This window comes from Leuciscus leuciscus (genome assembly GCF_965113295.1).
Source record: "Leuciscus leuciscus genome assembly, chromosome: 23".
Taxonomy (NCBI): domain Eukaryota; kingdom Metazoa; phylum Chordata; class Actinopteri; order Cypriniformes; family Leuciscidae; genus Leuciscus; species Leuciscus leuciscus.
In genome coordinates, this window is record NC_138747.1 from 10,665,544 (window position 1) to 10,726,228 (window position 60,685).

The 60,685-nt window shown below is 36.9% G+C and overlaps 3 protein-coding genes across 3 annotated transcripts; 2 read left to right on the plus strand and 1 right to left on the minus strand.

Moving 5' to 3' along the window:
- The first annotated feature begins 204 nt into the window (after positions 1-204).
- Positions 205-17,538, plus strand: lactbl1b (lactamase, beta-like 1b). The gene is made up of 8 exons (XM_082155085.1): positions 205-281; positions 5,476-5,551; positions 7,940-8,090; positions 9,364-9,470; positions 11,894-12,051; positions 14,280-14,527; positions 15,629-15,734; positions 15,973-17,538. Exons 2-8 carry the CDS (start codon positions 5,489-5,491, stop codon positions 16,949-16,951), a joined length of 1,812 nt encoding a protein of 603 aa, XP_082011211.1. The 5' UTR covers positions 205-281; positions 5,476-5,488; the 3' UTR covers positions 16,952-17,538.
- A 3,429-nt stretch (positions 17,539-20,967) lies between these two features.
- nmur3 (neuromedin U receptor 3) lies at positions 20,968-30,846 on the minus strand. The gene is made up of 3 exons (XM_082155037.1): positions 30,699-30,846; positions 23,260-24,216; positions 20,968-21,577 (listed from the first exon to the last, which is right to left on the minus strand). The coding sequence occupies exons 2-3, from the start codon at positions 24,119-24,121 to the stop codon at positions 21,258-21,260; spliced, it is 1,182 nt and encodes a 393-aa protein (XP_082011163.1). The 5' UTR covers positions 24,122-24,216; positions 30,699-30,846; the 3' UTR covers positions 20,968-21,257.
- Positions 30,847-51,044: 20,198 nt separating this feature from the next.
- LOC309488405 (guanylin-like) lies at positions 51,045-52,154 on the plus strand. The gene is made up of 3 exons (XM_082156611.1): positions 51,045-51,203; positions 51,494-51,680; positions 51,776-52,154. The coding sequence occupies exons 1-3, from the start codon at positions 51,132-51,134 to the stop codon at positions 51,832-51,834; spliced, it is 318 nt and encodes a 105-aa protein (XP_082012737.1). The 5' UTR covers positions 51,045-51,131; the 3' UTR covers positions 51,835-52,154.
- Positions 52,155-60,685: the final 8,531 nt, after the last annotated feature.

Here is a 60,685-nt window from a genome sequence, read left to right on the forward strand (position 1 = left end):
TACTAATTAAGCAACATTGCCTGCTAGGCCATCTATAGTGACATGGTTTGCTGTGTAACACTACAGCTCAATATTTGTGCTGCCTGTTCTCCAATGTTGGCAGATGTTGTAGATGACAGATAATCCAGAATCTTGGGTCTGGTGCAAGCTGGATTTATTCATGACCATGATACCAACATCTGTCGTGACTTCACAGTAAGCTTGCTGAACACGAGAGAGCGTTGAGTGTGAATACTCCTTCATCGTCAAAGAATAAGAGAGTTCCTAAATCTCAATTAGGGGTAAGTTCATGTTCAAATAAATGTTTATTGCATTTTGGTTTATGCAGCTACAATAGAAGAAAATGTAAGGACGTCAGTTGTGCTATACAGAATTATGCTAATCCAATGGACATAACTACCATTTTCAATAGCAGTTCCTTTTCAGAGTGAAAAAAAAAGACCGATGTTGATGTTGAGTGTGACCAAAATATTTTCTTTATAAAATAAGGGCAGATCATGCTTATTATAATGTGTATTCCGAGATTTTTACATGTAGCAATAGTGAATATTGCTTTAAAGTATTATAATTTTTTGCTTACGCTTTACTTATTTCTCAGTTTAAAATTGTAAATGACAGAACAAAATGTGATACAGATAGAAGAAGTGGACCAGATAGACATAACTGAAGCCAGTAGGAAAAAGCAAATCATATTTAATCTCACTAATACCCTGGGTTTATGTAAAATGCTTGCAACCTGGATGAATTTTGCATTGAAAACGGTTTATTTGCATTCACTTTAGCATATCTTCATCTTTTCTACAAAGTACGTTATAAAGTATAAAGCATACTTTATCTGGCACTCTATGTTTTTTTTAATATAAAGTACGTTATATTGGAGGGGGTGGGGTTGTATTCATATTTCACATGCGTAGGCTTTCACTAGTGCTCAATTGATCAATCACAGTGAGATTTGAAGCATGTCTTTCTCCAGGTGCAAACACTATATTGCAGATGATCTTTTACTTGCCAAAATGAGCAGTACAACAGAGCATACTGCATATTTTATATCCCACAATGCAATGCACTTAACATTTCTAAACCATTGTGGCAATAAAGTAATAATATCAACCAATTTTTAACCTCTTCCTTGACTTATTTAATAAATTCAAGAAATATATTTTAATGCAAAATTGGGATTAAAAATGTAAAATAACCAATGCTAATTCGAAGATGATACGTGGAAGACATCTTTTAAATAAAACACACACACACACACATACTATATATATACTTATGCTACAGGAACCAGTTTTTGTGTTTAAGCAATCAAGCAAAACGTCTCGGTTACGTATGTAACCCTCGTTCCCTGAAGGAGGGAATGGAGAAATAGTCGGCATGTCGACTGATTGGGATCACGCTTAGGGAGCCTGTCATCTTCAAGTATTGATAAAACGAGCCAATGCACATTGCCGTGCGAGATTTGCATCTTGCGCTCCGCCCCGCAGCGCGGGTATAAACAATGAAGTGGATGCACGCACCACTTGTTTTTCGCTGAGGAGCAGAGCGGAGCCCAGAGTCAGAGGTGATCCAGCAATAGAGGCGACGGGACTACGTCTCCGTTCCCTCCCTCAGGGAACGAGGGTTACATTTGTAACCGAGACGTTACCTTTCAGTCGCTCACGTTCGACATAGTCGACGTGTCGACTGATTGGGATCCCTGTTAAAATGTCACTAGTGCTGCCACCTTCCAGTGCCTAGACAAAAGTGCCTCCAGTATCCCCCCGAGGCCAGGGAAGTCACTGCTGTTCCACAAGACCCCGAGGCCAGGGAAGTCACTGCTGTTCCACAAGACCCACTCAGTCAGACTTGGATAACACTGTGAAAGCGTGCCCTTTCGTTGGAAAGGAATACGCTGCGGAAGCCACATCCTGCTCATAGGTAAGTAACAACATGTGGAGGATACACATATGAACTGGGCTTTACTGGGAAGTACAACATATGGAATGTCGCTGAGGTGGCTCCAGCCTATAACAAGGGAGACTCCGGACAGTGACGACACGGGCTCACCGCAGGGAGCCATACCGTGGAAGAATACACATATGGGATCGCCGTAGGGATCACAACATATGGATTCAGCCTAACACAGGTTCCACCAGTGCATATGAGTGTTAGGCCTGGCATCGGACGCTCCGCCATGTCCATTGCCGAAGGGTGTGGAGGAACTCAACAGGGTTCGGCTAAAGAGGAACTCTACTGGAGCAAGAATAGCGCACAGATCCGGTCCATAGGAGGGGAATGGTGCAGCAGGCCGACACTTTGAACCGGGCTTACAGTGTAGACTGGCTTCTATGCGAAGAGAGCAACCGGCTCAACACGTAGGCTATAGAATCTAGCGAACGTGTTAGGTGTCGCCCAGCCCGCAGCTCTACAAACATCTGTCAGGGTGGCACCCTGTGCCAACGCCCAGGAAGCAGCTACAATCCGAGAGGAGTGAGCTCGCAACCCAGGAGGTCAACGTGCACCTTGGGATTAATAAGCCAAGATGATGGCATCCACTATCCAGTGGGCCAACCTCTGCTTGGAGACAGCTTTTCCCTTCTGCTGGCCTCCGTAACAGACGAAGAGCTGATCTGAGGTCCTGAGGCTTTGCGTTCTGTCCACAGATAAAAGCCAGGGCTGGGTCTGCCTCCTCCGGGGCATGATTCGTCAACCGAAAATGCGTGCAGGTCCCCAACTCTCTTGATGGAGGCCAAAGCAAGCAGGACAACTGTTTTTAAAGACAGGACTTTTAACTCAGCTGCCTGCAGTGGCTCAAAGGGAGCTCTCTGCAGTGCGATCAGCACCAGAGATAAGTCCTAAGAGGGTATAAAGGGGGCACGAGGTGAATTCAGCCTCCTCTCTCCCCTCAGGAACCTGACGATCAGATCGTGCTTTCCCACGGATCTCCCATCCACTGCATCGTGATGTGCAGCAATAGAGGCAACATGCACTTTGAGGGTGGAGGGAGACAGCCCTCGCTCCAACCCATCCTGCAGGAAAGAAAGTACGGAGACGATCGAACACCTTCGGGGCTCTTCTCGGTGAGAAGAGCACCACTTAATGAACAGGTTCCACTTCAGGGCGTAAGCATGCCTCATAGAGGGTACTCTCGCAGAAGTGATGGTGTCTACGACTGATTGTCCTGTCCAAGGACCAGATATAGAGTTTCCAGAGGTCTGGACGCGGGTGCCATACGATGCCCCGCCCCTGAGAAAGTCCAGGATGAACCGGATGAGCATCTTCGTCGATGAAGGCGAGCATCCAGCATCTTCGCGAATCTCAACACCCGAGATGCTCATATTCCCACAATAGGAACATGAACCATCCACAAAAGCTGCTTCAGCGTGCTGTAAGCACAAACACGTGATGCAACTATTGTGACCGCCAGAGGGGGACAGGGAACGACCGCATCCAGAAATGCACAAGTGGAATGACATCTTGAAAAAGACACAAATGCACCCGTTTTGCTCTTTCAGGAAATGAAAACTCTCACCAGTGCCAGAGCACACAGGGGAATGATCGCAGCAACATTGACAGGGATGGTGCAGCCTGTACCAGTGAAGCACTCACTTTCTTCGCCCTCAACCAGGCGTCAGACAAACAAACACAAAAAGGAATTGTTAGAACAGCAGGTGAGAGCTCAGAAGGCTTGCGACCACCGCTGCACTCGCGCTGTAGAACCACTATCACAGGGAGAGACTTCCAGAAGAAGCACCGACACACTCGCTCATTGAATGAATCAACACTCTTCAGAGACACCGTCATGAAGACCGATAGGCTCCGAAGCGAAAGACAAGTGGTGCGTGCATCCGCTTCCATGTTTATACCACGGTTTATACCATTGCATCTCGCTCGCCAATGTGCATTGGCTCGTTTTATCAATACTCGAAGATGATAGGTTCCTTAAGCGTGATCCCAATCAGTCGACACATCGACTACGTCGACTACGGGAACTGTTTATAATGATCTTAAATTTAGACCTCTCTTGTTGTGACAACCATGTTATAGTAGCTTTGTTTCATATTGAATTCGCAGTAATTGACAAAAATGTCCATGCGTCGTGAGCCATACAGACAGATAATGAGCTCTTAGGGACTAAAATAGCACTGGTCCATTTACTATGCTGCAATTCATGAAATCGTGTCATGATTTCAGTGTCACTTGCATTGGGTTTTAATTGGAAATGGACATGCGATGAAGCAAATCATTTTTTAATTGCTGTGTGTCTATTTAATTGCTGTGTGAATATTACCTTTACCACTAAATGTTAAGTAATACTTCAGTGCATGTTGTGTTGCGTGATTCAGCTTGTGAACAATAGTGATTCACTGAAAAATTTCCTTTTTATGTGCTAGACCAAACGATATCCTCTCAGGACAATGACTCATCTGCAGAACAACAGGTTTTGTTCAGATATCACCCTGAATTTATATGAATGTGAGAAAAGAACAGGTCTTTGGTGGGCATGGTGAGCCCTCTGGACCCTGCGTGTGAGACGTATTCTGAATTTTAAAAGTAGACGTTCACATATAACTCTTAAGAGGTGAAGGCTCATCAAATATGTGCTATTACTCCCTGACTTCAATAGGCTGAGTATACAGACTAGTCTATCGGTCAGAGCCCAAGATCAATGTCCCCTATCCTTGAGGGCTAAAATGAATCTGACTGTTTGGGTTCAAAAAGGGTGTGTCACATACAGACAAGATGATATTCTGTGTCTTTCTTGTGCTGAGTTAAATACAGCAGAAGATCCATTAGAGAAGCATAAAGGTGGCAGCTGCGGATAATTGAAAGAATTGTGGGAAAAATGACAAGCTTTCAGCTGAATAACACCTAGACAAGAGTGAGTAGCACATGGAAAGTGTAGAATGTAAATGTGTCTTACCCATCCTTTCTGGACACTAAACTAAACTAAACATAATTATTTATTTTATTTATTAAATTTTTTTGAGAAATTGCCCATATGACAAAGGTAGAAATGTTGTTGTTGTTGTTGTTGTTGTTGTTGTTGTTGTTTTTTGTAAATGTCAGTTCTATATTCACATTTCAGTTTGACTACATGATATTTAACAAACTTTGTTTGTTGGTTGAGTGTTATTTATTTACATGTACTTTGCCTACATGTTTCTACATGTTAGTTAAACACATGACTTTGATTTGCCATTTTTAAAATATCAATGTTTATTTTTCACTTTATGCCCCCCAAAAATATCTAAATTATTTTTGTATTTTTTTAATTAACAATATGCTCATCGTAGAATAGATGTCATTGTATGCAACTGTGTTTTTATGTATTTTCAAATAAATTAATATATAGGACAAAAAAATTTGCATCAAATAATTGGCCTATACGGAAAACCTCCTGCTTTTTCTCCCACCCTAAACTGAAATGAGATCTATGCCTCTTTTTCCAAGTAATTTGACCAAACCAGTGAATTGTCTTTTTTTTTCCAGCTTTCGTATAAAAATGGGAGAGACGGGGAGCAAGGTGGTCCTGAGGGAGACATCTGTGGATGGAGTCCAGCCCCAGGTAATTTCCATAAAGACTTCAGTTTCACAGCCCAAGCATATTTTACTCTGCAGAGAAATTGTGCATGGCCGAATACAAAAACAAATCCTTCTCTAAAAAGTAAACAGCAAAGACTAAACAATTAGATTATGGCTTCTCTTGTTGAGTCACAAGCTATGTACTAATCCTCTGATGCATCAATGTTTAGTTCATGACCATCTGTGCTTATATTTTCATGCGAATGTGCGTATGAGACTCACAGTGTGTTTCACTGTCATCCCATTAGCAATCCCTTTTGATTTACTCAAATTAGATGTGATGCTGCAGTGGTTGGATCAAGTTGCATAGTCTCTCTCATTATTCCTCAGAATATGAATGTTCATGCTTTACATTATTACATGATGTGCCAGAAAAATTTTTTTTAGCCTTAACTGGAACACTGAGACATTTACATAGTAAACATCATGGGACCAGCCTCTTTATACTGTCTACTGCATTTGTTCAGCACATTTAAGCACATTGTTCAGGTGCTGTTTTCTCTGTAATTTCACTAATTAAAGAATGGGGTCCTAATCCTATGAGGTTTTCTTTATTTTTATTTATTAAACAAATCTCATTTTATTTATTGAGAAATTGCCCAATGGACAAAGTTTATTATTTTTTTTTTTTTTATTGTAACTTTGGGTAAAATAATTGTATTTTTGATTTATTTAATTTTTTATATATATTTTTTTATAAGAGACATTTTCTCATAGGATTTGATAATATATATAATTTTTTTTATGAAAGCATTTAATCTATTTTATTATTATTTTTTAAATCTAATTTTATTGTTTAGAGAAATTGGCCATTTGGCAAAGGTAGTAATTTTTTTTTTTTTTTTTTTTGTAAATGTCAGTGCTATACTCAAACTCCAGTAATCTCACATCTGAGGATTTATTAGTGATGATGGTTTATTTCATTCTGCTGGCAAACCCTGCTGCTCCTGTTAATCCCAATGTTTAGCTCCAGGTCAGATGGTCCAATCACAGACTGCTGTTAGAGTCACATGTCAGGGTCTTTAGATGAGTGGAGTACAGTAGTGTAGCTTTAGCACCTGCTAATGGCCTGATAAGATTGGTGTTAGAGAATATCTGCCAAAAGATGAGTCTAGTGAGAGTCTAGATGAGTCTGCCAAAAGATGAGTCTAGTGCTATGTACATTATATGTGACCAAAATGTTGTACATTCAAAAAACAGTACATACATTTTTTTATTCATTTTAAAATGTTTACTCCACTCATCCTTGTGTCCCTTATATAACATATCCTGCGGTCCCCTTGGGCATGACTTCTTGTCGACATTCACTTTATTGGATTAAATGCTCTTGCATCTCTTGTCATCTGTAGTCTTGAGACATGGAAAAATTCTCATTAGATTTGAAGTTTGATTCTCCCTACGTGGGAAGTCTGGTAGTTTGGAGCAGGGAACGCCACACAAGCACTGAAAGCGGGAAACAGCAGCCAAGTGAACTGATCTGCTGGGATTAAGATAAAGAACCGCCCTGGTCTGATGGGGTTTAGAGGGGTAAATCTTGGGATTATGATGTCAGGTCAGGCGCTGTGGTGGAAGAGGAAATTTAATTGTCAAAGGGAATCAGACGGCCAGGATTATGCCACACTCAGTGTGGAGATGGCAGGAGTCAGGTCTGTGTTTACCCAGTGCTACCTCGGTTGTAATTGCCATGGAATGGGGTTTTCCACTTTAGAAGAGGCGGAATTCCATACAAAATCTTCACACTTTCGGATTGGGACAAGTAGTTGAAACAGAACTGTATATAGGCACAATAGAACAAATGGAGCTTTACTTGTGGTGAGTGTTCTTATATTGTTTATTCTTGTTGTAAAGAGCGTTTGTCAGCAACTACTTGCAGGTTTTACATCATAATTTGTTCTCCTTGGCTAAGTCTCCCAATTTTATTATGATTTGTTTGGATTTTTGTATCTTGCAGTCATAAATTATAATATTTTGATTGACTCACAGCATGAAGAATGGAGCCGCCTCAGAGGCACACTGTGCTTCATTTTCTCATTTATTGTGGAATTTTGATTGGTACATGTTTCAAAGCATTGCGAAGCATTTTAAAATGATTGTTTTCTATTTGAATATATTTAAAATATAATTAATTCCTATGATGGCAAAGCTGAATTTTCAGCAGCCATTACTTCAGTCTTCAGAGTCACGTTATTATTGGTGCTCAATTATTAATAATTGTTCTTATAATTATCATTAATGTTGAATTATTATTTTTTATTTTTTTTTGCTAAATATTTTTGTGGAAACTGTGAATTATTTTTTCCGGGTTCTTTGATGAATGGAAAGTTCAAAAGAACAGCATTTATTTTATTTTTGTTCTCTTAAATTTTTAAAGCCAGACCCAGCAATTGCCATTGACGGTTTAACCAAAACCAGCAAAATGAAGGTGAAATGGACTCAACTGGGCCTGGTCTTTTTCTTGCTGCTGTCCATCATCATGACTGCTTGCTTCATTTGGCAGTACCAGCTGCCCAAGTTAGCGGCAGGTGAGTGAGTTGTCCACAGGTCATGTGCAATACTTCTGTATGAAAGCCTTGAGTCACACTTTTAAACTTTTAAAATGCAAAGAAATCTCTTTCACATTTTTTATAAATACTTACTTCTAAATATTTATAATTATAAAGCAAAATTGGTAACACTTTAGTTTAGGGTCCAATTCTCACTATTAACTAGTTGCTTATTAGCATGCACATTACTAGGATATTAGCTGTTTATTAGTACCTAAAACACATAGTAATGCCTTATTCTGCATGACCATATTCTACATCCCTTAATGCTACCCATTACCTAAACTTAACAACTACCTTAATAAGCAGTAATTAGGAGTTTATAGAGGCAAAAGTTGTAGTTAATAGTTTGAACTGGACCCTAATCTAAAGTGTGACCAAAATATGTCTGGTTTGGTGTCAGATATGTTGTCTTAGAGGTTAATCGAGGTGTGATTAGAAGGTCCTATAAGCTGTCTTTGTGAGTGGGGATTGATTTAGAACTCTAAAGATGGAAGACTGTCTTCTTTTCAGGTGAAGGTGCAGTAGAGCTGCATATTTAAAGCAGTTTTGTGCTTCTTAATCTACAGACCACTGTCCATTAAGTAATGAGGCGAATTCACTAAACCACACCCCAGTTTAACCAGGCTGCGACCCGAATATGAAATAATGATTGGCCAAACATTCACTCATTTAAGGGTTAAGTTCACTCCCTTTATTAAGACACATTTCTTTAACCCACATGATGGCTTGAATTTTATCCTCAAAAAATGTAATTAGCAATTTATTTAATGTGCGTTTAAATGGTCAGCCCAGTTTATTTACATCATGCATAATCAAATCCTGTATATAAATAATTGCAAACCACTTAAACATATATTTAGCACAGAACAATAACTAAATATATTAATGCAATTAATTGTCTCTGTTAACGTTCATTCTGTTTTGGAAATTAAAGTGGGGCTTATTATTCGTTAGTGTGTTAAAAAATAATCAGTAAAGGTTTTAATTCACTGTTCGGGCACATGATTATAATCTGTTTTGATTCTGTTTAATCGGGAAATGAATGTGCCATGTTCAAAAAATTCAAAGTTTTCCTTTGCCCCGTTCATGTTACATGTTCCCTGTTTCATGTGTCTAGTTTTGTCGTCCCTTTGTAGTCCAATTGTTTCATTGGTTCTGAAAATACAACATAGAAGTCCAAACAAACAGAGAACATGTAGTTCACTTTCTCTCGTTTTATATATATGTATTCTGTGTGCTTGTTCTTAAGATGGAAATGCCGGGGAAAGATCCAAATCTTTGAGAATGTGCCCTCGGTTCCCGGAGCCCACACTTCTGGAACACCCCATCCCTGGTTTGAAGGAGGCGCTTGAGAAAGTAAGCATGTGAAGATCGAACACTAAACACTTCACTGCTCAAAAATCATATCTTAATCATTATTTTTGTCCTTTTGTGCGATGATTTTATTATTCTAAAAGTCAGTCATTTGCACATGTGTTTGAAATGGTCAACCCAGTTTATTTACATCAAGCATAATCCAATCTTGTATATAAATATTTTCAAACTATATTAAGCACAAAACAATAACAAAATGTATTTTTATTTTATTGAATGATTTTGTCCTTTGCATTAAGACAAATGCCTGGTCTACTAATTTACTTTCTTTTTATTCCAAAATCAAGTCCACTTATACAGACCCTTTCCAAAAAATTGGAATATCATGGAAAAGTTTATTTATTTCCCTAATTCCATTCAAAATGTTAAACTTCCATAGATTATAGATTCAGGGCCCACAACTTAAACGATTTCAAGTATTTAGTTGTTTATTTGTACATAATTTGGGCTTCCAGCTCATAAAACCCACAAAAACAGGATTTCCAAAAATTTGAATATTACATGAAATCACACAGTAATTACACAGTAATACCATGGTCACTGAACCAGGTTTTGGTTCTTTTGGCAGTGTAGGCAGGTGCAAATCCTGCTGGAAAATGAAGGAAGCATGAAGTGCTCTGAAAATGTCCTGGTTGACGGCTGCGTTGACTCTGGATTTAATAAAGCACAGTGGACCAAAGTCCTCTTTTCTGATGAGAGCAAATTTTGCATCTCATTTGGAAACCAAGGTCCCAGAGTCTGGAGGAAGAATGGAGAGGCACACAATCCAAGATGCTTGAAGTCCAGTGTGAAGTTTCCACAGTCTGTGTTGGTTTGGGGAGCCATGTCATCGGCTGGTGTTGGTCCACTGTGCTGTCCACTCAACGCAGCCGTCTACCAGGACATTTTCAGAGCACTTCATGCTTCCTTCAGCAGACAAGCTTTATGGAGATGCTGACTTCATTTTCCAGCAGGATTTGCACCTGCCCACACTGCCAAAATAACCAAAACCTGGTTCAATGACAATGGGATCACTGTGTAATTACTGTGTGATTTCATGTAATATTCTAATTTTTTTGAAATCCTGTTTTTGTGGGTTTTATGAGCTGGAAGCCCAAATTATGTACAAATAAACAACTAAATACTTGAAATCGTTTAAGTTGTGGGCCCTGAATCTATAATCTATGGAAGTTTAACGTTTTGAATGGAATTATGGAAATAAATAAACTTTTCCATGATATTCTAATTTTTTGGAAAGGGTCTGTATTTATTATGCCATGATTTCAAAATGTCCCTTCGCACTTTAGATGCCATTACAGCAAAACCCTTGGCTGGAAGTAGCCCAGCTTATAAATGCTGTTCCTCAACTTGTACCTGTGGCAATTACCAGCATGGAACACCCTCATTCTTGAGAGCGATGGTAACAATAGTGTACTGGCACCTTAAAAATCTGTTGCATGAAATTAAATTAAAATGTCAGCGGTGGGAAACAAAATATTCATTTTATTCATGGTTACAAAATATTCAGCAATTTAGCAATTAAGAGTGATGACTTATAGAATAAGTGATTTGAATTAATAAAAAAATGCTCTCAATATTTAAGGACTTTATTTAAAGTTGACATGTAATTTCTGTGCCACTAGCACCACCAGATTGAATCGCAAAAATAGTGACTGTTACGCACAGGTTTCCAGAAGACGTTCCCCGTCTGCCATTGGTCAGTCAAACAGAAAGTCCCACTCCAGTCTCACGCCATTGGTTGAGCTGAATCCGTTGTGTCCAGCTGGTCAGCATGATAACAGAGCATTGTTTTAATATCCACAGTGATATTTCAGGGAAATCAACATAAGAATGTCTTGTACTTGTCACCACCATGAGGATATATACAGTACCGTTCAAATGTTTGTGGTCATGAAGATTGTTTTTGAAAGTAATGAATACTTTTATGCAGCAAGGATAATTGATCAAATGTGACAGTAAAGCTATTTATAATGTTACAAAATATTACTATTTCAAACAAATTGTGTTCTTCTGAACTTTCAATTCATTAAAGAATCTTTAAAAAATGCATCAGTTTTCAGAATGATGTTAAGAAGCACAACTGTTTTTAACATTGATAATAATAAGAAATGTTTCTTGAGCACCAACTCGGCATATTAGAATGATTTCTGAAGGATCATGTGACACTAACTACTGGAGTAATGATGCTGAAAATACAGCTTTAACATCACAGGAATAAATTACATTTGAAAAAATATTAAAAAGGAAAACAGTTATTTTAAATTAGAATAATATTTTACAATATTACTATGCATTTTGATCAAATAAATGCAGCCTTGGTGAGCATAAGATATTTTTTGAACAGTTGTGTATTCCAACAGATCATTGCTACCATATAAATTAATTTAATAATGTCATTCGTCTAGGTTGATGCACTGCTGCGCAATAACATCAACCCCGTCAGTCTGCCCTCATTGTCAGCTATTGTTACTTACAATGACACAGTGCTGTGGACGGGGAACTTCGGCAAGAGAAATGGTAGTGATCCTAACTCTGCACCACCAAATGAATACACCATTTACAGGTACATCATATGTCATTATATAATATATTTTATAAAATATATGTGTTAAATGTTTTAAAAATACATGTTTATATTTATTTTATACATTGTTTGGACTTGCATTCAAAATACTGGTTGACAGGAGATATGATCAACTTTCCTCTGCATAGCACACAGATCGCCCTCATATGAAGGAGTCTGGCATGGAGAGGGGTGACATTATTACCAAATACCAACTAAGTGTCTGTGTGCTCAAATCCCGCTCTGAAGGGTCCTTCAGTCAGACCCATATAGTTGCAATTATTCAAGCATCATCACATAAGAGCTTTGTTATTATTTTTCATTGATGAAGCACATATTTCCACATTGAGGCCAACTGTGTGCCTAGATTGATTTAATCAGTCCGAATCCACTTCTAATTTGCTAATTTCTAATTCTAATTTGCTCACTTCTAATTTGTGATTGGAGCTGTCATTTCAAGCAATACAGCTTAATTGTGTTGCATTTTCAATGTGGACAAAATCAAGCTTGTTCATGTTGAAAGCCATGAACTCAATGTTTTTGTAAAAAAAAAAAAAAAAAATAATACATATACTATATTATAATACATATAATAATACATATGTTATATACTATATAATAATACATATACTATACTAAAAAAGTACAGACTTGCATAGGTATAAAGCAGTAAAAATATAAATATAAGACAAAAAAGTACATTAGTACATCACAACACAAAATCAATTAATTTGTGTATGTGTGTGTGTATATATATATATATATATATATATATATATATTAATGTTGGCACATATCCATTTTTGTGTTATATTCCTTTTTTACTGCTTTATCCCTATGTATGTCTGTACTTTTTTGTTTTTTGAACGCTCCTTTAACCAAGATAAATTCCTTGTATGCAAACATAATTGCCATTAAAGCACATTCTGATTCTGATTATGAAACAGAACCAAATGAATACCAGCACTACTTTTTCCTTTTTTCAGAATAAAGCAAGGAATGTACAATTTAAAAGGAATGAATTCTTTGTGCTCAGTTATCTAAATACATGCATTATAAATGATTAATGGGTTATTTATGATCTGCATGCCTATTTCCAGAATTATGTTTTTGTTTTAAACTTACTGAGGACTGGGTGTGTTTTGCTAATTAATATCATGCTATTGTGCATTATATATTCAAAAGGATCTTACTCTATGGATCATAATAATATACCTTTTTTTTCTATCTAAACTATAGACCACCAAGTCCACATTTAGACAGGTTATGTACAAAGGAAAATATCTATATTTGCTGTCACATTTCTTTTTTTTGTTTATAAAACCTATCCATGGACTGTATAGTGCTGTGCTGTGTTTAGGCCAGATTATTTCTAAAGGTTCTGAGGGTTGGCAGTTGCATTATATGGTATTGAATACAGATGACAAGGCTGCTGTTTTAATAAGATCTTGAAAATATATAGGCATTTCCTCTTTTTTTTTAAGAAGTAGTCATTTCTAAGTCCTGTTAATGCTACTAAGCTGTTTCTCTCCAGTTCTAGCTGTGTAAATATCATCTTGTACATAACTCACCTACTGTTTTCAAGGCTAAAACTCTTGTAATGGATTGTAGACTGGTTTTATGACTTTTTTCAGTGTCAAGGGTGTTCACAAATGCTATATAATCCATCTTTGAGTTGCGAAGTGTTTTGGTCTGTTTTACTCGCATGGATGAGAATGTGGGATTTATGAGGGCATAGTTCAAAAGGCTGAAATTGAGCTCATAAAATTCTCAAGGTCAGTCTCAGTGTCGAGTGCTGACGCACTCTGGGTTGGCCAGTCAATCAACGGCACACAATGCAAACAACTAAACAAGTCAGGTGTGTACAAAGCCAGCAAGGCATAATATGACCGCATTTTTATTGAAATATACACAAAAAAATAAAACCTCAGTATGTCAGAACAGGTTTACCCTTCCTTTACTTGACTGATGGCTAGAAATACAGTCAAGTATTATTATTATTTTTTTATGACATGCTTCGATGTTCAAAGTAGCATTATACTTCACTTGATGTCTGACCATTTGATTGCATTTTCATGATTAATAATTAAATTTCATTGCTGAACTTCCAGCACCAATGCAAAAGCTGATGTTATTTTCTCATAGCTTGACTATTTCCATAAATAATAAAAATCTTATTTTGAGCACATTTGAATAAAGAATCTGCTGTGTTGTCGCCCCTTCTGTAGGATTGCCAGTGTATCCAAGATCTTTCCCACCCTGATGCTGTATCGATTGTGGGAAGATGGCAAGGTGGGCTCCCTGGATGACCCCCTGGAGAAGTATGTGGACAACTTCACCATTAAAAACCCCCTGGGAAAAAGCAGAGACTCTGAGCTGAAATACGTCACTGACGGGCTGATCTTCCTTGACAGTGGTGAGGTTCAAATCAGATCGTCCTCGGTAACATTAAGGAGAATGGCCAGCCAGCTTTCTGGTGAGTTTCCAGCTTCCAGTTTTGTGCCAAGAAGCAATTCCATGGTTGCACAATCACTGAGATGTGAAAAAAACACGTTTCTGTTTATAGCATTTTAATACCTGTAGCAGCAGGTCAAAATGAACGTTTCTTTGAACTCAGCATTGGACCCGCTGTTTGGCCTCAATTGCTGGTGGTGAACATGGACAATTTAGTGGAACAAACTCAAGAGCTCAGAATTGAAAACAAAACTCATCTATTCCATTTTCACAGCAATCTACCTGTCTACCAATCTACTTGATGTGTGTGATTACTGTTCTCACTATAAATACACAGGCTGGTAAAGATGAAAAGCTGATATTAATTTTAAATCTTTTCAGTATATTTAAATATGACACACACATACACAACAGAAATAAATGCAGGCCGTTAAAAAGGTAATAGACATTTTTAATGATCAACTAAAAAGGTCAAAAAAAAAATGTTGGGGCCAAAGATTTTGTTTTACTAAGATTTTGTTTTACTTTTACAAAAAAAAAAAAATTTCCCCCCAGTATGTGTTTGGTATACTTAATTTTTGACGTGACCACTTTTGTTAATCCTGGGACAACATTCACATCCAAAAACATAGTCTGACTCCTATGCCTAAATTTAACCCTACCCATAACTTATCCCTAAAATCAAAGGGAAACGATAGGTGTTGTTGTAAGACTAAACTCTAAACATTAAAAAAAACATTAACTCTTAACCAATCCCTCAAATCTGATTGGTTGATTGGAAGATTGTTCCAGGATTAACAAGGATGTTGATCCATAAAGAACATGTTCTACTTGGTGAAATCACATTCACCAGCTGAACATATAACCTTTCTATGTATACTCAAATTGATAGTGTGCATGAACTCAAGCGGTCGACACATGCGCGCTAGAAAGTTTCAATTTTATCCAGTGGCTGCACTGTTTCTCTCCAAAAGTTGACTGATAAATATGTCACGTAAAAAACGAAGATGAAAATGGAAGAGGCCAGCTGATCCTGTGCCTTAAAGACTCGAATGTAAAGCCTTCTTCGCCCACTTCCTCGCAAGCTTCTGCTTTTGAGTCTAATATAGTTTTTTTTTTGCAGGTCTACCCCGAAGACTCCGTGGAACTAACTTGCTGTGGAAAGGGAAGACAAAGGCTGCAATCAACCTCCTGCAAGATGATGTGCTCGTCGCAGATCCAGGGACAAAGTAAGTTCCGTCACATTAATCTGTCTGATTTATGTAACCGTATTTGTTCATGTCAGCTACTTTTAACAAACCTCATTTTGTGTACATCTCAATAGCTTTTGTGTGTGTGTGTGTGTGTGTGAGTGTGTGGAAAGGTTATGGACCATGATAACAACTTTTCTGTTGTCTCCTAATAACTTGCCTTTGAGGTAAAAAAAAGAAGACATAACATACTCTTTTCTTGTCTTTTCTCTGTTAGATGTCACTACAGCAATTTGGCCTTCTCTTTGCTCGCCCATGTCCTGTCTGAGAGAGTTGTGGGTATCAATTACCAGCGATGGGTCACAGATAACATTCTGGGCAGGTTGGGAATGGAGGACACAGGGTTTGACATCAACCCTGCTATCCAAAGTCAAATGGCTGTCGGTGTGTACGCCAGTGGCCAAATGGCGCCTCTTTATGACTTGGGGTGGTACCGCCCCTCAGGCCAGATGTATTCGACGGCTGCTGATATGGCTAAGTTATCCATGATGTTGCTGGGAGCCTATCACCGCAAACTATTGGAGCCTGACACCTTAAAAATTATGCTAACCCCTCTGTTCCGCTGCGACAAAGACTACTTTGCCAATCGCACCGGAACGCCGTGGGAAGTGAATGAACAGATGGGATATGAGGTGCTACGCAAGGATGGTGATCTGGACGGCTATTCCGCTACATTCTCTCTTGTTCCTCGGCTCAAGCTAGGCTTGGTGGTGCTAATGGCGGGCACACGACCGCAGAACCAGGATGTAGTGTCAAAGGCATACTCTTATATAATTCCCGCCATGCAAAGGGCCTTTAGGGAGGCCAAGCGGTTTCTTATTCCTCCCCCCAATCCTGCTCCCTATGTGGGCTTTTACACTTACGGCAATATCACGTTTTACGAGATTAAAGCGGGGCCAGATGGTGTCTTGATCATGCAGCAGTTTGGACCTCAAATTGAGAATCTCATCCCTGAGCGGTACCGGACCATAAAATTGAATTACTTAGTGGACAGAGTCTTTAAAGTTGTGTTCGAGAAAGAATATCCCTGTGTACTGCTTGTCAACACCGCATCCGTGTCCCTCGAAGCCCAAGATGGACAGCTTTTTAACTTTTATGTCTTTGACAAGAAGGGTGTGTCTCCTGGATTCGACGCTCCAGGGCTCAACACATATAATGTCATTCGAATATATCGCAGACCCACGTTCTCCAACTAAGGATGAAATGGTTTCCCAAAAACTGTGATCTGAGACATTGGGGCTTTATATATGAGCGATTGGGTCAAATTAAAACAGAGGAGGGTTACCACTGTCATTGTTTTTCCTGTATAGCTTGTTTAACCTATGAGGAAATTTCAGCATAACCTATTTTTGCACATGCGTTCATGTCCTTGTATATAAAGATGTCCTTATATTTTCATGTTCTTCCTTATTATATAACTTGTAATTTTACAGTTCCTGTCAAAAGTTTGTAATCATTACAATTTGCATTTATTTAATCAAAAATACAGTCAAAGCAGTAATATTGCAAAATATTAATACAAATTTAAAGAACTGTTTACTATGTGAATCTATTTTAAAATGTAATTTATTCCTGTGATGGCAAAGCTGAGTTTTTGAAACTCATTTCAAGACCTTGACAGGTACTGTATATAAAAACCCTTTGTACAGTTAACTTTGTACATCAATTATTAATGCTATTTTCTGGATCTAACATTATGAATAATTTTCAAGCAAAATAACATTATACAAACAATGAGCTCTTATTGAGACTTAACTAAATTGGTCTCACTAAATCAGTCACATTTTAATTTTCTATGCCATTGCAACTAAATATGCAAAAATAAATTCAGTTTTCAATGCTTAAATAGTCTTTTATGCAAAATAAGCCTTGTCCCATTCTATGAATGAATATTAATGTATAGACTATTTAATCATCAAAAGGTCACCATAACAATCATTTTAATTGTGAATTACAGACTGTGGTAAAACCAAAATTCATAAGATCATTATAAATTCTTAAAAAATGCTCTAACTTTTAGACTTTGTACTTGTGACTGCACTTTGAAAGTGTTTCTGATTAACATAACAATGCTATACACATTATATTAACTTTATGAGAGATAAGAATGGAATTATGAGAATGCAAATGAGTTTGTGTCCATAATTTGCTTAGGCTTAGTTTGTACAGTGGCAATTGAATACAATTTATTTACAAAAAATAAAACAATATTTCATATTCAGTGGAATACATAACGCTTAACATACCAAAATAAACCAATTGGAACTTACAGTTTTTTTTATTTGCTTTGGTACTATTTTCACAAGTTAGATGTACATTTTCAAAACTCTTAGTGCTAATATCACAACAGATCATCAAAAGTGCACTTTTTTCAAACATTTCATTATGTTTTCAAGTGTGTTAGCACAATACACAAAATCACAAAGTATCCTTTTCACAACAGAAAATAAGTGTTTCATCTACATAAATGTTTCATTCAGTAACTGCCTTTCATAAAGCTCTTACTATCAAACCTTTGATTTGCATCTCTTCTTGTTCAGTTTAATACATTTGTCTATTATTTAATCCAACTGATCTTAATGGTTAATCAATTAATCATTTGGTACACCTAGAGGTTTCTATAGATATTGATTATACAGTTTCTATAGAACTTGTTTGCAATTTCCGATATGGATAACCAAATTAATTCTTTTTACATAAGTGATTTATAGATACAGTAATAACCACCGCTATGTTCAAAGTGTGTACGCAAGTGTGTGTGTGTGTGTGTGTGTGTGTGTGTGTGTGTGTGTGTGTGTGTGTGTGTGTGTGTGTGAGAGAGAGAGAGAGAGAGAGAGAGAGAGAGAGAGAGAGAGAGAGAGAGAAAGATACAGAGAAATTTGCCATTTATGCAAATACTGTAAAGCAGAATAGAGTATAAGAGAGAGGAAACAGTCAATGACTGTAAAACATCAGATTGATCAGAGATGCATCAGCAGAAGGGAGACAGACGGCATCAAATACAGCCTTTTACATTACAGTATGTATGCCATGTGATACTGTAAACATGGTAGAGACATGGTAGTTACATTACTGTAACTCAACCTTCATCTGTAAAGGTCCACTACAGTATATTCAGTCAAATAGTCAAAATCATTTACTGTATTCATTGCCAGCAAACTCTGTTCTAGCACAGAACCTCATGGCTGTGCTTCACCACACCTTTTGATAACACACTGGATAGATACTATTACAAACATTATGGATTCAATTACATAAGTTAGGTTATGCACATGTATTTTCTAATGTGGCATAGCATGTGTTACTGTAATTAATTCAGCAATAACTGTGATTTGAAACATGTATCTTGCATTGTTTGCTGTTGAATGAACTGATTGTTAAAATTACTAAATTGAAAGATCATACTGTTGTGTTTCTGTGATTAAAATAAATGTTCTCATTACATATTACAATAATCTTGTGTTTGAAACAATGATTATGTGGACTGAAAAGTGTATAACTGTAATGAAAGCATGAGATCAGGTTTTGAAAGAATGACTAGCTGTGTTACAAGTGTGATCAGTTTGGATTTTTTTACTAAGAGTTTTGAAAATGAACACCTTACTTGTGAAAATAGTACCAAAAGCGAATAAAAAAACTGTAATTCTGTGGCAGAGGAAAACAGACGATTTGGAAAGACATGCCCTCTGAAACTGAATTTATAACAGAACACATTCAAAACATTTTTTTTATAAAGTGTGCAAAAATAATGTACTCGCAAATCATTTTTGTCATATGAAGTTGGTTTTAATATCTCTCTCTCTCTCTCTCTCTCTCTCTCTCTCTCTCTCTCTCTCTCTCTCTCTCTCTCTCTCTCTCTCTCTCTCTCTCTCTCTATAAATTCTATAAATGTTCTATAAATTACAGATATCAAAGTCTCCCCCGGCCCCGAGACAGCTACACCCATTCATCTCTCATTTATGTCACAGCAAGATGGAACTGCTATATTAAACTGTCAACAGGCAACGTCACTAAAATGGAAAAATAAACAAATAATGAGCAATATTTGTCTCTTTTAAAAGTAAAGCCACAGTTCTCCAATGTAATCAAGTAACAATCAAACTATACAATTAATTCTAGTGAAGCACTTTTGGCACAAACATTTCTAAACCACCAATAAAACTCCATAATTGCAACATTTAAGCCAAACCCCTGCACACAGCAATCTGACAAGCCCCTGCAGTTAATTGAAACATAAAAGACATACTTTTCCCTAATTGTCTGTAAAGATTAATGTTCCATGCAGCTCTTATTGTTCTATTTTCAATATTTTTTCGATGACTCCCTTCTGGCTCAAGTATTATACTTCCATCTTCTCTCTAGTGCGGGAAATGGATCCCGGGAACAATGTGCATGTTTCCTTCTGTTCATGTCCCCATGACAAATGTCAAAAAGAACACCCCGTTCCCAAATGGAAACTGCCCAAATACAAATTGTTATTTTATAGAACCATTAATACAGTTTTTTTAAGATGTGCAGGACAGACGTCAATCCACATGCAGACAGACAGACAGACAGACAGACAGACAGACAGACAGACAGACAGACAGACAGACAGATAGATAGATAGATAGATAGATAGATAGATAGATAGATAGATAGATAGATAGATAGATAGATAGATAGATAGATAGATAGATAGATAGATAGATAGATAGATAGATAGATAGATAGATAGATAGATAGATAGATAGATAGATAGATAGATAGATAGATAGATAGATCTACCAAAACAAAAACAGACATTCCGACACTGAACGCTTATTTTAAAGAAGAATAACTGGCTGTAGCATTTTTTCTTCTTCTGAGAAACAAGTATGTGAACTTAGCATGTTTCCTAAATCTCTAAAAACATATTATATAGGCTATTTTTGTGCTTTAGTACTGTCAAAATAATGATATAGGCCTTCAAAAGAGTAAACACAACTACGAGCAAAGTATACTAGGAATACTTAATTATTTTTATCTTGATTAAAAGATTGAGTACAAGTAGGATGAATTCAGGTTGACAGGGACACTTCATTGAGATATCTGGGAAAAAGTGTCCCTAAATCAAGCTGAATTTTATACTTAGACTTTTCTGTCAGTACAAGTCAAATATACTTAAGTTTTAAGTATATTTCCGAGAAGTACATAAAGTATATTTCTGAGAAGTATACTGGGTAGACTGAAATGATACTTTCTTATTTTTAGTTTAAAAGTATAGGCTACTAATAGCACACTTGAACAAACTTCTTTTTTGTAAGGGAAGTCCATACCAATCCAAATATGGACTTATCAATACAATATCAATCCAAACCTATTATGTGTCAATTAAGGAATTGCCTTTTATTTACTGTATTGTATTGCACGTTTCGTATCATATTCTTTTCCTCTTCTTAGTGAGAGGTAAGATGAAATCACAGATCATGTTTTCTCACATGAAAGCACTCATTCTCCTGTTCCCACCTGACGATGATAATGTCAAAAGGAAGTGGGCTGCCCACGCTCCTGCTCTTGGAGATCAGTGGGTGGGTCTTTGGGGATGACATAGAAAGGTATGGAAGAGCTCGTCGACAGGCGACTGAACACCAGCGCTTGAAACCGTTCTCGGAAACGACTGGAGAGAAGGTTGTAGATGATGGGGTTAACAGCAGAGCTGAGGTAGAAGAGCACTCCCGAGATTATGTGCACATATTCGAATATGTTATGCATGTGGTCCGTCCAACTTGTGATGAAGCTCCACAATAGTCGGTCGATGTGAAACGGAGCCCAGCAGATTGCAAACACTAGAACCACCACGACTATAGGAAGAGAGAGAGAAGAAAGCATGTAAATCAATGTTCCAATCAACTTTGAAAGTGAGCCCTCAGATCCAAAGACTACTCTATGGGCATCATGCCCAGAAATCCACTGGCATCTCAGTCTCTCTACTTAATTCTCATTGGTCAGTCGCAGTCAGATATTTATTTTGGCCAGAAACATACTTTACGCAAATATTCTGGTCCAGCTTTTTAGTTTCTAGCAACCTAAGATGGACTTTGCACTCTGTTGCATTCCAGAATAGGTATGTTTACACAGAATCAGAATTACACAGTTCAGAATTAATCAGAATCAGAATTAATCCAATCCGATTTCATAAAAATCGGATTTCTGAAAATTCACTAAACGTTGCAATCCGATTCACATATTAGTTTACATGTGCATTACATATATTCCAAATAAAAAAACTGTGCATTCGTAGTAGTCTACCACGTTCAGAACTGTGGAAAGCCACCGCAATGATACCGTGGGCTACCGCATTTTTTTAAGCAAATATTTTATCAATATTCAGCCTCATCTACTGACCAGTTTGTAAGACTGAAAATATTCAGTTATAGTAAAACTGAAGTGGTGGGTCATACAAGGCGTGATTCAGAAAACAAATGAAAATATTTATTTTATCAGTACAATAAAGGTTTTTTTGTCTTCTATGAAAGAGAATATTTAGTCAAAATGCAAGCTTTGAAATGTCCCTTCCAGGACAGCAAAAGCAATGCTTAAGTATCTTTCAAACACTCAAGTAAACCCTATGGCAATTGACGAGCTTAAAGCTGATTTGAGTCTATAAGTGAATAGCTTTAATGGTGAGTAATTTGTGCTCTATAAATGCAAATAAAAGTGTCTAGGTCCCTTTCATTATGTAGGTTCACAGTCATTATATGACAAGTGGCAGACTCTCTGGGAATAGCATCCTCGCCATTAAGGAAAGGCATTCAGAAGATGTCAAACACTGTGGAGGGGCACGGGAGTGGTTTAAATTGTTTGTCTAAAGATTTTACCACTCCAAAAATGAAAACCATCCAGATGGATGTTTTCAGACATCTAAGTGATGCTCAGCAGGCTTTTACAGTGGGATTTGAATTGGAATTAGGGATGCAACTCATTTGGATTTGCCATAATGATATGCAAAAGTAAACAAAAGAAAATAAGACTGTAGTTTGAAATGACAAAGTACTCGCATATCTTAAATATAAATGTTGCGGCCATTACATTGTGTGGCCTTTATTATTAAAAGAAAGTTTTATGCATAATTACATGAACATACTTTTGAAATAAAAATCATACCATGTGCACTGAAGACTTTAATCTCTCTTTTAATCTTTCTCTATTTATTTAGTCTAAAACACCATTTTGATTGTGAAATAATGGTGGAGTTTTATAATTTTCAGTACATTGTGCCAGGGTTGCAAAAAATAAAACTATTACATTTTGTTTTACTTGAGATAAAGCTAAAACAAAATAGTTAGCTGAAGTAGGCCTACAACTAAAACTAAAACTGAAATGAATATAAATGAAACCTAAATAACATAACAAAACTACTAAAATATAATAATAAAATATCTTTAAAATATTAATAAAAACTATATATAAATTATACTAAAAGAACACTGCTTTGTACAGTTTTGTAATTTATTTTTATTGTAAATTTCAGGCCATCACTCACAGTGCATCTTGATGACCTGTCTCCTCCGTCTACTGTCCAGATGGATTTTCCAGCTGTCGTTGCTGTGGTTGCCCAGCTTGTCCTTCCTCTGCTTCTGTCCCCTGCCCAGTGTCAGACCAATCATCAGATACAGCACACTAATCATCATCATGGGGACAACGTAAAAGAGCACAGTGGTGACCTGGATCACCAAATTATACACCCATTTGGGTTTGAGCAGGTTGCAGGTAGCTGACTCCAGAACCCTCTCTGGCAGGTACAGGTACTGCAGGCCGTGAAGCGAGGTGTTTGGGATGGCGCAGAGCAGGGACAGAGCCCAGACGCTGGCGATGACCCTTTGAGCATGCTTGTTGGTTATGAAGCAGCGGGTTTTGAGCGGGTGAATCACAGCTATGTAGCGCTCCACGCTCAGCACTGTAACGTTGAGCACGGAAGCAAAACAAACCATCTCAAATAAGAAGACCTTAAAGCAGCACATGCTTTCGCTGAAGGGGAAAGGGTAGTTCTGCCACAGCTCGTAGATTTCCAGCGGCATCCCGAAGAGCAGCACCAGCAGGTCCGAGATGGCCAGGCTAAAGAGATAAAGGTTGCTGGGTGTCCGCATCTTCCTGTCTTTAGTGATCACAGTGCAAGTGAGAAGGTTTCCCAAGACCCCTGTGATGAAGATGAGGATGTACGTAAAGGTTACGGGGAAGAAGAAAGGAGATCGTCTAGGGCCCAGGAAACTAAACAGAACTTCATCCACGGTATGAAGGTGACAGCCCCCACTCTCATCCCCGGTAAGGTTGAATGTAGTGCTGTTGCAGAACACATGAGCCTGGTCTGATCCATTCATAGAGTCGCAAAGGCAGATCAGATCCATCACGGAAAATGCAAGGATGAAATGATTAAATGAGGTTAAAGAGCCCTTCTTGAAGTCAGCGTAAACTCAGATTGCACCTTCAGCATGATGGAGACCTGTGTCGAACAGATTTGCACAATATAAATACAGACTAGACAATATAAAGGTTGAGGTACAGTACATTAGCAAGCAAGCTGTATGTTTTACAAAAATACTATCTGCATTTTTTCTTTAATTATTGTTATTTCCTCAATTCCGAACGGATTAGAATAAGCCTGAACAATTAAACACAACATGGATTTTCCTGCCACAAAATCACCTGGCATTGCCATTTATTTTGGATGCTGTTAGATCCAAAATTATTGATTCGGTTTCATGAGACCAGAGTATGGATTACCAGAAGTCTATATTTTGTTAATATGGGCCTTGGAAAAGACTAAATGAGTTTCTTGTGCTTTGGCTTCAGTATACTGTATACCTATAGGTAGTTCCTGTGTGGACAATAACAATGCATTTCTCTTCTTCACATTATGTCTGTGTGAGATGAGACAGTCACTCTTCTCACATCTTTTGCCTGCTCTCAGACACTTGCTTGGCATTTCTCCTGCTCAACAAACAATCACGAAATTAAAGCTTAAAGTGGGGGCTGGTTGTTTCAGGGAGTTTGTCACCTGCTTTATTTTTACACTTGAAACATTGCTTTGGTGACCCTCATTACCATTGCCCTGTTTTGCGCATAGAAATTAGTCTTCTGACAAGTCTCTCCCAATTGGTTTCATTGTTATCAGCATTAAATCTCAGATAGTTTCAGAGGGTTATAACACTTTTAATTGTCAAGAAATTACTTTTATTTGAATGATTTTAACTTGCACCAGAACAACTTTCAGGAGGGTGTGCTCATTTTGCAAAACAACATTTTATCACTTTGATAAGAAAATCTAATCAAGTATAAATATATATAAAAAAGTCTACACACCCCTGTTAAAACATAAATGTAAAAAATTAAACAAAAGATAAATCATCTTGCACCTTTAATGTAAAAATGACAACCTATGCAATGCAACTGAAAACTAAAGTGACATGTCAGAGAAAAAAAAAAATATAAAACTTGGAATAACTAACTGCATCAGTGTACACATAACTAATACTTAGTTAAGCACCTTTTGATTGTATTACAGCATTGCATCTGTTTTGATAGGAGTCTATTATCTAAGCACATCTTGACTTGGGAATATATTCCCACTCTTCTTTGCAAAAACATTACAGGGTATCTCCTGTGCATGGCCTTTTTTGGATTTTCTATGGGATTCAGATCTGGGCTCTGGTTGGGCCATTCCAAAATATTCATCTTTCTTTGCTGAAGACATTATTTTCTTGATTTAGATGTCTGTTTTGGATCATTGTAATACTGAAAGGTGAAAGTTCTCTTAATTTTCAGCAGACACCAGAAGGTTCTGTTCCAAATTCGACTGGTACTTGGAGCTATCCATTAGGGGTGGGAAAAAAAATCGATATTGCAATATATTGTTGTGCTCTCTGTCGCAATAAATAATCGATACACTAACGCCCAATATCGATTTTTTATTACAACACAAAATTATCAATTTACCCGTTGTCAGTGTCACTGTCACAACCCAATATCTACCATTCTGTTTGCGGGGGGCGCTGTTCGAGTAAATAGGGGTAAAGTGGCGCAAACAGCGGCCGGTGTTGTGCCGAATTTCGACCCCCGCCAAATTATTACCCCCCTAGTATTGGTAGGTTTAGGATTAGCTGTGGGGGAGGGGTTAGGATTAGGGGTGGGGTTAGGATTAGGCAATCAGGTTCTGACTTCAACGAGGGGGGTAATAATTTGGCAGGGGGTCGAAATTCGGCACAACACCGGTGAAGAACACAAGTTAACTAACAACAACAGAGAATTGCAGAAAAAAAGAGAAGCGAGAAGAATGGCGGAAAACAATAAAAAACTAATCAAAGACCCACCCGCTAGTTCCCACTCTAAAGTGTGGAGACACTTCGGGTTTTACGAGACAGTCGACGGAAAGGCACTGGATAAAGACTATGCAATCAGAGAGAATCTTTTCTACCACCGGTGACATAATCTCTGCTCAGAGGTTTGCTCTTACATCTGAGCATGCTGATCAGTTAGTGTTCCTCAAGAAGAATATGCCTTGATGTATCCACTGTTTACAGTAACTTACAACAGACGTTTCAGTATTATGGTTTACACATGTTAATGTTCATGTTGTTTTGTAATGTTCATGCACTTTTATCTGTCTAGATGTACAGTGTTTACATTTAAGACCAGGAGGCAGTGAGTTATTATGCAAATGCATATTTCTTTGCACAATGTTGGAAATGTTGGCATTAATAAATGCATAACATTTCCTTATTCCTTCTTTTTCTTTTCAGTCACATATATCGTGATATATCGTTGATGAAATTTCTTCCAATATATTGAATATCGTAGATATTGCGAATCGTGATATTATCATATCGTGGACCACATATCGCCACAGAATTGAATCGTGAGGTACCTGTATCGTCCCACCCCTACTATCCATGATTCCCTCTACCTTCACTAAAGCCACCACCAAATTACCAACACCACCATTATAGACATGGGTGCACATAACTTTTTTGGTCTGGTTCTAAAGGGAGCATCTGGAGATGCTGCTTGTTACTCACACTTTACGTGACACACTTATCCTACAAGCTGTTGTCATCACTCCTCACTTTCTTCTTTTCTCTCGAACATGGAAGATGATGATGATGTGAAGTGTTTTTTATTAACATTATTACACACAACAGCAGGAATAGTAGGCTGCTGTCACTTTAAGGCCGAATGCAAACGAAAAAGAGGAATCAATTCGGTGTTCAAGCGCTGTCTGAAGCGCACAATCTGAAGCACACTGTGAAGTCCCAATTTTCACCTCTTCTTCTGCATTTAAAATTGTTTGAATATGTAAATTGGCAAGGCAAAACATGTCCAAATGATAAACTTTAACTCTATGATGGTTCAACTTTGCAGTTAACGCGCGAATCACATGTGTGCCGAACCGTTGTGCCCACTAGAGAATACAAAAAAATATTGTCTGAACCTCTTACTGAGAGTAAGGACATTCTTATCAGTATGTTTTGGGAAAGTTTCCTGATCAGAGCCAGTGCTTAACCAACTCCAAACTCAAAGAAGCGTGTATCTGTGTGTGTGTGTGTGTGTGTGTGTGTGTGTGTGTGTGTGTGTGTGTGTGTGTGTGTGTGTGTGTGTGTGTGTGTGTGTGTGTGTGTGTGTGTGTGTGTGTGTGTGTGTGTGTGTGTGTGTGTGTGTGTGTGTGTGTGTGGTGAGGGTGAGGTGAAAAACTGGCACCCAGGAGAGATAAAATGACCATCTTTCAGACAAACTGTAGCCAAGAAACGCTGACGCATGACATTAATGGCTCACTTCGTGTCTAACCAAGGATCCCTGTCGTCATCTGGATAAATCATGGAGATTTGCTTCAAACTATATGTCTATATGTGGAGATTTTCTAAGTTATCCATGTCTTAACCAATCAGAATCATTCAACCTGAGGCAATGACGTTAGTGACCTTGAGTGTGTACACAGAGAGGCCTACAAACTCCTTGCTGAGTGTTGAAGCTGACTTCTGCTGATAAAAAAATTGCTAACAATTCTTCAGTAAAACATTTCTTCAAGTGATTGCATTTCTGACGCCTGGTCTTCATTCATCATATCTGGTCCACGGGTCTTCACTGTAAATTCCCTAAATGTATTGTGAAACTGATTTCAGACATAACGTTAATGATCTACAGCAAAAATTGAGCGAGCTTTGGTGACGATAACTAATTAGGCTACTACAATAGTAATTTCTCGTTAAAGTGGAAAACGTTGGTCAAAAACATACATTTACACACAAACTGACCACCAACCACATCTTTCAGATGCCATCTTAATATTTTTTGCTCAACTGTCACAGAATGGAAAGCATAGGATTGTGGGATAGCCTATCAAAGGCAGCGAAGGATACATCTATACTGTCTTCAAAAATCAATCGGATGAAGGTATTTGACACATGAAGTGAAGCTAACATCGGATTTGGACGGACCTTAATCATGCCTTCCTGCTTTGGAATGCGTCCTCCGAAGGCAGCGTTTTTAAGATTTCGGACGCAGCCCTGAACACAGCCACTTACCCAGTTGTTACACAGCCACTTTTCTCTTAAAATGTGTCACTTTGGTTTTCAGTGGCATTGCAGATATTATATATTTTTTTACATAAAAGACGCAAAAAAATAGATACGTATATCTTTTTTTTTTTTTTTTTACATCACAAAGCTTTTTTAACAGGGGTGTGTAGACTTTTTATATCCATTGTGTGTGTATATTTCCCCTCCCCCACTGAAAACAATCAATGCCATCTCATCTCAGCAACTGATAGAACATATCAGCTATTTGATTACCAGTAAAACCAGCTGTTGTCAGAAAGGTAACAATAGCCTATAGGCTACACTAACTCTAACCTTGTGGCATCCCACTGCGCAATGTGACGTCGTAGTGACGTCATTTTCATGTAATTTTTGGACGTCCAAATTTGGTCCATTGAAGGGGTTGTTTTGTAACGCCAGGCGACGTCTTTTTTCGACGTCTTCCGCACGTCATTTTTCGAAGTCTTTCGCACGTCATTTTTCGACGTCTTCCGCACGTCATTTTTCGACGTCCATCCACAAAAGTTTGTTTACAATAAATCGCGCTCAGTGCTCTCAAACAAAACATCGGCTTCTCACACACACACACACACACACACACACACACACACACACACACACACACACACACACACACACACACACACACACACACACACACACACACACACACACACACCTTGCTTTACCTGGGACTCGAACTCGTGATCATCTGCTCCACGTGCCAACGCCCTACTGTTTGAGCTACAGAGAGAGTGATATAATTTATGATTATCGCGTTTAGGCTAAAAATAGGTTCGGCGCTTGGATCACGAGCATCTTGCAGTACATTTAAAATATTTAAAATATAATATTTTAAATATTTAAAAAATATATTACATTTTAAATATAGCGATTTGGAAATGTGGATGGAGCAGTGAATAGGTTCATTACACAGCAAAATGACACGACAAACTCGCGTTTTGGAAAAGAGCTCTTCATTTGTAAATTAAAAAAAATTATAATAATCATGTAAATTTCCTGCACCTGTCATAGACGTCCAAAAAATTACCCAGTTCAGGTCCAATGTTGAACGTAAATATGACGTCCAAGTTGGGTCATGGTTGGACGTCCAAATAGTGGACCTAGTTTGGACGTCGAAAAAAATCACCCAGTTCAAAGGTCCAATGTTGAACGTCAATATGACGTCCAAGTTGGGTCATGGTTGGACGTCCAAATAGTGGACCTAGTTTGGACGTCGAAAAAAATTACCCAGTTCAAAGGTCCAATGTTGAACGTCAATATGACGTCCAAGTTGGGTCATGGTTGGACGTCCAAATAGTGGACCTAGTTTGGACGTCGAAAAAAATTACCCAGTTCAAAGGTCCAATGTTGAACGTCTATATGACGTCCAAGTTGGGTCATGGTTGGACGTCCAAATAGTGGACCTAGTTTGGACGTCGAAAAAAATTACCCAGTTCAAAGGTCCAATGTTGAACGTCTATATGACGTCCAAGTTGGGTCATGGTTGGACGTCCAAATAGTGGACCTAGTTTGGACGTCGAAAAAAATTACCCAGTTCAAAGGTCCAATGTTGAACGTCTATATGACGTCCAAGTTGGGTCATGGTTGGACGTCCAAATAGTGGACCTAGTTTGGACGTCGAATAGATGTCCAGAATTGGTCATGGACCGACGGACCCAATATAGACATGATCTGCACGTCTATCCGACGTCCAATGTTTAGTGGGATTGTTCATATTAGCCCATAATTATATATTGATTAATGATCATCATAATCCATCTGAACGGTTTTAAAGGTGTATTTAAAACACTTTATCTGACCGGCTTCCTGGTATTTAAGCGGTAATCAATCATAACAATTATTTTTACCCGCTCTACCTGATGTCCCACTTTGGCTGAACTCACTTAAAATGTAAATCGATGGAAACGCAAATCCTATTATGTGTAGGGACAGCGAATACATTCTTACAGCCCTTTCATTCATTCATTTGAGACAGCCGATGTCTCAGAATGCCAGGTGATTAAACTTTTTTTATATATCAATCCACACTCCCTTTAAATTAATGACGCGTAAAAATATACCAATATGAAATGAAAAACTACTGTATGGATGGACGTAATAATAATACCAGCAATTTAGGGTTCATTGTGGCTATGCATGCAAAAATATTTAAAACATTAATTACATTACTTAATAGCAACAGCTTTAAGAAAATTAAAACATTTATATAAAATAGTTCATGAATGAATTGTATGCATGCATATTTCGTCTGTACTACAGCTGACTGAATTTGATATTAAAAAGGTAGGCTACTAAATATAAATGTTACTTAAATAAATACTTCATTTAAACCTTCAGTGTTTTCAAGTGAAGAATGGAGAAAGACACGCACCTTTCCAGCATCCTCAATGCACGTGCGTCGCATCCAGCCTGGTCTTAAACTTCATGATGGAAATCCCTGGTATCGCAAAAATGTTAAAACAATCACTGTAAACAATCACTTTTTTTTTGTAAAATCGTGCAGCTTTAACAGGTGCCCTTTACAGCCGTTATGTGCCTGTGCGACTGAGTAGCTCTGATGATGGATCTTTGCGGTGAGGACGCAACCAAACATCCAATCAGATGATCGGACTTCTGGCTGCTGGCTGCCGGGCTTTCATCCTTCTCAGTGTTTTTTTGTTGTTGTTTTTTTCAGGGGTTTTATCGGCAAATCAAACAGATTTTGCCCTTGATTTTTTTATGCACGACTCGTTTTAAAGTGGATTCAATGGACCAGGAGGGAAGTGCAACTGACGATGATGAATAGGCTACTGTATGGATAGGCACGCGCGCGCATCCGGTTGCGTTTACAATATCAACTCAATATTTCAAATGCAGGCTTCTAATGCAACAGTAGGAGAGTGCTGTAATATTTTGTTGAAATGTCTGTAACTAAGGTTTCTTACGTCATGTGTCTTGAACGTTTATAATATTCCCATATCTGTGTTCTATATGTCTTTTAGAAGTTATCTCTAAACTGTGTAAATTAATGTTAAGAGCAAAGAGTGCTGTTGATGCAGCTGATACCTTAGTGGATTGCAACGGTGATATAATGTGTGTGTGTGTGTGTGTGTGTGTGTGTGTGTGTGTGTGTGTGTGTGTGTGTGTGTGTGTGTGTGTGTGTGTGTGTGTGTCCACAACATGGAAATAGGCCTACCATATATCCTTGACCTTGCGGAGACAATTTTTCTCCCCATAAGGAAAACAGTTAATAAATCATACGAAATGGATGGCCTCCAAACAGGACGGGCTATGCGTTATTCAGTCAACTCACACCTTTAGGTCAAACTAATTCAGAACCTTCCTTGCTCAAATTCATTTCAGCTGCATTCAAGCAGACATGCTCTTTTTGAGTTCTTTAAATGACAGATCTGTATTTGTATACATGGAGTATGAAAAATAAGTTGTTCACAGCACTTTCTACTTTTTATGAAGGCTGGGCCTATTTCTGAGAAGTAGCCTTGCCTTCATAAAAAGTAGAATGAAAGTATTTTTAGTTTAGCACCAAAAACGTATTTTTCTTAACTTAAAATTCCACTTAAATAGCCTACTTACTATACTGTTAGAAAAGTATATTTGGCCTAAATTTGTACTCAATCTTTCGATCGAGATACTTAAAAGTATACTTAGCTTGTTGTGTTGATTGAATAGCCTAATAAATACTTCTTTTTTTTTTACATAGTTTTACATAGACTGCTGTTTTATAAACTTACATTGTTTGAAAATATTGATTTATGAAGAAAAAATATATTTTTCTAATTCTGAGTATATCTGAATTTTTGTCCACTGGTAGTGCACATATGAATTTATGTAAAATCTAGCCTACTTCACTCTTTCCCCGCCACTGACTTGATGAATTGGTGAATTCTGAAATGTTCTGCCTATTCATGTTTTCACTGTTATAAGGTCCAGGGCGCTATACGCTGATTTCACGCAGCCGTTATTTTGAAATCGAAAGCGAGGCTCCGGTGGGAAGAAAACCGGAAGTGTCGCCTTTAATCACAGGAGAGTCGTGAATGTGATGGCGTATTGTTGTGTTTAATGATGTTGTGTCAATTCTAAAAATGTACAAACATTTCTTTCATACTTTAGACTATATACAGTGAAATTCATTTATAAATAAAATAATTTTATATATATATATAATTCAGAATGTAAAAAACGAAGCAGGAATGAACTATATACATATCCTATATTGGATATTAACATCCAATAGTGTAAATCGCGGCAGCAGCTTCAGGTTGGTAATCCAAGGCATTGTTGTTTATCTTTACTTCCGGGGTTCTTCCCACCGGAGCCTCACTTTCGATTTCAAAATGGCGGCTGCGTGAAATCAGCGTATTATGCATCTTCTGAAATAGTACAGAATCTCTAGAACTACACAGGTGAAGAAGAAGCAGAAACAAGTGGTGGAAGACTGCTTACAAAAATGTTAAATAATTCACCAAACATTAAACCGGCCTATAAATCAAAACTGCCGAACGTTGCTGAAAGAAATGTTGGGTTAACGACTGAATCTTTGGGGGTGTTGATGATGAACTCTATCAACTACATCTGTGTTTTAATCATCGTTCTGAATCCGATCCGGACGTAGCCTATCTATGACAAAAATACGATTTCCTCAGCTTTTTGTTTAAAGTGTTGCCTTTTTAATTACATTTACATTTATTCATTTAGCTGACACTTTTATCCAAAGCGACTTACAATTGCTATATATGTCAGAGGTCGCACGCCTCTGGAGCAACTAGGGGTTAAAGGGGTGGTTCGGGATTTTTGACATCGGACCTCATTTTTAAGTCAGCCTGGTTGTTATTCATCAGTGGAGACATTTTTCTTTCAAAATTATCCAGTCCTTATATTTGGATAGTCAGCCGATGCTAGGCTAGCGCGAGTCAATGGTATATGTTAGCCAGCCATTAAAAACCGTTTTACCCACTCCACAGTGCACCAAGCGCAAATCAATTATAACACTAGACTATCGATGCAAATGTCCGTTGAGAGAATAATGTTAGAAATCAAACTTACCTTTCATCTCAATGATCCCAAAGGAACTAGTTTCTCAGCAGCTGCGGAATTTTACTTTGCTCCGGTTAGTAATGCGGCAAAAAGTAAACACAGAACAGAAGCGCACTACAGTCGTTACTTCCAGCTAACGTTAGCTAGCATTCCTCAGCGATATCAAAGTCGCGGCAGGTAAATGGAGACACATGGTTACACATGTGTGTACCGGCTCACTCGGTTGCCTAGGTAATCAATATCACTCTGCTGCTGCTGTAGACAAGGCTTATGATTACAGGGAACAAATTATAACTAATGCAATGTGATGAAAAGGTAAGTTTGATTTCTAACATTATTCTCTCAACGGACATATACATCGATAGTCTAGTGTTATAATTGATTTGCGTTTGGTGCACTGTGGAGTGGGTAAAACGGTTTTTAATGGCTGGCTAACATATACCATTGACTCGCGCTAGCCTAGCATCGGCTAACTATCCAAATATAAGGACTGGATAATAAAAATAAAAAAATTGGCTCCACTGATGAATAACAACCAGGCTGACTTAAAAATGAGGTCCGATGTCAAAAATCCCGAACCACCCCTTTAAGTGTCTTGCTCAGGGACACATTGGTGTCTCACAGTGGATTCGAACCCGGGTCTCTCACACCAAAGGCATGTGGCTTATGCAGTCTTTTCACTGTTATATAGTAGGGGCGCTATGACACACTTCTAGTACAGAATCTCCGGATCAAAACACAGGAGAAGAAGAAGTTGAAACAAGTGATAGAAGATTGCTTACTCAAATGTAAAATAACGTGATCATCAAACATTAAACAGCGTGTAAATCAAAACTGCTTAATGTTACCAAATGAAATGAAGCGTAACCCATGAAGAGAAAACGACTGTGAAGCTTTGGGGGTGTTGGACTCAATCTACTCCATCTGTGTTTTGTTCATTCTCAATCTGATCAAGGCGTATCGTCTTTGACAAAAATGTGATTTTTCTCAACTTTTTTGTTTAAAATGTTGCCTTTCTTTATGAAACTTACCGACATTTTAAGAAACTTACCAACATACCAAGTGTTGTTTTTAAAATTAGTTAAAGCACAGTTAAAGGTATTTTTCAAGTACAAAAAAATAACATTTGAACATAGTAGTATATTGCAAGTGCATAAATACTAAACTATAAGTAGCCTATAATGTTATGTTCTTTTGAAAACTTACAAGTATACTTGCAGTATAAACTACTAAATTAGAGGTTTACTGAGAGTACATTTCAGTGTGTACTTTCATAAACTAAAAAAAATACTACTTGTACTAGAATAGTAAACTACTAGTATACTTATAAGTTCACTTGTAGTACAGATGCATTACAAATGAGAAATCTAGTTGTGTACTTAAAGTTTACTACTCTTACACTTATAGTACACTTAAATGTATACTTGTATATACTAAAAGTGGGCCAATTTAGTCCCAAGCAGTACTGAAATAGTACTACAAGTTTACTATAAGTGCACATTGATATTAGTATACTTACTACATAAAGTATACTTAAACATATACTTGAACATTACTTAAGTATACTTCATAAAATTAACTTGAAGTATAGGAACAGTAAGTGCAAAAATAAATAGTAAAATATAAATATGATGTTAAGTTCATCTTAAAACAAGTATATACATGCAGTATAAAACTACTAAACGAGTAGTTTACTGAGAGTATAGCCTTCTTCAAAGTGTACTTTCATAAACTACAATTTGTGCTTTAGTATTAAACTAGTTACTCAAAGTGCAAGTGGGCCAATTTAGTCCCAAGTAGTATTTAAACAGTACACTTTGTATACTTCTAGTACATTGAAATTAGTATACTTACTACATAAAGTATAATTAAAAATATACTTGAAATTTACTTTAGTATGCTTAATAAAATTTGTCTTTTTTGTAAGAGTAGTTTATGGGTGAGTGTATTTAAATGTATTAGGTGTGTACTGTATGTCTTTGACAGTAAGAATGTGCACGTGCACAATGGCAATACAATATATAATAGAGGTGTGCAAGATTAAAGGATATCTTCAGAAAGCCCTTTATGATCAGAAGTCAGTAGAAACTATGTGATGTTTATCTCTTTGAAGTAGAGGAATAGTGTGCTCTAGATTTGGTTGACAACACTGTTTTGTATTCAATGTATACAGCAAAACAGACACACACTTGTGTTGCTCTGCTCAGTGAAAACCACACAGATATGTTGAGTTCTTTGGACTATTATGAGGTTGGTAGTTCATGTGACAAAAATAATATATTTATTTCTTCAACACAGTAATGCAGCAACAGAACCAACACTAAAATTCAGAGGGCTTGTCAAAAGCCATTTAGATGCAGTAATTCAAAGATCAATTATTGAGAATCTACCAAAAGAAGTCATATGTCTAAGCAAAGAGTGAAATGCAATGAGCACTGAGAAAAAGAGATTGAATTTTATGTCTATATGCATGTTAATTTGTTTATCATTGCTTGCTTTTCAATGCATGGAAAGGCACATAGCTTTCACTAACATGTATCTGTCAAGTCAAATTTATTTGATAGATTAACTTATCCACCAAATGAACAGGAGCAATCTCAGCATCAATATTGGATCATCACAACTAAATTCAAAATTTACCGTCATTAAAATGTTATAATGGAAATAGCATGTGCAGAAAACATGTCAGATTGTTTTCCCTATTCAAAGCAGGATTTAACCCTACAGAACGTAAGGTTACATAAAATCAGATTAGATAAGATAGTACTTTATTGATTCAGGGGGAACCCATGAACAGCATGGTACAATGATACAGATTACAACCATTTCAGTGCCCACCGATACATTTAATAACACACTTAAATGACACGCTATCTTCTTTGACCAGCATCCTTAAGACAAAGTTATTGTTTAGCAGATAGTCTTGTCAAAAATGTTATTGAATTTTATTGAACAAGGCCAAGGGCAAAACCTGTTTATAACCTTTTGAAGGGGCTTAATTCTCTATTGTGAACGTTTCCAGGACAACCAAAGTAACACACAATACACAAAAAAATCATAAATGAGAATCATTCAAAAGGCTTAGCAGAATCTATTCTGCACAGATGAGTGATCTGACATTGCTGTGATAAAGTTTTTTTTTTATTATTATCTTTAAAGATTTTTATTTATATATATTATTTTAGCATTTCAAAAAAATTGCTTTATTATAAAAAGTTTAAAAAGTGGGGGGAGTAAATAAAGGTGACCAATATCTGTTTACAATTATAATTTTACCTGTATAATATCTTACAAATTTAGTTAAAAAAGGTCGATGACAATGCACAATCAGCCTAATTTTTTAATATAATATATTAATTAATACCAAAGTGCCAGTGCTGCGAGTGACCAATCAGAATCAGGTATGAATAGTTTTTTTTTTTTTTTATCTTTAAATTTTTTTTTTTATAGTTTCCTTAAAACTATGTAACTTTTTTATATAAATAACCATAATTAATAAGAGAGTTCAAAAACAATCCATCTTCCAAGCCGATTATTTAATTTACCCAGATACACTTTGATGAACCAATACACAGGTTTTTGAGCCGTTTCCGCTCTACATCCTAAACTCCTCCCATCGATGCAATCCACTTCCGTTCTGGCGGGCTTGGTTTGTTTTGCTAGCTAGCTCCGTTGTGCCGACAAAGCACTGATATCGCAGTGACAAAGAGGATATAACAATTACAACATGAATAAAAGTGGTTCGGGAACGACGTGTGCGGTAGTTGGTTGCGAACACTCGAGAAAACACCTGAACGAGTGGTTAGATAGAGAGTGCTACGACAAACCAGCTACGAAGATGTCCATGCGCTCCATCCATTGTTTACATTTTTTACGATTCTCTTATAGATTCCTGATAGCACTGTGTGGAAAAAGTATTAATATGCTTTTTCGGCAAAAAACTGTACTTTTTATGTAATTTATGTAATACATGGAACCATATTGTAAAGTGTTACCGATTAGTTATACATCGATTCAGACGTCTCGTGAGTTCAGTGTTGGAAAGATCAGTTGTTTTAACCATAGACAGCATTAATAATTAATAACAAGAATGCCGAGAAACTGGCTTCTTTTATAAACAATCTTATTGAATAATTGCCCTTTTAATTCATTTTCTTTTGAATATGTAAATGCCATTATAACATGCTCCATGTTCTTCTGTTCTTTTTTATTTTCTAGGGTGTGCACTGTTAGTTCGTAGTAAGGCTTTTACATTGTAGCTGATTTGTTTGTATTTGCTTCGTTAATAAAAAATAAATAAAAAAAACAGACAGGTTTTAACTATTCATTAAAATGAATCGGTTCAAAGGAGTCATTAGTTCGCGAATTGTGAGATTATCCCAGCAGTTAGGACATGGATATCCCACAAGGTTTGTGTCAACACAGAAAACTACATCACTGGATAGGTTTTTACGTTTATTAAGAGTGTGATTTTTATGGCAGCTGAATGTGCGGAACGCATTTCAGAGAAGATAAGGCAACGTATTTTAGCACAATTCACACCCAGCGGTAATTCAGGGGAAAAAAATGCTCCACATTTTGGTCTTCCGACCTTTTAACATCATGTCGTTTTATTTTGATTAATATTCGCGCGGGAGAGAGAGCAAGACAGCCCTTAGTTTGGAGACGGTGAGTCTTGTTTACACTTTCGCCTGGCTCCGAAGAGATAGTGCGCGCGCGCGACCGGGTCTCTCTCTCTCTGCTCGTTCTTTCAGTTAAACATGCGAATTCAATTCCCACCCCTACCTATGATGTAGTTCGGATACCAACAATAAAAAAGACATGGGCCTAGGCTACAATGGTCAAATAATCGCTGTGTTTACACCGGCAGACGCTGCGCAAACCACTTCCGGCGGATATTAAGTGCATTTGTGTACAGTTATGGCGCCGCCCGTGATTTGGCGCGTTAACTTGTGTATAGGCCAGGGGGGTAATCGAGCTCTCGATTTCCGTACCACCCCCGGCGGCCGCCATTGGCTAACAAGCCTTCACCTGCTGTTAGCATCCCATTGACTCCCATTCATTTTGGCGTCACTTTGACAGCGAATAACTTTACATCTGAGGCGTTTAAAGACTCCATTTGTCCATTATTTATTTCTAAAGAAACACGACAATGTATAAAATGCCCCATTACCTTGTATCTTACGTTATGGCCCCGTAGAAGCAGTTTTTGTAAAAACAGGCTAACGATTGCGTCATAACCACGCGACTCTCTGGAAATTACCGTAGAGACAGGAGGAGAAGCTCGCAGTCAATCGGGGGGACGTGGAGGCATAAAGTCTAGGGAGAAGCCCATAGAGAATCGTAAAGTTTCTCCTGCTCCTAGCTCATGGACAGCTCCTACTCACGCTCTCCGTCTCTGCAAGTTTCGGAAGGGAATGATTCAGATTTCTCTTGGCACAGCTCCTAGAAGACTTACAACTGTCAGACAGGCTGCTCACGTCACATCCACGTCGTCAAGCTCAGTTTGAGTCTGCGCAGTTCGCTCGGCAATCAGGAAATGAGTGCTTCTAATTTGCTTCACTTTTCTCCGTTGAAACCTATGGGGTCGCTGTGTCCAGTTTATATACTGTCTATGGCAGGGATGGGCAACTTCGGTCCTGGAGGGCCACTGTCCTACAGAGTTTAGCTTCAACCCTAATCAAACACACCTGAACAAGCTAATCAAGGTCCTCAGGATTACTAGAAAATTACAGGCAGGTGATTTTTTCAGGGTTGGAGCTAAACTCTGTAGGACTGTGGCCCTCCAGGACCGAAGTTGCCCATCCCTGGTCTATGGTATAGGCTTGTTCGACTTGAACCGGCGCTGCACAGACCGATCGGTGAATGACATCAAAGTACCGCGAGAGCAATTCAAAAGCATAAGGAGCCGTCTACTTTCTATTCGCTCTCGCGGTACTTTGATGTCATTCACCGATCGGTCTGTGCAGCGCCGGTTCAAGTCGAACAAGCCTAATATATATGTCAGGGACCAATCAAGCTCGGTCCCATCCACCACTCAGCGTTCACTCTCACCTGAGTATTGATCACAAGCACCTGTTCCCAATCAGCACAGTCATTATCCAGCACTATAAAACCCATCTCACAACAGCACTCCAGTGTCAAGCCTTGAATAGGACAGACCACTTACTTGCCTGTCTCCTTGTCTTCATTGCCTGTTCCAAGTTCATGAAGAGAAGTATACTTATCTGAAGATTGTTAAACCCTGTGTCTCTGTTGATCTTCCAGATCTGCTAAGTGATTCCTGGTCTGATCTCTCAGCTCCTGTGTATCCTCTGAGACTCTGTTCCCATCCGATTTGTCCGTTTCTGTGAGGAAAAAGACCAAGTATTAATGACTTTTGTCCACTACATGACAACGTATTGTACCGCGGATATACTCACCTGCTCACCTCCAATGCATCGTGTGATCGCCACCAACTTTGCCACTGTTTCACCTAATTACTCATCTTGCACTTTATTCTTGTAAATAAACACTGTGTTTGGATTCACTTACCTGGTCTCCGAGTGTGTATCCTGACTATATTATTTTTATTTTATGCAAGAAACGGATGCAAATATACAAACACCTTCAGGAGAACATAAGAGTTAAAAATCACCAATTGTAAAAACAACAACAAAAAACAGTAGCGTCTACCACCTTGGCTTGGATTTTCAGAGGTGGCAATAACTCTGAGATTTGTAAGGATTTAAAAGCAACCCATAGATGCCATTTTTTTTCAATCCAGGCTCATTAGAAAAACGTACCTGTGGCAACATTTTTGCAAAAAGCACAATATGTTGCACTGTGTTCGTTTTGCAACAGTTTCAAAGTGAAATGCTGTGAACTCAACCAATCAGCTTGTTCAGTGCCCAAGTCCTACCCCCGAAAGATTCAAAACTTTGAAAAACTACTACCTCGTTCCTCGTGAGCAGGGACTTTCTGAGGGGGAAATTTTTACCCGGAACTTCCTTAAGACCCTGGTCCCTGCAGTCGAAACACACCGATAACCACCCTAAAGTAGTTCCTGGGGAAAGTTCCTGCGGTGGAAACGCGGCTTAAGTAGCGCAATTAGTTTTTTAGGGAGTAATGCAATATTGTGATGCATTCATTTTAACAGCAATTTTCCACAACACTGACTATATAATGTTTGACTTTATCAGAGTAGCAATCATTATGTCTAAGGTTAACAACTTGTAATGTAAACCATTATGTCATTTGTTTAAAAACATCCAGTAAGTCAAAACGACAGCACATGTGCTATAACAACAAAAGTACATCGATGCCGTAAACCATGTGCATCCACGCAGAAGAGTGGAGCTGACGCAAATGCACAACCAAAACAGTGTTCTTTCGCAAGACGCATAGTTTTATTTTTTAATCGCTAGAGGGCCAAAAGTTACATGGCACAACAATACCTCTTCGTCCTGGTGTAATAAGAAATCAAGGTCTTCAGAGTTACTAGAAAATTGCAGTTTGACCAGGGTCTGAACTAAACTCTGCAGGACAGTGGCCCTTCAGGGACAGATTTGAAGAACCCTCAAAACAAGATCATATGAGTCACAAATTTCTTCAATCTATCCCCTAGACATATTTACAGCACGTAGGCTATGTGACCTGACAACTGCTAACCAACTGTAACACTGTGCTGTTGTTATTCATATCCCGGTAAAAGCTTGCCTAGTAACACTTGGCTTTTGTGAGTGCATTTTCACCATGGCATGCCGTTAAAGGCTTCAGTCGTTGGAAGGAATTCATCCATGGGTAAGCTCTGTGTTCATTTGTATCGACTCTTGCACTGTTGTCATAGCAGAGATCAGTCCCAAATCCAAAACCTTGAGTCAGTCTTCAGTTAACCAACCCATTTGCATACATGTTAAATCATTTATCATGACTCAGGCTGGCCTTCTGTTTCGAGCACAACGTGTCCAATGAGGCAGTCATAATGAATCCCCTGTTCATTAAGTTTCTAATGAATCTATCAGCAGGGCTGGCTTTGATGATGGTGCAAGGCAGGGATCCAAAAGTCTGAGACCACATTGAAAATCGGAATGTTTAAACCTGGGAATGAACAATAAGTTTAAACGATCAAATTAAAAAAAGAAAGCTTAAGAGGAACCTAAGCAATCTAATGAAATCTAAACATCATGATCATCAGGTATTGAGTAACTTGACTGCTATCATTACACCAAACGGTCAACATACTAAAAAAATTCACATTTTCACTCGAATTATGCTGATAACTTATAATGATAAATATATTAAAGCATGTTCACTAATGGTCTCAAACTTAAAAGGATAGTTTACCCAAAAATGTCCATCATAAAAGTGCTCCACACTGCTCCAGGCATTTACATTGCAAAACTGCTTAATAACAGCCTTCTGAAGCGAAGCGATGCATTTGTGTAAGAACATTTTTTAAAACTGTATAAAGTAAAATAACTAGCTTCCGGCCAAACGAACGTATTCCACTTAAGTCTAAAAGCGCAACTTATGCGAGTAATGCGACGCACTGCTGATTTACGCTACGCCATGACGCACTCCGCTACTTCCGATGTCATAAGTTGCATAAGTTGCGCTTCAGAGGTTTACAGGTACAAATCTGTTTTGGGGCTTCCGCTGTTAATCATAATTTGGGATATGTATGTGACCACCAGCTTCAATGTGTGATACTGTAACCCCACTCAGATTGCCTCTTTTATGGCTTCAGTTTGACAACACAGCTAGGACATTATGAAAGATAAGAAAAAGTCTCCCACATTTATAGAACCAGCAATTCATCAACTAGACAGTCTAGAAAGAGCATGCAACATATTAACATCTAACATCATTTAGATCACTTTTAAATCTCATGACATGCATCTGTGCTTGTAAAACTGTGTTTTTCCACAGATGGGCCGTGAGAGAGGAACATTTCACACCAATGTGTTTGAAAAGTTGCATGAACTGAACTGCAGTCATGACTGACATAAAATATGGGTATATTTTTTATACTGTAGTATCAGTCAATACTTAAATATTTTATAGATGCATTTCAAATACTTTAAATCTTGACGCTTATCTGATAAACCAAAATCACCCCTTTTGGATAGGTTTTTAGACCTTTTCTATACAAAATTAATTGGCATTGCAATCATGGTCCACAATCCACATGGGCATGATTACAGCATTGAATTTTTCAGAGATGTGGCTGTAATGTTAGTCATGAAAACATGCCAGTTTGTGGCTTGATTTTCTTTTTTTAAAGCTTTATTAGCATATTTCATTGGTGTTTTCTTCTTAAACTAAAAGAAAACAATGTAATTACACAGTCTCTGACATTGATGTGACTGATATATTATCTCTCACGTTTCAAATTACTATGTTAATAAAAAAAAATGTTTCCCAGTCATAAAGTAATACAGAATTGCTTAGTGCATGTTTGATGTTGTTTATGGCTGATTATAGACTGTCTATTTGTATAAGGGGGGGGGGAAAGCTGTCAACAAGTTTAGCTGCCAAATCAGTGTTACACATTAATATAATGTTGATGATAAACCACATCCTCTTACATTCAAATTACTGTGTTAGCCGGAAAGCTTTGTATGTTTCTATTTATTTATGTTAAATTAATCCCATTGCAAGTTTTGTGTAACAGTAAAACAGTAGCTAGTAAGCTAAAGTAAAATGCAAATTGTAAACTAATATATATATCTTCCTTGATTTCCTTACGTGTTCCGCTTTGATTTCTAGGCAGCACTGACTCCCTTATGAATCAGACTCATGCATTAATTGAAGTTCCATGTTTCCTTTTCAGGTGCAAAGATCAAGAGGACAAGAGCTAAATTAATGGTCCATGATGTGAGTCACCATCCTGGGCACGTTGTCACCGCTTCATGTCATTCTGATAGGTGAAAGATTTCACAAGCTCTGTGACTGTGTAGTGTATGTCTGATTATCTGTGTGTAGAATTTTTTTTTTTTTTTTACAAAAGGTAAAAAGACAACATGGCCTATTCGAATTTTTGACTTCTCTCAACAATCTTAATTGATCTCATTAATATGACTTAGTTTAGCCAATTTGCATTTAATCAATCACTAAATGTGAAATATCTTGTTAAATCAATTATTGTCAGGTCAACTAAAGATTTCTTTTAAATTTGTTCTCCCAAAAATTAAAATGATGTCGTTATTAACTTACCCTCATGTCGTTCCAAACCCATAAAACTTTCGTTCATCTTTGGAACACAAATAGACAACTTCCAGTCCCTCCATTGGGAACAACGCAACTTATACATTCAAGGTCCAGAACGGTAGGAAAGACATCATTAAAGTAATCCATGTAAATCCAGTGGTATAACCTCAATTTTTCTGAAGCATTGCGAGTACTTTGTTTGCACACAAAAAAACCAACATAATTTACCTCTATGTTGTTACGAAAATATTGACCTTCAATCCAGTAGGGGGAGCACCATGACGTATGTTGACTCAAGACCGGAAGTTGTTCCGTGAACACGCTTGTGGTAGATTTTTCCCTAAACCTAACTGTCTGGGTCGTCTCCAATCGATGTTCCCTGGGTCGTCTCCAATCAACGTTCCCTTCTCTAAGTCTACCTGGGTCGTCTCCACTCGACGTTCCCTGTGTCGTCTCCAATCAGCGTTCCCTGGGTCGTCTCCAATCAATGTTCCCTGGGTCGTCTCCAATCGACGTTCCCTAACGTCTCCAATCGACGCTTAATATATAGTCTACCTAACTAACTTGCTTCCCTTACATTTCTTGCTGCGCAGCAATGATCGACAAACAGACTTCAGCAAATGTCCTTCAAATACTTTAATCACGGCCGGAAGAGTTCCCTAGCAGTTCTCAGGGAATCTCTCCCAAGAAGAAGCAAGGCCGGAGGATCTCAGACAAATTCCATTGAGAATCCCACCAGCTAACACGAATACAACCGTTTTTATAGAATAAGGAGGTATGACAAAAATGTCTTGCTGCATTACATAATTTCCCCACAATTTGATTGGTTTTCATAGACAAACCCTTCTGTCACTAGGGAAAGCAAAATTTGTTTTAATGATTACTTCATTGTTAATCACAAGGTTCAAACTTAGTCATCTGTCTAGTTTCATTTCCCATATTTGTTATTTTTACACTCACACAACCAAAGTCAAAGGGGTATGGCAACACAACATAACGACAGAACGTTTTAGTACATTGTGTTTCAAAGTGTTATCATGTTAGGTCTAAAAATAGAAATAAGGTAAGATGTTAGAAACATGGTTAGTTTAATATACTGTTTACTATTTTATTTATTAAAAATCCACCACACGCTTTAGATAATATTTTTTTGCGAAAACAAAGCACTTGCATCACTTCATAAAATTGAGGTTAAGCCACTGGAGTCACATGGATTATGTGTGACTCTAGTGGATTATGATCACATGGAGAAACCACTAGAGTCACATGGATTACTTTAATGATGTCTTTCCTACCGTTCTGGACCTTGAATGTGTAAGTTGCATTGCTCCCAATGGAGGGACAGAAAGCTCTTGGATTTCATCAAAAATATCTTCATTTGTGTTCCGAAGATGAATGAAAGTCTTGCGGGTTTGGAACGACTTGAGGATCAGTCACTTAAAATAACAGAATTTAAAATTTTGGGTAAACTAACCCATTAATGTAGGTGACAATCAAGAAACATATTTAAATAAAAAAGATGAGCTCTTAACATGATTACGCAGCAAATATACAGTAGTGGCCAAAAGTGATGTCCAGCCTGTTAGATTTCTCTTTGACCGAGCGATTTTTGGGTAGCTCGCCAATGTATTAGATTTCTCCAATTCATAAGCTTGACCAGAGTTCTTGTGGAGAGAAGAATGTATTGAAGGTGTGTAGCGCTGTTCTTCATCAGTGATGTTAGCATGTCAGACTTCAAAGAATATTAACCCAAAGTTCTGTCTGTGTGACAGAACTTTATACATGAAGACAAAAGGGATACATAGAAAACTGTTAGGACCTCCCACAGGAGATTGATCCAGGCTGCAATCTACTCTGAGCAATGCTGTTTCTTTGTCATTCACACCCATCAGTTTCTATAAGCCATACGTCTGTATGGGCCATTTGGTTCACGTCTTTACAGACACAGCTGACTGTAACTGAGGCACAGTCACAATGTAAATGCATCTGACTAAAGATGACTGAAAATACACATAATATTTCAGGCCTAAGAAAATGGACATCTTCACCCTTTATTCAATATTATAAAAAAATTGTTAAGTATTTTGTGCTTAGTTGTGCTTGGAGTCAATTGTTTTATTTGTGTTAACGCAATGAAACATGGCAATATTTTTTGGCCAGGTTGTCACACAAAGAAATTATGAACATGTGCGAACATAAGAGAGAACTGACGAAATATCAATAACTAATTTAGTTGTTTTCAGTGTATTCTTTTCCCAATGTGATCCTTTTGTTTTTCTATGCATTTTCTTCTTTTGCATAGTAAAATAAAACCTGTAGCTTTAGTTAGCTTTTTTTTTTTGCCAAATATATTTTTTACAGATAAATCTGTATTTAAGAAGCATTAATATTATTATATAGGCTAATATTAGAAATACTTATTCATAATTATCTTGTTTTTAATAAGAAAATAATAATCTTATAAAAGTAACTGCATAACTTAAGTCATGCTGGGAGCTCTCAAAACAGCAACAATCTCCACTATGAAATAAGCTAGTTGGGACAATATTGTTGATTTAATTTTTATGTAGATTCCAAATCATTCCAAATCATTTACATTTTGCAGTATATGTGACTCAAAAAGCCCTGTTGTATAAAATGTAATTCCTTTTTGGCAGAGTAACAGGCATTCATTATAATTTCAAGTGTATTCAAGTTTTACAATCTTGATTATAGCCTATTACCTACAATTGGCTCCATTATCTATTGTAACCATATTGTGACAATAAAGTTCAGGGGTAAAGTTCTTGGTAATTGTACCTCTTTACTGTGCTTAATTTATACTTAATACATCGTTATATTGGAAGTTGTACTACTGAAAATACAATATTGAGATATAAAAAAAATACTTTGTAGCCTTTACAATTTTAATTTACACATCTAAAGGACAAAGTACATATTATTCATTATTTTATTGAATATTTAATCAAATATTAATCTAACTTTTCTAGAATCTAGAACTAATCTAGAAATCAGTCTCCTAGTCATTTTAACTAAACTTGTTTTCTTTAAATATCCAGTCATATATTTTTTCTTTGGCTACACATATTAGTATTATATTTCATTTCACATAAATATATATATTTTTTTATTATATTACAAGCTAAATGTAATTTCTTTATGCACCCCGATAAAGATATTCTATATTCTGACTTTATTTGTGTTGTTTTCAGAGGTGGAATTTGTTCCCAAACTGTTGATTTACAGTACGTGATGTTCATGTGAGCTGTCGTTTACCTCCCCATGTAAGGACCATTTGGCACATTTGGCACAGGATCCGCTCCATACAACTGGCCTGAAGTCAAGCATTATGAAGACATGTGAGACAGGTTTAATCATAGAAATGTATAGGGACAGATTTTTGGCCCTCATTTGGACTTCTGTTCCCTAAGGGGTATCTCATTTGATCATTAAAATGAGATTAGAAATTAACTTCACTGAAAAATTCACGTAAATGCTTTTCATGCTCTTCCCCTTTCATCTCTGTATCATCTTTTATATGGACCATATTATGCAATTTGTTTAACAATAGTCAGTGTTAAAATGTTCACAATTGCAATAAATGATAAAAAAGAGAAGCACACAATATCTCCCATGACAGCAGGGGCATAGGAAAGGAAATAACACAAAAATGAATGATGTTCTCCTCATATTGTGTCTTGTAAAACCTAGTTTTGAGTCCATTATATTTGATTGGGTTACCAATTAAGTGCTTTCATGAATGTAAGCTTTCATAAACCAATAATGCAGTTTCAGGTTCCGTTTTAATACATGGCAATATTTAATACAAGCTCTTAAATGTGACGTGACAGATTGCTGTAGCACTTCAGGTTAAGCAGTCTTTTTTCCCCTTTAATACAAGTTATAGCATAAAAAAACCATGCATGAACACCGAAAGTATGTTGAAAGATACAGTACAACTTAACTAAATATACCATGTCTCATGTAATCGCTCAATCAATGTTTCAACTGCGGAAAGACGTCAATAAAAGAGTTTGAGAACAATGTCACTTAACTTTTCATTTACCTCAGGAAAGTTATCCAGTGTTCACAGTTCGTTAGTTAGCTATATAAAAAAAGCTTATTTACTGTTAATTATATATGTATGTTTGAATAGATTTGCCATGAAGACAAGAGTGTATGTAAGCTAGCCTACCTTATGTGCAATTCATTTGGGTATACAGTAATTATTGTATCTGAAAATAAATAGCAGTTGAATATAATAGCTCTGTTGTTCATTTTAACCTCTAATATTATAGAAATGTACCAAATGAGAGGGTCCCATGTATAGTTTACAGAATTATTTGGGAGAGTCTTTTTTTCATAAGAAAATCGGCAGATGCCATTCTGAATAATCGGCTGTCAGTATAAGTGGAGAAATTTAGTATTGGTGCATCTCTATATTTTATTTTATTTGTATTATTCAAAATAATTTTAAATTGAACATCAAAAATGTTGGGATAGACTTTATAAATGTATAAACTCTATAAACTGTTTCTCAAGGGCCTGGTTTCACAGACAGGGCTTAGATTAAGCCAAGATTAGGCCTTAGATCAATTAGGACAGTTATAGCTTTTATAAATGTGCCTTAGGAAAAAACATAACTTATGTGAATCTTGAGACAAAACAATGGCACTGACAAGTTGCTTTCAGTTAAAACAGCTCAAACATGCCTTTTAGTCTGGGACTGGGCTTAACCCTTGTCTGTGAAACCAGACATAAGTCTTATAAGTCCACTGTATTTGTATATTTGTGCAAAGAGACTTGTAATATAGAAGCATTTATGTTTTCCCACTGTCCTGATTTCTTACTCGCTGCTCTCGGATGCTCTCGGATGCAAAGGTCAAAGCAGTTACGGGGCCATTAAGTCATAAAGCAGTTTTAAAACAGAACGCACCTTTACAGGGAGGAGAATATTCACAATATTAAATAAACACAATAAATAATGATCGTTATGTCTGAGCCCTGATAATCAATAGCAAATTGAAGCATGGGAAGCTTCCGCTGTACAAACACGAGCTTTGAATTTTGCCTCTTCATGCCTGGCGTGAGATACGTGCGTTGTGTTAGAAGCATGTTGGAGTGTCTGCTGTCACATGTGAGGGTGTCTGCAATGACAATCATCACGTATAATGACAACGGAAGAGGCTTGGTTGATAAGCAGTTGCAATGTTGAAATGAAATTGCATCATCAGGTGTGGGCGCCATCACAGTCTCAGATTGAAGCCTTTCGACCATTTATACCACCATTTTAAAAAACAGATTGTGCAACATTTGTCTAAACATGTCGTGTAGTTGAACCGAAAGTTCTTGTTCATAATTAATTTGAGAGGGTGTCAGAACATACATCATGCTGTCATAATAAACCTTTCTGATTAATGATTGAAGGGTTTATCAAGACTAGACAGACATCAGTCTGTACATCCATTTAAATGTTCAATGTGTCAGCATAGTTAACTGAACAAAGTATCTTTATATTTGTACATATCTACATAAAATGACTATTTTAATTATGATGATTACTAACTCTTTCCCCACCATTGACAACATTTTCCGTGATTTATGACATAATGCTTCCACGTTATTGATGAGTTTTTCCGGGGATCCCTGTTTTCACTGTTAAATGGACGCTGTTACGGATCTTATGAAATAGAACAGCATTTCCGGATCCAAAAACAAGCGAAGAAGAAAATCTGCTTAATAAAGAAGTAGCTTACGCTCAAGAAGTCGATCACCAAACATTCAACAGCATATAAATAAAAACTGCCTAACGTTACAGAGAACATTTTTTACCCACAAAGAGTAAAATGACTGTGTGCAAGCTTTGGATGGAATCAGTCTACTCTGTCTTTGTTCACTTGATCGTTGTTCTGAATTTGATCTTGGAAAAATATTTGGCAAGTGTTTTTTTTTGTGTGTGTGTTTTTTAAACTTTCCCACATTCAACTGTTGATAAAAAAAGAAAGAATGAAGCTAGATTTTTCGATTTTTTGTGGCTCTGTTTTATCATATTTTATCTTTAAAATATGTAAATGTAACAAAACATTATGGTGGTCATGAAAGTTTTGTGAATATAATCAAAAATGCTGACGCTGACTGGGGAGTTTTTTGGTAAATGCTGGCGTGGAAAGAGTTTAATAGGAACTTTTGGTCTTCCCTCTCCTGCCCTGAGAGCATATTGATTTTATTACATAATTGTGATTTGTGATAACTGTACAATGAAATTATCTTTAGTTCTCTTTTTAGTTCAAACATTATCCAGGGGACATGCAGCAAGAATATGCTTGTTCAAAAACCAGATCTGCTTTGTTGTTCAGTACCAGTCGTTAACAACTGGTTTTGTTGGTAAAATGTAATTTATTCCTATGATGGCAAAGCTGAATTTTCAGCATCATTACTCCAGTCTTCAGTGTCACATGATCCTTCAGAAACCATTCTAATATGATGATTTGCTGCTCAAGAAACATTTATTATCAATGTTGAAACAGTTGCTGCTAATATTTTTTGTGTGTGGAAACTGGGATATATTTTAAGGATTCTTTGACAAAGAATTCTTTTTTTTTCCGTAGCAATATAAAAGTATTTACAGTCAATTTGGAACAATTTAATGCTTTACTGAATTAAATTCATTTCTTTTCAATAAACAAAACTTTTGAACAGTATATATTTGTTAATAATACTAATACTTTTGATGATTTTAAATGCTCAAACAACAGAATCGTAATTTAACAGCCTAACACTGTCACAGCCAAAAACTGGGCCAAATACCGTATTTCTTTTATATCTTAGGCATGTGACAATTGACAGATAAATTTGCAGTGGATTTAGAGTGATGATTTTATGGTTAGTTACATATTTTTTCTTGCTGTCCAGGCCATTCAGAACATTTTAAAATCATGACCCCTTCAAAGCAATGTTATGATCTTCTTTATATTTGATTCATATAGATCACTCACTTTGGGCCCAGAGAAAGTCTGTTTTCACTTTTGAAACTTCCTTAGAGGAAGACAAGCAGCCATGGTGGTTGCACAATGAAATATGAGATCATTATTGTAATATTTAAAATAAAAGGGTACTCAGTTACTGAAAATGTAGTCATAGGCTCAAGGAAGAATGGTCTACAAACAAAAAGAAAGGTGTAGCTTTGTTTTGATATTTGCTTGCATTGGTATTCTCATTGGATTTAACTTGCTCATAACACAAAGACACTATTGTGTGCGTATTGTGTGGTTATTAATTAACCCTAACTAGAGAATGAAGAACAGGCCACTAGGCAAAGCTAACTAGAAGATCCATAAAAGTGCATGTCACAACTACAGATGAGGTCACGTAGCATTTATGAATTCTGTTTTACGACATTGTAAAATTTATCCTCTTTATTCATTAACAGCAAAGAAACAGTGACCGGCTCTGATAGGTTGCTGGTCCGGGACCGTTCCCTTTATAAGAGGAGACAGAACGAGGAGAAAGGCAGAGATTGCTGGGACAACAACGGAAAAACATACTAAGCTAAATCATTCCCGTGAAAGAACCAGTCAACATGAAGACCGTCCTGTGTGTCGCTTTCCTCGCCGTGTCTCTTTGCCTGGTCTGTGAGGCTGTACAAGTCCAGGTAAGCTCAAGCTTTAATAGCTATCATTCATTACTGCGTCTCTATTATTAAAAACTTACTAGTCACAATTATCCTCTATACTTATTTCCATATGATTTATAGACAGTTTGCATCTGAGCTCATTTTGAAACGTGTTTAATATGACTTTATTGTATTCTCCTTTGAGCCAAATGAGTCATTTGAGCCATTTATAAAGAATCATTCATACAAATTTCATTAAGTTTAACTCCAGCTGTCAGTCTTGACGCACTGAACTCATCAGTTTTTTTTCTACAATCATCAACCTGCAGGAAGGCGATTTTTCCTTTTCATTGGACTCGGTGAAAGTTCTCCAGCAGTTGACCGATCAACCACGAACACAAAACCCCCGGTTGGCCAAGACGAGCTACTTTTCTGTATGTTCCAGTCCAACCCTGCCACAGGAGTTTGTGCCCCTGTGCATGCAGAAAGGAGCAACAATGTCCTTTGCTAGGCTAGGTAGGAGTCTTGGTTTACTTTTTAATTTGTGCACAATGAATAAAGAGTCAATAAATAACATTGACTAACTTGAGTTATTGTTTTGTCTGTTTCAGCATCTGTGCCTGTGGATGTCTGTGAAATATGTGCTTTTGCGGCTTGTACCGGCTGCTAATTCTTCCCATCATCCCCACGCTTGATCATCCACTTAATAAAAAGCACATATTTTTAAACAATGTTCTCATAGTTAGTTGACTATTATAAGTATGTCGCCTAAATGGCAAAACTGAAAATGACAGCACACCGTTTATGAACTGTTACTTAAACTTCCTTCCCCTCTTTCCTTTCCAACATTTTGTTTTGTTACAGCACATATTTCATTTATTTAACAAAGAAGTGTCTTTTTTATGTTTTCTATTTCTCAGTTTTGCTGGGTTTTATACTCCTTTGTGTGTGGTAATGCCTCAGTGTTCAATAAAATGCATTGAAATTGTGTGCATTTGCATTTTGTGTATTATTTTTATTGTTGAAAGACTATTATTGACGTTACACAAATATTTTTTGATATTTACTGCCGAATATCTCGGTAACACTTTAGAATAATGGTCCATCATTAATGGGTAACTATTCTGGAAGTGATGCAGGACAAGTGAGTAATACTACATTAAATGGATAGTTCATCCAAAAATATAATTACACAAAAGAAGATATTTTGAAGAATGTCGGTAACCAAACAGTTGATTGGGCCCACATTGACATCCTTTTATATATATATATATATATATATATATATATATATGGAAGTCAATGGGGTCCATCGACTGGTTACCCATATTCTTCAAAATGTCTCCCTTTTGTGTTCAGCAGAAGAGAGAAATTCATTCAGGTTTGGAACAATTTGTGGGTTAGTAAATGATGACATCATTTTCATTTTTGGGTGAACTATCCCTTTAACACTTCAGCTACTACTAACTGAGACATGAACAATTGTCTTTTTTACCCTGAAAATGGTCATAAAATGTATCACTAATTACTCAAATGTTTGCTAGGCACTCTTCAAAAACTACGTGTGATCTGGAGCAGTAATTTTAAAATGAAGAATTATTTAAATTTTTTTCACTTATACCTAGTATAGTTTTTGAAGAGTAACACTTGAGTAATTACTAGTGATGCATTTTATAACCATATTCAGAGTACCATTATTTTAAAGTTTTGCCCTGTTCTCTTTGTATCATGTGTTTTTGTATTGTAGAAAGAATATGATTGACATTACAAAAATGTTATTTGATTTTTTGCACAGCCAAATCTAGGCAATTAGTTCACTTTAATGGATAAAAGTATTCAAAATGCTTCATTCAAGAGGTGCTCATGCAGGATGTCTGAGTGAATTCGTCCTCAACCATTTCATGTCTAACTTTTTGATTGACTAGAAGGGAGCTTGCAAACTTCCTCATATTTATATTCTGTATCCTGTCAATTTGAAAGCAACATATGCCATGAGTTCTTAATGAGGTTTGGTGGGCCGTTGCTCATAAAAGATACATTGAATGTTGAGTGACAGGAACATTAAGAGTGTATTTACTGATAGATGTCTTCTTCACTGCTCATTTAAATATTATATTTTTTCATTAACTTCTTGAAATGAAATCTTTCAGGCATGAATTTCTGCCTGTGTGCAGAATGTGAATAGTGAAAAACATTTCTGCCGAGTGCATCAGAACACCCTCACATTTAACCAGGCTCATTAAAAAAACATAGTTTTGCAAACTCCGAGTTTGTACGTGTCACTGCAGTTCTGAATTGGAATGTCCGGTGAGTGGCGCTAAAAGATTAATCCTTCATCATGTTTTAAAATAACGTATATTTAAACCCTAAACCCTAAACCTACCCGATAGTATTAACAAAAGCAAATGTGACATAAAAACGCAATCGAAACCATAGCATTTTAGCTCTTTTATCGTGACTTGTTTTTCAGTCAAGTGGCCTACAGTAGGCTTCCTGAGCTACGCAAACTCCAAAATATATTCGTTTACAAATCATGCACTATGGTAAAAAGTGCTTTGAGGTCATAACATAATTGCGCAAAGTGCCGCGTGAAAACAAGTCTTTATTAATCCCAAATATGCCCCTGTAATCATAATTGTGTGTGAACATTTATGTTCAAAAATGTTACCACAGGTACGTTTTTCCAATGAGACCGTGTTGGTGTTGCATAATACACACATTCTTGATCATTAGGCCACATAAGAACCCAAACCTGTTTGCTGTGCAGCACTTTCTGCAAAAGCAGCCACCTTGATTTGATGCCCTGTGCTTTGAGTAAAAACTGATTAGGTAGGCTACAATGTTCTTTCTGCGTTCGGTTCTGTGTTTGCTCGTAAGCTCAGGAAAGAAGAAGCAAGCCGACTGCTGATGGAACTATAATTTGCCTATTTTGAAAGCGTCATTGAAATGGTGAACAAACAGAATGGAGAGTTCCATTTCTTTCACTTTGAAGGTTTTGGTCATTAGAGAGGATTTCTCTTCATGTCCAACCACAACCAGCCCTAAAAATATAGGGGACTATGTCTATTTTTCTGTTTTGTTCATGTCTGTGTTTCTAGGTCAGCTTTCTAGTTTGTTTATTAGTTGTGTCATCCTCTGTTCCCTGCCTGTTTGTCACCATGATTTCTGATTGATTTGAGCATTCTGTTTAGGTCTGTATTGTTAATTAGCTTTACCCTCTGTTTCAGTAAAGCACATATGTGTGTGTGTGTTTATGTGTGTGTGTGTGTGTGTGTGTGTATGTGTAAAAAATGTACTCGCAAGACTCTTTGCTTTATCAACAACTCCCATTTGCTGATAGTGATTGTAGGATGGTTTGTTTGCATCATTGAGAATCCAAGCCATCACAGGCAGAGCCATAGAGAGAGAGAGTTGCGACACTCCCATAGACCTCCGTTGTAAATAATGGCGGCGCTTTTAACCGCCTACTTCCGGGATATGGACATCGGAATAGTTCCAAACACTGTCATTTGGGCGTTGGACACCATTCACTTACATTGCTGCGCGTCGAGTTGTTCCAGAGTTAAGTTGCCGAAATATCGACCTCTTTTGAATTGTCAACTGTCTATATTGTATCAGAGGCCCTTTGCGATGCTTATACTGGTCTTCATTTGTACATGCACAGCGTAATTATTTATATTTTATGTTGGTTGTTTCAACCAATTTTCAAGCACTGCCTGCTAGCTAACGTTAGTTAGCTAGCGCGACTTCGTCAGCTAAGAGTTCGGTAATGAATCGCTACCACCTTTATAGCAACTTTTATTTAATTAAATTTTTTGGGATATACTAACTTTTCATTATGTTATTATTGTCTTGAGTGAAGCGGCTTGTGAGAACAATGCTGGACCTTTAGGATTGTTATGGCCATCACCAGTCCTGTCTGTTTCATGGATCACCTGCCCCTGGTTTTTGTTTTTCTTGTTCACACACACAAGCACACATTTTTGTTGTCTGTCATTGTTTAATAAAAAATATTTTATTTGAAAACCTTCATTTGTATCAGCCATGCTTAAATTCGTTTTTAATCTGTTATAGTTTTGATAATGTGTATGGCCTTAATCTTAAAATAATATTCTTAGTCTTAACATGATCATGTTTCACGTTGTGGTCCTGGGGGTGGCCACTTTCATCAGAAGAAGTGAGCTAGCTTCTAAGCGAATTCTGAACGGACCGCCACGGCAGACCTCTTTGCGTGATCACGAAGGTAGGCTAATGGCTGAATCAAAATTTATAAGCAAAATCACGGGAATCAATAGCCTAATACAGCCCAGTTGTGCTAAAATAAATATCATGAGACGTCCATCATCAGATGAATGATATGGAAAAGTTAAGTTAGAGCCGCTAAAGCGCTACCAGTGCTACTACCCATGCGAACATGAACATAAGCTTTTCCCTCCAAAAATATAGCCTAAAACTTATCTCCAAATGCAAAACTGACATTAACAAAATGCAATAACAGCTGAAAAAGTACTTGGGTGTGTGTTTTATTTTATATTTACCGTTCAATAATGCAATCGCTGCTGTCTGTCCCATAGAAGAACATGACAGCCAGCGTACGTTTTGGAACTATTGGGGCTTACATGAACCACGTGACAGCCATAGCGGCGACATCAAAGAGTGTCGCAACTCTCTCTCTCTATGGCTCTGATCACAGGTGCAGACTAGTGGATCCCAAAAGAGCTTTGAACAAAAAGTTCTAAATTAGAACTAAAATATAGTCATATTCTGTTGTGTTTGGAGCAATCGCTGTCCTGGGGTTTTCTGATTGAATGACGTCTTGTCTGCAAGGCTAACAATGAGGAGTGGCAATATGCACTGATGCAATTTTTTCCAATCTCTCTGTGTTTTATTGCAGAGCTAGTCCAGTGGATTGACGCAAACACAATATCCTGCTGTGTCACTGTCCAGTTTTGTCAGAATTAAACTGATGCATTTCTGTTTTATCCCCATGCATTATTAGATCACAAACAGGCTCACTTCTCAAACATACTGACAACCAACACATTATGATTAAAATAAACTATTTATGCATAGGCTCCCAGATGCTTTTTTTTTTTATTGCAGAATTGCTTATTTATACATACATACAAGATCAGGGAAATTAAGCATGGTTGTATCTCTTAAGATGAACAATCATAATGACAAAAACAGGAAATAAATATCATGGATTTGCGTACATCAAAATATGGAATTATATAAAAGTACAATAATAAGGTTAAATCATAACTTTGAATAACTTGTCATAATGCATGAAAGAAAATTCACTTTTTTTTGTTATTTAAGTCAGAAGATAAATTCAGCAAGAAAAACAACAGCTTTGGGTTTTCATTATAAAAGATATCCTCTGAGGACGAAGGTGTGGGTCACATATGTAGAGCTAAAAACATAAGAACTTAAGTCAACCCAAAATTGATTGGTTATACGACAATCACAAAATAAATGGGAAGCTCATTCTTCAACAAAACCAAAAAAAATATTTAGAAAATATTTAGAAATAGATTGATTTCATGAACGATTTTTATAAGAAATTTTCTAATTTCATTCTCCAATTTACGTTTGTTACAAAGAAACCCCAATATAATTTACCCCTTGTCACAATAAGAATAATAATTTTTTATAACTATTACAATATTTAATATTATTAAAAACTTTATAATATTTTGTTAAATGCAGCTGCTCTTCACTGTTTTATATAAATTGTGTTTTATTGGTGTTTAACGTAAATGTCATCATTGTTTTTGTGCCAAATACTCTGATTGCAAGTAAAATGCATTTAAATACCACCAAAGTGAGCTATTTTTGTAGTTTGAAGTGTAGCTCTTTGCTTTTTAAATAGAGCTTAACTATAGTTGAACTATTTTATGTTATGAGAAGCATGTACCTTGAGAAGCTACAGGTTAGCGTCCCCAACTCTGTCTATCACTGATTCAGCCATTTTCCCGTATAACTACTAATGTATCAACCCCTGACAGCCCTACAGTTTATAGGGAGATGGCCTTGTGTACAATCTAATTCCTAAATCCCAGTTTGCAAGCCAGCCAGCTGACATCTACGTCCTGTATGTGCTCATAACAGATGGATTTATGAGATTAACTAGCACTATTCATCACTTCATGAGTCATGACAGGGCTGCATATGATTTAGCCATAGAGAAAACACGCACATCCTCTTTTGTTATTGAAGAGGAGCTCAGAATGTAAATGACAGGCTGTATGCAACCACCAGATCATAACAGGTTACATAGTAACCTATAAACACAATAAGCACTCTTCATATAGCTTGACCCGATGTAATTCTGGATTCCCTAAATGTAATCCCTCTGTGAAGAGCCACACTTCTGAGAATGAGAAAATGAGATCGCTGATCATTTTCCTCTTCCAGACCACAAGCTAATCTCACAGTGTGTGCAGGTTACGGTGAGTCAAAATTGGTCCATTCACACAAACCGCTGTCACTTTGTGAGGCTGGATCGAATTGACAGTTTGTTTGGGAAAACTATTACTAGCTTCATTGTCAAGCCAGTGTGATTGTGGCACTGCAATCTCAAAGCGTTTCTGTATTTGATAAATGTGAGTGTCTTGTAGGAGTGGATAGGGGAGAGCGGGGCACAAAGTAACGCTTTTTGACTTTCTCAGTTTGTGTAAATCTACTTATGGTTCAGAGTATTTATTTTTTCCCACATTAATTTCCCACATGTCTAGTACAATTATGTGTTTTTGTTTTATTAATACAGTATATACTTTTTTCTTGATATTTTACATTTTATGCATTTGGCAGACGCTTTTATCCAAAGCGACTTACAGTGCACTTATTACAGGGACAATCCCCCTGGAGCAACGTGGAGTAAAATGTCTTGCTCAAGGACACACTGGTGGTGACTGCTGGGATCGAACCAGCAACCTTCGATTTACCAGTTCAGTGGTTTAACCCACTAGACCACCATCTACATTGTAACATTGTGGGGTACATTGTAACATGTGTGGGGCACATTGTAACATAACATATATGACAGCTTAAAATGTTATCTGATCTAATAAAAAAAATATACAAAACAAACTAAAATATTTTCTAAATAAAATACAATTAAAAAACGTTTTCATATAAAATAATGGCAATTTTCAATAATTAAATATAAACTCATTTTTGAGTTTTGACTACGAACACATGAAAACACAGCTATACAACATAATTCAATTCAATTCAAATAAATAATTAGTAATTTCTGAACATTGACTCTCAGTGTTTATTCACCTTTTTCTCACGTTTTCTCAATAAAATTTATAAAAGTATAGAATATAATAGCATATTTCTAATAGGGGCACATTGTAACGCAGTGTTACAACATGCCCCCGCCTGCACAACTGGGATTTAAACCCTGCTAGTGCCTTCTGCTAGTTAGCGAAGCATTAAATAACTATCTCAACTGTTAAATAACATCTTGGAGATTAAAATAATATCAGATTTGTCTTATTTTAAATAAACACAAAAAATAGAGATGAAAAATTAACTTAAGTAAGAAATTTACTTTTGTTATGGTTTAATAAATGTCTATGGATATCTTCCAAAAAAATAAAAAATTGGCGGAATAGTGTTGATATGGCAACTAGTAAATACACAAAGTTTTGTCATCCAAGCATGTGCGGAAGTATTTAAAACAAGCGTGTTACAACTAGCCCCGCGTTAGGTTGGGCCCCGCGCTCCCCTATTTAATATATTGGAAATCTGAAAATCTGGGTTTTCCTTCTATGTAACAGATAACATAGGGCAGCTTTAATAATTATGACAAAATACTGACAGAATACTACTGTCACAGTTTGTTTTCATTAGTCACAGGTTTTCCTTTGTTTAGCTTTCCCACCACTCCTTTGTTACCATGGTCACCATCATTATGAGTTCATTTGGTTCAGCTGTGTTTGACTAATCATCCTCATTTGTGTTTACTTTATAAGTTGGTCCCTCACATCCATTCTCCGTCATGTTAAGTGTGTGTGGATCAACCTGTTTGCCTGTCTTACAGATTGTAATTAAAACTTTGTAATTGAAATGATCGTCTTCTTCGTCTGCCTTCCTGAAACCCACATGACAACTACTTTTTAATAACCATTTATTATCATATCATATAGTGTATCTGACAAAAAACGGATATTTTTTTTGTTTTTTGTCAGATTGGACACATATTACAATTTAATAAAATACAATAAGATATTATAATTTGCACAAAGCACATTTATTTTTTAGACTACTATGATTGGAATTATTCCTCTTGAAAAAAAAAAATATATATATATATTTACATTTCAGCACATGTTTTTCCTTCTTGAGTGTATTTGTAATCCCCATTATTTTCAATGGTTATGCTGATTACTGTAACACTGACATCTTTTAAATACTAGCAATCCTTTTAAATCTTTCAAATAGATTTATGATGATTTAAATGGGAATTTTTTTTTTTTTATTACAGTGGGTTTAATATTTTATTGACAGATAGCTACAAATAAATACTCATAATGAGAATAACTGAGAATGTTGAGAATTTAAAAGTATGTCAGAATATTATGGGACTTGGTAATAATAACTTTAAGCAAAACATTTATTTCTTTGTTTTGGTTTTTCGGAGTAAATACTGTATGATGCAGATACGGCCTTGACAGGTTTGTTATTGTCAGTTTCATCTGTGCATATTTTATATAATTAAACTTTCATGAATATACCTTTTAGAGGTAAAAGTATCGCACATTGACTTTTCAGTCAGACTAAGACAAGATTATTATTATTATTAGTCGCCTGATTTCAGTGTTCTAAGTAATTGGAAGATTTCTCTGTATATCAATTGAACGTGACATTGATGAGAAATTATTTGATGTTCCTCTTTTCAGCTATTTATGAATGGCTGAATCCTGAATGTGATTCAGTGTATAATTCCACTTCAGACTTTCAACATCAATAAATGTAAATGTAAATGTAATCTTAGGAGGTCTGCATCCAAATGTCTGTCAGTTTAAGTGTGTAGTAAAAAAGTCCTTTTTTATGACTAGTTTATGACAGACCCATGTGGGAAAACTACTTTGCAGTGAGGGACAATAATTCACATCTTGACTTCTTATTGAATTTCTGTCTTATTGGGACAGTGGGTACAGTTTCTCCCTGGAGGCAGTAAAGACCCTGAAAAAGCTTATGGAGTTTGACATGAGTGCTAACCCGCGACAGACCTACGGCGATGCAGTGTCCCCATGTGCCGACCCTGACCTGCCAGGAGAGTTCAGAGCTGTGCGAAAAAGATGATGCTGACGAAGTCTTCCAACGTCTGGGTTGGTGTGCTGTAAAAATCACTGATGCTGTCTTTTAATATAATTATACAATAATAATACATACTACCGTTCAAAAGATGTGACAGTAAAGACGTACAATGTTTCAAAAATCTAATTTTAAATAAATGCTGTTCTTTTGAACTTTCTATGCTATATCCTAAAAAATGTATCACA

What these genes read in the sequence shown, in the direction of transcription:
- nmur3 (XM_082155037.1), bottom strand. Translation starts at nt 24,121, where the DNA reads ATGGATCTGATCTGCCTTTGCGACTCTATGAATGGATCAGACCAGGCT. An exon ending in ACAGGTCATCAAGATGCACT is followed by an intron (nt 21,578 to 23,259) that starts GTGAGTGATGGC and finishes CTCTTCCTATAG; the next exon opens with TCGTGGTGGTTCTAGTGTTT.
- LOC309488405 (XM_082156611.1), top strand. Translation starts at nt 51,132, where the DNA reads ATGAAGACCGTCCTGTGTGTCGCTTTCCTCGCCGTGTCTCTTTGCCTG. An exon ending in GTGAGGCTGTACAAGTCCAG is followed by an intron (nt 51,204 to 51,493) that starts GTAAGCTCAAGC and finishes ATCAACCTGCAG; the next exon opens with GAAGGCGATTTTTCCTTTTC. An exon ending in AATGTCCTTTGCTAGGCTAG is followed by an intron (nt 51,681 to 51,775) that starts GTAGGAGTCTTG and finishes TGTCTGTTTCAG; the next exon opens with CATCTGTGCCTGTGGATGTC.
- lactbl1b (XM_082155085.1), top strand. Translation starts at nt 5,489, where the DNA reads ATGGGAGAGACGGGGAGCAAGGTGGTCCTGAGGGAGACATCTGTGGAT. An exon ending in AATGAATACACCATTTACAG is followed by an intron (nt 12,052 to 14,279) that starts GTACATCATATG and finishes CCCCTTCTGTAG; the next exon opens with GATTGCCAGTGTATCCAAGA. An exon ending in GTCGCAGATCCAGGGACAAA is followed by an intron (nt 15,735 to 15,972) that starts GTAAGTTCCGTC and finishes TTTCTCTGTTAG; the next exon opens with ATGTCACTACAGCAATTTGG.